At 32.3% G+C, this 72,089-nt stretch overlaps 3 protein-coding genes and 2 long non-coding RNA genes across 6 annotated transcripts in view; 3 read left to right on the plus strand and 2 right to left on the minus strand.

Annotated features, from left to right (window-relative positions):
- Positions 1 to 8,127: 8,127 nt before the first annotated feature.
- LOC114398022 (KH domain-containing protein HEN4-like) lies at positions 8,128 to 14,223 on the plus strand. Its single transcript, XM_028360128.1, has 8 exons — positions 8,128 to 8,257; positions 8,754 to 9,393; positions 9,654 to 10,085; positions 10,302 to 10,559; positions 10,656 to 10,922; positions 11,041 to 11,105; positions 12,246 to 12,312; positions 12,488 to 14,223. Exons 2-7 carry the CDS (start codon positions 8,818 to 8,820, stop codon positions 12,292 to 12,294), a joined length of 1,647 nt encoding a protein of 548 aa, XP_028215929.1. The 5' UTR covers positions 8,128 to 8,257; positions 8,754 to 8,817; the 3' UTR covers positions 12,295 to 12,312; positions 12,488 to 14,223.
- A 7,167-nt stretch (positions 14,224 to 21,390) lies between these two features.
- Positions 21,391 to 26,765, plus strand: LOC114399227. The gene is made up of 2 exons (XR_003663684.1): positions 21,391 to 21,658; positions 26,353 to 26,765. It is a non-coding gene; the product is annotated as an uncharacterized LOC114399227 (long non-coding RNA).
- Positions 26,766 to 29,929: 3,164 nt separating this feature from the next.
- Positions 29,930 to 32,366, minus strand: LOC114398182. 2 transcript variants are annotated; one of them, XM_028360349.1, is made up of 3 exons: positions 31,994 to 32,366; positions 30,254 to 30,393; positions 29,930 to 30,172 (listed from the first exon to the last, which is right to left on the minus strand). In XM_028360349.1, exons 1-3 carry the CDS (start codon positions 32,297 to 32,299, stop codon positions 30,034 to 30,036), a joined length of 585 nt encoding a protein of 194 aa, XP_028216150.1. In that variant the 5' UTR covers positions 32,300 to 32,366; the 3' UTR covers positions 29,930 to 30,033. The 2 variants fall into 2 exon arrangements, with proteins under 2 accessions (XP_028216150.1, XP_028216149.1); XM_028360348.1 differs by lacking the exons at positions 29,930 to 30,172; positions 30,254 to 30,393 and adding exons at positions 31,270 to 31,595; positions 31,691 to 31,909.
- Positions 32,367 to 35,456: 3,090 nt separating this feature from the next.
- Positions 35,457 to 38,320, minus strand: LOC114398348. Its single transcript, XR_003663583.1, has 4 exons — positions 38,183 to 38,320; positions 36,712 to 36,789; positions 36,110 to 36,187; positions 35,457 to 35,583 (listed from the first exon to the last, which is right to left on the minus strand). It is a non-coding gene; the product is annotated as an uncharacterized LOC114398348 (long non-coding RNA).
- Positions 38,321 to 70,858: 32,538 nt separating this feature from the next.
- LOC114399617 (NAC domain-containing protein 92-like) overlaps positions 70,859 to 72,089 on the plus strand; it is a 2,203-nt gene continuing 972 nt past the window's right edge. The window contains exons 1-3 of the mRNA XM_028361821.1: positions 70,859 to 71,072; positions 71,275 to 71,493; positions 71,607 to 71,884. Of these exons, the coding sequence (XP_028217622.1) occupies positions 71,292 to 71,493; positions 71,607 to 71,884 (480 nt within the window). The 5' untranslated portion in view covers positions 70,859 to 71,072; positions 71,275 to 71,291. The remainder of the gene's footprint in view (positions 71,073 to 71,274; positions 71,494 to 71,606; positions 71,885 to 72,089) is intronic.

Consider the following 72,089-nt stretch of genomic DNA (forward strand, 5'->3'; position numbering starts at 1 on the left):
AATCATCTTTTAACAAGTAAAGTAGCTGATAAGTACAAGTTTTGGAGCTAGCATTAGTAGAATCCATACTAAAAAAAAAAAACTTTTCACATCAGTTTTGAGAAACTTTCTACATTGATTTGTGAACCAATATATAGATTTAGTTGTTGGAGAAAGTGGGATTTTTCTACATCGGGTATAGAACCGGTAACATTCTAGATGCTGACGACAACACGCGGGGAGTGATCATCGGTGTATAAGAGACGTGACACGGATAAGGAGTGATTCTTGATAGGCTTCCAGAGGAATACATGAACAAATTGAATACACACCCAAATGAGAGGGATTTAGAGGTTGTGTAGGTATGAGACTGTACAATCAAGGATGACGTGAAAAAAAATAATTTATATTATTTATACCAACAAGATACATTTATTTTTTTATAATATATCACTTCATAACTTGACTCTTAATCATATTTGTTGGCTTTGATAAATTAGGAGACAAATGATCTTTTTAGAAGCGATATAGAACCAATGTAAAAAAATCACTTTCAAAAAATATTTTTTGCACTTAATGAAAAACAGATATTTCCGTATAAATGCATTATTTAGATTATTAACTTAAGGATGTCTAACAAAAATAACTTATAGACGTGCCTCAAACACATTTAAAGGCTAAAAATTAATTTCATCAAAATTAATTTCTATTAAATCTAAACTATCTATGGCGATTGGCATTCCTTGGCTTATTTTAAAAAACAAAAAACTAGTTGACTAGTATAACAATCACATAATATTGTTTATTGATGCCCATTATTCGAATTTTAAAACTACAAATCCACTTGTAGGGTAACCAACTAGACATTTATAGAAACAATTTATGGTTGTGAGGCTTTCTACCATGCACACACAAGGTTGGCATATTGAAAGAAATAAACAATAAAGCCTTGCCACGGTTAAATAATACTCGGAAAGAATGGGTAATGAGGAAATACGTGACACAGTATACTATAATCATTAGAAATTGAAATTGAAATTCCATTCAATTATTATTTATAATCCAACTAGAAACATTGAAAAAGGGGTAATGTAAATGAACAGAATTTTCATTCAACTGACATATAACCTAGTAACCATAATAATAAGGTTGTACACCAGGAGCTAAAAAACCCACAAAACCAGCATGCATGCATATGAGGTGAGTAACCAGGAACCCCGGGTGGAGTGATTTCCACGTAACTTTCATTATGAACCATATTATTGCTTTGACCAAGAGCATAGGCAGGATATGGAGGAACTACATAAGTTTGATTAGGAAAAGTACCAGGTGCAGGCATGTAACTGTAGATTGGATTCCATGATGGTATTTGTCCTGCATGTACTTGATCCTGTAAAGCACGGGCACTACTACTACCATACATAGAGGTTGCATGGGGATTCTCCAAAGCTATTGCTGGAACTTGTTCTACAGACACACTGTGATTAGGCCTTGTATAGTATCTACTTTTCTTGCTGAAACCCTAAAACCAAAACAATTATATGTATAATACACAAATCAGATTCAGCTATAATCATTCGATCATTTAAAGGTTTATATGGTTTATTTGTATTTTTTTTTTATCTTTTTATTATTGTCATTTGGCGAATTTAGTTCTTCCCTTTTCTGCTGATTTTAATCCTCGACCCTAGCTACTATTTTAATTCATTATTTAAATTGACATTCCAACATTAACAAAAATATTGACATGATTGTGCAATAAAGTGTCATATCAGTATAGATGGTTGATGTGTCATTTTACTTTATTACTATGCCAACATTTTTATTAAATATTGAATGTTAAATTAAATAATGGATCAAAATTGCATAACTAAAATACAAGGGGTCTAAATTTGCGAAAGTTAATAAGATGACCAAATTGACAAAACAAGATAGGAGAAGGACCACAAATTCAATTAAGTCAAAATATTAAAAAAAAGTTTAATCAAGTGTCGAGGAACCATTTCTGATCAAGAAAATTTTCACATTACTTCTAAGAATAACTCTAATCCCCCCCTCCCCCCTCCCCCTTCCGTTTTCTCATACCCTTGTCAAGATGAATTGAACTTATACCTTTACATTGATATCAGTATGACGAGAGTATGATAGACGAAGCTTACAATAGCCACCATCATATATGCAATGCCCCTCAAGAGCTTTTTTGGTAGTTGTTGCTGTGGCTACATCTGAAGATGAATAAAAAGAAGTTGCACATGCTCGATATAGACAACCAGAAAAAAATTTGTCAATCAAAGGGGGCATGATTACCCTAGAAAAACAGAATGAGAATATATTGCACTATATTGTATGTTAAAACAAGACCTATGTCATATGCATGATGTGTTACTGTTAAAACATTAAGGATTAGAAACAGTTTAACCTTATGATAATTAATTAAATAAAAGAAAAAAGCCTAAAATGGTAATATGCAACATTTTAGAGAAGTTAGCGAGAATCATTGTTACACATCATCTAGGGATGAGAATATCTTTTTATGAAATTCAACCACAGACTTGATTTGCATTATAACTACAAAATTTTCAATTAATAAATTATATCATCAAAAAAATTATTAACACTTACTATTATTAATCTTTATAATATTATAACAAATATTTTATATATAATAAGTTGAGTTTGAGTTGAGCTTATCAAGCTCGTACTTAAGGTGTTCACGTTTGGCTTTGTCTCGAGTATGCCAAGTGAAGAAGGGACCCTTATCTACAGGATTATTAGAGAGAAAATTTATCATCTAATATCTTAATTTAAAATTAAAAATAGAATATAGCAAGCCAAAATAAGCTGAAAATAATACAATAAAGTTGTCCAATCTTTAAGAAAACAGTTGTTTCCTCTAAAACATGAGCAGATATTCCCTCACAAATGAGAAATTGTAATTTCCATCCTTTAACAAGAACCATCATTGATAATATAAATCACTTAGATAGGATAAAATAAGGATTTACTTTTGAAATACATTGTAAAAAAAAAAACTATAAACTCAAGAGCTACAGTGAATTAGGATTAGTATTAATACCAGGGTACTGAATTAGTGCGTAAGTTTGGCCGTTCTTTTCAAATATAGAAAGTTTTTGCAAGCTAAGGTACCAATTTCACAGAACACCTATAACATTTATGCCAGCTGCATTAGAATAAAATTAATCTCTTATAAATTTGCAATTTTAATGAGATTGAGCAATACAAACTCACCGCATGAAGAACATCCACAGTGACATCATACTGCATATTTTCAAATGAAGCCCAAAGGACATGATTTTCAGTAGGTCGAGGTATTGGCTGAACATCATAAATTGTTATTAGCAAATATTAAAAACAAGCAAAACATAAATTTATTAAAGAAAAATAATAAAATACCTGTAATGTCCTAACAATAGAAGCTTGATTAACCGGAAGAGTAGGATTTGTGTAGTCCCTACAAAGTCGTAAAAATATATAAAATATGACCAACGCTATCATAGAATTGTATCTAGAGATTATCTATAACGATAGGGAACAATCTCACTTGATGTCTTCTTTCTTCTAAACAATTTAACTCTCAACTATTATAAATCATTATAGCATTTTATTTTAACTTTCAACAACAGATATATAAATAACTTCAAAGTCCAGACACAGAATGCCCTTTTGTACTAGTTTATAAAATGGAAATGTTGATGTGCACATTCAAACAATGTCATGCAAGAACTAAAGCCTAAAAAGAATGCAGTGATTAAAAAATGTATATCTATGTTCCTAGAACCTATGGACTAAAATGGATGACAAGTATGATCTGAGGAGTGATTAGACAACCTTGTTAATTCTAATCCAAAAATGCAAGAATAAAATAAGAAAACTGTTTGATCCACATTCATGATGTTATATATATATCTTACACCTAGAGAGAGTTGAAAAAGGGAACAAATTAAGGTAGGTTTATAACTTAATAGAAAGAGAAAAATAAAGAAAAACGAGAAGTACTAATGGGTGTTTAAAATAGATGGATGTATGTGTGTCATTATTCATAAAAGAAATAGAAAATGCTTACTCTAGAAAACATGCTTATTCATGCTATTATGAGCAACAATTAATTACAATTTCATACATGTTTTTCTTCCTGCTAACTATATCTTGATTTTGTAAAACAAGGATTCAAACTTGATACTGTTAGAAGGAAAGTATCGCCCTTGGGATTATGGCATAATCAACAATAGATTAGAATATATATATATATATATATATATATATATATATATATATATATATATATATAACTAATGAAATCAAAAATCAATTAACAAAACTAGAAGTTGTGCTTACAATCATATATTTAGAATACAGTTATGAAAGGCAATTGTGCATTTTTGTAAAAAGTTGAATTGTTTCCATAGATAAACATCAAGGAATTAAATTATATTGAGAACAACTAATTATTGTATTTAGTATTGACTCTCTAATCCGATAAAAAAAATATTAACTCTCTAATATGATTAAAAAAAATGTCCACATGCAAAAACAAAAAACAAAAGTAGCTTGTACCACCAGTTTCCATAACAAGAGAATAATTTAATGATTTATGATGACAAATTCATCTAATGTTTGGAAAATGATAAAGAAAAATTAATACTCGATAGTCATTAGTAAAACAAAATTACATGCAAGGATCTTCACAATTTTTTTGACTCAGCAAAAAAAAAAACACCAATAAAGTTCAAAAACAATAGAGGAATGATATATGAAAGTTGTCTATAATCCTTATTACCTGCTACGATTAGACTGAAACTTGATATTAAGATCTGGATGCACTGAGTATGCAATGCGCAAGTTACAATCACCAACATGATTTGGGAGCAAGTATCTGGATATACAAAAGTACAAACAAATAAGCAAATTTAAGATTTTTCAACCAATCACCAAAATTAATGATGTAGGTGAAGAGCAAAGGAGAAAATGTAAAAGCATTGATTGTCTTGGTATGCTTTTTCCGTCTAGTGCATCCTTGGCCGAAGAAGCAGTCTTAATATCAGAAAACTGAATCAAAGCCTTCCCAGAAATAACAAGAGTGAATATAGACAATTATGAGGAATGATATAAACAATGATTTGGGACCATATATAGTTCCGACCAATCTCTACATGTTATTAATTATTTTCATGAATTAAAAAATGTAGTTATGTGCCGCATTGAGATTTATCAAGATTTAGGACCACATAATCTTGGACCATGTATAATTTCTTGACAATATGACACATTGAAAGAAGTCCAGTTCACTAATTTACTAACCCTGGAAACCTGCACTCTTTTCAAATGTAGAAATTTTGTGAACGTAGCCAAATGCAGAAAAGACCTAGAAAAAAATAAAGAATAAAAAATGTATCTAACCCAAATTAATCAAACATGCATTAAAATAAAGAGAAAAAGTTATACAGCATACATTCTATCAAAAGGTGTGTAAACTCACGTGCACAAATCCAAATATAAACTAGACAATCATAGACTTACCAAATGAATGGCATCAATGCTTATATCTCCAGCTTGGATGCCTTCCATGGATACAATCAAGATATTTCCTTCAGTGAATTTGTTAACGACAAATTCCTGTCTCTTAGAATATTGAACATAAATAGTTTTGCCATGAAGTTGAGCAAAATCCGAAGATGAATAGTGTGAAACCATTGAAATGGCTTCATTTATATCTTCCTAGTAAAACATTTATACTAACTTAATTAGAACTGAAAAATGAACCATGAATTGAAAAATCACTAGGACAAGGTCCAGATTTTATTACAAAGTCTCATTCAAATAATCAAACATAACAAAGTATATAACAATACAATCCACGAATAATATATATTGTTAACCGTTTGACAAGTGTATCAAATGTCCAAGTAGTAAAACTCGGAAGTTCGAGTGTCGAATTTCAAGGAATTTTGTGTTATACTTATATTGAATATTTTTCAATTTATAAGTGAAGAAATAATTAAAAAGAGAGGTGACAGGGAATTATAAATAATAGAAAGCAAAAGAGTTAACTAGGGAATTCAACAGAATGCGAATGTTAGGACCTAGCATGTCTTGTTTGCTTAAGATGTATGATTTTATGATTTTTTCTTTATCAATTCAAGTGAATTTATCTTACACACATTCATTCATTTACTTGCCTCTGATGCCTCACGATGACAAACTTATTTTATTTATCTATCTCCCAAATGTCTTTGAAAAGATTCAACAAATAAAATGCATGAAGTCTAAATTCTAGATGTTCGCTAAAATGCATGGGTATAAAGTTATCATTCTATGTCTAACAATGATTTTCTTATGATATCTTTTCTTTTTGTTCCATTAGAAGTAGGGGTTTAGTCTCTCATGACCATTGATGGCTTTATACTGGATGAGGGGTATAAGAACTGATGAAAAAAATGGGTGAAAGAATGAAAGGGAGAAAATGGTGAAAGAGAGAAGAGAATTCCCGAAGGATGAGTTCTTAGACTTTAGGTAGTAGTGAGAATGCTTTGAGACTCGGTGTGTGTCGTTTCCCTTGGCCTGACTCTCCGTTGTTGAAGTGGACTTGAGCCTTTGTAAACTTGCTTGTTGAAGTGGACTTGGGCCTTCGTAAGCTCGCTTAGCGTGCTTCTTTCACTTTGAACGTGCTGGATCTCACGCTTAGCGAGCTCTTCTCGCTTAGCGTCGATGTTTTGATTTGCGTGCTTAGCGCGTGTTGCACGCTGAACAAGATATTGGGTTGGGCCTGGTGCTGATTTATTTTTTTTCCTTCATCATTCTTATAGTTACTTTTAGTCCCTACAGTTTTTACATCTCCAGACAGAATTTGAAAAAACATCAATTCTTATCAATTAGGCATAAACAACTGTTAAATAATTATTTTTAAAAATAATTTTACTTTATTTTTTATTATATCAACAATATAATTATTTAACAGTTATCATATATATATATATATATATATATATATGAGAAAGAGCAAAAGAGCTCACAAACTCAACAAACTTTGATTTTTATTGGACCAACACAACACGAGATTGACAATTTTGCCGAAGGGGCTACACAACTCTATGAGCTTCTCTTCAGAACATTGTTTTGGAAGGTTTCGGAAGTGAACCACCTCCGATGTCATATTGATCTCAAATCTAAATCATACAAATTGAAGGTTAAAAATTAATTCAAATAAAAAAGTTAAAAACCTACTTAGAATACTAAATTACGAAGATAAACATAAAAAATGAAACGTAAGAATTTTATTTATTAGTAAAATGTGAACAACAATAAACATAGACTATCTATTAAAAATTAAAATTTGCCATGCTAAAATAATTCATATATGAAAACAACAATAAAATTATAAATTTCTTACTCAAATGCCATCTAAAATGATGTTTGAAGGGGAAAAAATAATAAATTGGTAGAAAGAGATAGAAATCTCAGTAGAGATTACAATTTACAACAATTGAATTTACCAATTGAAATGAAGATGAACATGTGAATTAGAAATTGGGATGCGAAAAATAGGTAATGCTTAAAGCAACATGAATTCACCAAACTTGCATACATATTTGTCAAACATATTCATACCAATTTTCTTAAGAAAAAAAAGGAAATTAGTCTATGAACCACTTCGCAAAAGGAACCAAAAAAATATATTGAGTAATCACATTAGTTGATGCAGAGACAATACAGAGGAAAAAACTAATAAATGTAATATTGTAAATGAAAGTTAAGATATTAAGAAAATGATTATAATATTCAAGGAAACATTTTTTATTGAGAAATAATAAATATGATTAATATTATCTCTAATAAATGTGATATAATTTCAAACATTTTTAGCCAAATAATTAATTTTACAGAACGAATAATTTTTAAATCATATCATATATATTAAAATAATAATATATTATTTGTAACCGAATTTAATATTTATGAAGTATGATGTGATAAACACGTGTTATCCGAATCAATAGTCGAGTGTATTTTGAACATTAAGAAATGCTATAAAAAAATATTCACAAATATTAGATTATTAGATTAGATTAAATAGATATTAGATTAGATTAGACGATACACTGAGTGGATCAGAGATATTTGACCATAGAAAGAAAGAAAGAAATAAACATAATATAAAAGCCAACCCTAAAGTAATGCTATTCTGGACAGACTCCTTTTTCTCAAACAAACGACGACTTTCCTTTCCTGCTGCGTTCATTCCAAATTCCAAACCCACCATGTAAGCATCGCATCGCATCGCATCTTCTCCTAACCAGATCTCATCATCTTCTTCTTTCTTTTTCTTTTCTAATTCCCTTTTACAAATTTAATCTCATTCCATAAAACTCTTTCTTTTTTGAATTCCCAATTCAATTACCCTTTGATTTGGGAGTTTACTCAAAATAATAGTAATAATAACGGGTGGTTCCTGCTGAAACTTCGAACCCTAAACGTCGACGTTTTTGCGTAATTTTCCATGTGTTTGTTCATATTCATACGATGGATCTGAATTTTCTGTTTCATGTGAGTTTATGTTAGCATATCCTGCAAAAGTAGTTAGTCTCTTTCACAATTCACCCCCAAAATAGATTCAATGAACATGTTATTAAGTTTTTACCTTTTTTTTAATCTCTTGAGTATTATCATTGTTTAGACTGTTCATATTGTTGTTGTTTTTTTTTTTTGAAGAATTGTTCATATTGTTATTTAGAATTCTGGGTTTGTGACCTTTGCAGAATATCTAGCTTCTTGTGAAGGCTGTTAGTTTGATTTAGAAGTTGATATTGATAATTTGCTGTGATGGGTGGCCAAAGGAGTGGTTATGGTAAGCGTCCCCACTCTCAATCTGACCATGATAATGGGCCAAATAAAAGGAGGAATCATGGTGATGACAGAGAGCAGTTTGTGATTGATTTGGAGGATACTGTGTATCGTTACGTGTGCCCGGGTCGAAAGATTGGCAGTGTTATTGGTAGGGGAGGTGAGATTGTTAAGCAGCTGAGGGTGGAGACTAAGGCTAAGATTAGGATTGGTGAGACGGTGCCGGGGTGCGAAGAGCGTGTCGTTACTATTTATAGTCCCAGTGATGAGACTAATGCTGTTGAGGGTGGTGGCAACTATGTGTCTCCGGCTCAGGATGCTTTGTTTAAGGTGCATGACAGAGTGGTTGCCGAGGACTTTCACGGTGACCAGGATGATGATGGAGGCCAACAAGTGACTGCTAAGCTGCTAGTGCCATCTGATCAGATAGGTTGTGTTATTGGAAAAGGTGGGTCAATAGTTCAGAACATACGTAGTGAAACGGGGGCCCAGATTCGGATACTGAAGGATGATCATTTACCTTTGTGCGCTTTGAGCTCTGATGAACTTGTGCAGGTAAATTGGATGAAAATTTTTAGCATTACATTCAGTGAGCCTTTTCAGTTTTTGTTTTTTTGGTTTATGAATGTAATTGTTTATCAGGGTAAATGAATTGCTTTACGGCTGATTTGTTTTTTATTATCCAAATAGTGTAAATGCAGTAGTTGTGCTTGAATTTTTTACATGAATATTCTTATGGGTACTGTTGAGTCTGGTTGGAAATTGTTATTAGTATTTGCTTAATAATGTGTTTTCTAATGGTTTTGAAACTCTAGATTACTGGGGATGCTTCAGTTGTGAAAAAGGCTCTGTGTCAAATTGCATCTCGACTTCATGACAATCCTTCACGATCTCAGCATCTTCTTACTTCTGCTGTTCCTGGTGTATATCCTGCCGGTGGTTCACTCATTGGTCCAGGTGCTGGAGCTCCAATTGTGGGGATAGCTCCTCTTGTTGGTGCTTATGGGGGATATAAAGGTGACACTGGTGACTGGCCGCCGCGGTCCATGTACTCAGCTCCAAGGGATGAGGCATCTACAAAGGAATTTTCAGTTCGATTGGTTTGTCCAACAGGAAACATTGGAGGTGTGATAGGAAAAGGTGGTATGATAATCAATCAAATTAGGCAGGAGTCCGGGGCAACAATCAAAGTTGATAGTTCAACAACAGAAGGAGATGAATGCTTGATAGCCATTTCGACCAAAGAGGTGAAATTTTGATCACCTTTTCTTTGATTTCCAAATTTAATTTTATGGTATGATTTGTGCTATATTTGTAACATTTTGCTAAATTATGCTTGTAAGTAGTAACCATTTCAACAACAGAGAAGTACTGATCACCCAGTAGGCTATTTTTCCACTTTGTCCTATAAATGTGTCTTTGTGCTGTGCATTTTGTGATATTTATAAATTGTGCTAATGCAGTTCTTTGAAGAGACTTTCTCTCCAACAATAGAAGCAGCTGTGCGTTTGCAACCTCGATGCAGTGAGAAGGTTGAAAGAGATTCAGGAATCATCTCTTTCACTACCCGTCTGCTGGTACCAACCTCACGTATTGGTTGCCTTATTGGTAAAGGGGGGTCTATCATAACTGAGATGAGGAGGCTTACAAAAGCTAACATTCGCATTATTTCGAAGGAAAATCTTCCTAAGATTGCATCTGAAGATGATGAAATGGTGCAGGTAAGGGTACTTTCATACTTTGTTCTAGTAATGTTGTCTTTGATAAAAGTCCTAACATTCTGTCCTACAACATTGGCTCCCCAACCCCCTCATTAGATTTCAGGAGACCTTGATATTGCCAAGGATGCTCTAGTGCATGTACTTACGCGGTTGAGAGCAAATCTTTTTGATAGGGAGGGTGCTCTCTCTTCATTCCTTCCAGTTCTGCCATATCTCCCTGTTTCAGCAGATGGATCAGATGGCCTAAACTATGATGGTAGAGATGGTAAAAGACATGGACGTGGACATTCATATTCAAGTGGGTATGGAGGCTCAAGTGATTTAGCAGCTGGTGACATTTATGGAAGCTATGGTGGTTCTCAGGTACTTCTATCTAGTCGAACATGAGTTTAGGATAAGATTTACATGTGCTGGAGTTTTTCAAGTTGTCAAATTGTTTCCTCCTGTTCTATGTTTGATATATTGCTTCATACATCTGTAGCTTGGAAGCAACAGTGCTTATGGGGCTTATGGAAGTTATTCTTTGGGACGGTCTAGTACTGCTGGGTAATCAATCTTCCCTGATGTCTAACTTCTTGCTTGAGTTTTTTCTTTCTTTTAGTTTTCCCTGTAATTTTCATCTTAGATGAATATAATTTATAAGCTTTGAAGATGAACCTAAGTACCTAACATAAGATAACTGCTCTTTAGTTGAATCTTTAATTTCTGCTGTGATCTAATTTAAGGACTGAAGGGCTGGATTCTACTATTAATCATGTTGAAACTTCTGTTATGGAAGCTTCTTATAAGTACAACAATGTAGATTTGATTTGTGCCTGTTTATCCGTGTATTTATTTTATAGAAAATTATAAATTAATTTTTTCTTTTTATTTTCTGGTGTTTCCTTCCACAAGTTGTTTTCAATTGTGTGGTACTTAGCATTGTATACAGAAGTTACATTATTTAAAAAGTTAACCTCACCATATATTTAAAATAAATTGTTTTTATATAAATACCAAAGATCTTAGATAAATTTAAAAACATTGAATTAAAACTATCAAATGCAGATATTAATTAGTCAGAGTAATTCATCTTGACCAGTAATTTCCAATTGGACGTAATTCAATAAATGTAAGGGAACTTCAAAACCTATGGATCAAACTTCAAAGATGCACGGAGCTTGAATTGCAAGACAATTTTTTTTTTTCTTTTGATAAGAAATTAATCTGATGGCTGGTATTATGTGAGCAGGAAATACATACTTTTGTTGTTCGCAAACAGAGTTTGAGTGATAAGCAACGAGAGCCAAAGTGGTGTTACTGTTGGCATACCAACCTTTCATTTTTGCATGGGTTGTGGGCCGACCCCCTTTAAGTCCTGTCCAACTTCCTTACTAAGTGGGCTGTGTAAAAGCCCCCTGATTAGGGTAAGGGGGACTACTATAGTGGGCCAGAGGGGTTAAACCTAATTTGCAACCCATAAAGTGGGAAAATTTATGAGAGGATGTATCAGTATTTTAAAATAATAATTTTAACTTAAATATCCTTACTTTGAGGTGTTTTCTAAAATGCCATTTTCCAGAATTAAGTTACCTTACATTCCTAGTTTCTTTATTCTTTCCTGTTTCTGAAGAGGCCATTCATACTGACAATTTGTTATGAGTATTCCTGAATTCATCAATTCTGATATTTAGTACCTGTTTCCAGGTTGTCAAGTCAGAGTGGTGCTTCTAGGAGGAGAAACCATGCTTACTAGACTTAATGGTCCATGCAGGTAGAATGCAATGTTCATAAATGCATTTATCTTTTATCTGGCAACTTCCTATAATTTAGATTTAGAACAGTGTCATTAGTATGTAAGAGATTGATATCTTAACCTGACCAGTGCCCGTTTAGAATTCTGATGCTCTTGTTTTCCCTTTGTTCCTTTTCCCTTACCACCCAAACAGCTGAGATCTATGAAGCCTGCAGCCTGCCTACTGCCTAAACCAGAAGACCTGATGAACCAGGGTTTGACAAACTTATGGCCCACCCTGAAGCTTCTACTTAGAGGACCAAACATATGTGGAGACTATTGAAATTGGCCATGTCCATTTTACCTTAATTCCCAAGCTTGATAACTTGTGCACCCAAGAACCTATAAAGCTGGCTTGCCTTTGCTTCTGTTTTTATTATTGTGGTTCATTTGTCTTTAAAACTGAAAACACCATGTAGCTTTGATCAGCCTGCAGTTGTATACTATTTAATGTTTTTTGGTTTTATTTTCTCATAGTTCACTGTCACATGCAGTATGAACTTTTCTGGTTATTTGAATTTCATCTTTTTCCTTCTAAGTTGACCTTATTATATACATCAAAGTTTGGTGGAGTTTTGGTGTCGTGTATTGCAGGTGCCACTCTTTGCCTATAATATATCATCTTGAGCAGGTAAAGGCGTGTTGCATTATTTGATTCTGATATTCCATACTTATGGTTATTGTTAAGTACCTTGCCCAACTACACCTTTTTAGTTTGAAGTTATGAAAGCCGTTCTTAGTATGTTGTTAATGTTAACTTAACTACTGAAGCTCATAGTAAGAAATAAGTTGTTTGAGGAAAGATAATTGCATGGCATGTATGGTCTTTAGTGATTCAGAAATATCTGGATCTGTTTGATGAATTTTGTTTTGAGAATAAGTTGTGAAAGCTTGAAGGCACTCTAGCAGCAGGGGTGGTGATGGTGGCAGTGGCCGTGGTCGTGGTAGTTTGAAGTGAAAATAGAAAATTTATTAAAACGTTAAAGAAAACAAAAACATCTAAAACGTATTTTAATTTTCTGCACTAAAAACAGATTATGAGAAAGAAGTCTTAAAAAATTAGATAATAAAAAAATAGACACCTAAATAGATTTTGTCTAATTTTTGAAAATAAAGAACTTTTAAAAATATTTAATAGTATTCAAACAGGCCATCTCCTGTTGCGCGTTTCTTTTCTCTTTTGTCATTACGAAACATGCTTGGATATTTCAATTGTCAATGCAGATCATGGTTTTTGTTTGAGTTTAATTAGCATTCAACTGCATTGAATCATTTTTATTTTTAATTTTTTAGTCTGATTGCTTGGTTCAAATTATATTGGGCTACTGCTACTGACAAAAGTTGGCATAAAAACGAAGATATTTGCTGTCAGGCTATTAGGTCACCTGCACAGTCAGAGTCTTCTGATATGCCGCCAGTGATCCAATGGCCAGTGCAAAGGTGTGCCTAGTGTCGGTTACTCTTATAATACTATTCTTAAGTGATCTGAATTCTTTTTGGAGGTTTGGTGTCTTTCACTTTTCCAGGTAGTTGGATTAGATAACATTGTGCTTTCAGTACTTTGATGATGCCTGGAGAGATATTTTGGATGAATTGGAATTCGGTGGCTAATGTGGTAGATTGTCTTACATTGTTTTTTAACTGATTTGTAATTTTAAGTGAAATGCACCGTGATTTGTTCTATGCAACTCATTTGGGGTATAGGCCATATTAGGTATAATATTTTTTGTTGTTGAGAACTGATGATTCCCTTATGATTGGTGCAGAAACGTCATGACTAAATTTGCTTTTATGATTTTGTTCTTAATATTGTATTTATTATTTCTCACTGGAGGCTTGGTATGTTACATTGATGAGCAAAAGTGTACCAAGTGAATTTTTCAGACTGCACAAGGGATTTAGTTTGACAAGATATTTTGCTATATTTTGAATGACTCTGTTCATCTAAAGGGCTTGTGGGCCTCCATCTGGAATTAACTAGTTTTTATTCGGTGAAGTTCGTCAGTATAATAAAATCATGACTAAATTTACTTTTATTATTTCTTACTAAATTTGATGTTCTATTATATTTTTAAATTCATCAAACGTAAAATAGAACTCATTCCGATTTGCCAAACAACTGGTACCCACTCAACTTGTATATAGATATTACGGATTTGGATTATTTAAATTGGTGTCTAGAATTGATTCAAAGTTAAGTTTGAGTTATTTAAATTCAAATTAAATGTGGGTTTTTTTTTATAAATTCAAATTAAATGTGGGTTTTTTTTCTTCTTCTCTCCATTTGAGAATAGTCAGATCATGAAATAACTCATGATTCTGCCAAATGCTGACTAGCCTTGACAACTAGTAATTTAAACCATCATTCAATCCCCGAATGGTCCCTATCAAGAATAATAAAGTGTAAATAGTAAGAGCAATAATGAGGTTGCCTGTCATCTGTGATGAATGTTTCCTACTAGAAAATTCCTAGCATCTTAAACTATGGACCGAGAGTTTCTAATCAAGGAAAGAGATAGAAATGAATTTGCTTCAATATTTTTTAGTTGGTGTAAATTGAAAGTGTATGCAAATATAGTCGAATATCCTCGTTAACCTAGAGAGGCATCTATTCTGGCTAGATTATGGCATTAAAAGTCAACTGTTTTTTTCTACCTAGTAGAAAGAAATATACTATAATGATTAAGGTAAACATGATTTCGCCAACTTTGTTATTAAGAAATTAGTATAGCCGTGATATCTTAACAAACATAACTCAGTAAACAGTTTAGCAAACATAATTATAGATATAATTCAAAGATGGAGCAATTTCGACTGTATATAAAGTATAGTTGAGACCTAAGTATTCCATTGAAAGGTAAATTCATAAATGGGAGGACGTGAATGTGTGGTAGTTTATATGGATTCATGAGAATATAGGTGGATTAAAATTGGAAACTTCTATTGTTCAATTATCACAATTCATGTTGAAGTTTTCATTCTTTGGTACTTTAATTAAACTAGAGAAGTTGTTAAGTGTATCTAACTATTAGAAATTCCTGGAGAACTTGGTATCCAATCATATACGAACACATAACCTGAGTTATGAAATATGAGATCAGGGATTTTATGCTTTTTCGGAGTTATAATTCACACATTTGCCAGAACATTTAAGCCGTACATCTTTGGCCAATTGTAGTAAATAGACCCACCTAACACAAATGCACAATGCTCATTTTTCAACTTAATGAATAGTACTAGTTCAAGTAGATGCTGTTCATTGAACAGACTCAAATCGATCACTACCAATTCAGTATCACAGGGTTGACACATAATTGTATCCCTTGATCAAATGTCTGATTTTTAAGTTTGTATGTATGCAAGAACATTAATTTTTACAGAATTCATCTTTTTAAATAGATCTTTGCATATTAAAGAATTAGAATATATTTACTTATTTAGATTTTAGATGGGATATTTTAAAGGTATGTTTGAGAATAAATATATAGATTGAAATTATGTTTGGTTATCCTCTCAAAAACTGAAAAATACTTACTGTACTTCTCATTTGCTTCTTTGCAACAATTACATTTCAAAAAGTTCTTTTCAGAACGTAATTTTATACATTTCAGAGAGACCTTCCTAAAATACAATTTTACATTTCAGATTAAGTTTTCCAAAATCTTAAAAGTGGTGCATGAAATAACATTAGTGATACATGAAACAATTGCCTTAAAAATGTTTAAAAGTAAATTTTTGTTGAAAAACACAATTAAAAATTATACTTGAATTACTTTTGCAAACTCACTTCATAAATTTAAGATTTTAAATTAAACCCAAATATGTACTTGCTCTCTCCGTTCTTATTCATCGATTTTGAGATACTTTAGGTTAAAAGAAAAAAAATAACTATTTCTTAAATGACCACAGAGGGATGATCTGAGAAGCTACACAAAACTAGGGTGGTGGGGGTGGGGATGCATCTAATTAGTAAAGTTCTCATATTCCTTGGTTTCTTCACCCATGCAAAGTCACATCCAGCAATAAGAATCCTCCAGAATACTCATCTTTTTTCTCATTTTCCCTTAGATAAAGGACAACAATAGTACAGTTGTAGAGCTTCCCCCTCTGCATGAATACTAGGACTATTAATGCTTTGTGCTGGCATGCCATGTCATGTTGCATCAGCATTTTCTTTATATTTTCTTTCTGATCTTTTCTGTGCTTCAAAACCTCATTCGTCTGTTTCCTTCTTTCCTACCAGTTATCCACAGACACACCCTATTAGAGTACTCCATGCTTGTTTATTTCTTTTGTCAAATAGAAGGGTCTTTTCTCCTCGCTTTAGTAGGGAATGTTGTCTTCCTCATTTGGGAAAAAAAAATTGTTCCTGCAGTTATGCCAGTCATGGGCTCTTTTTGATTGGTTGCATTGATATATTGTCTACCCCGTTTTCTGTAGGAATGATACATATTCCTGATCCTGAGCCTATTTGATTGGTTTCCAACAACTTCAAATAATTCATCTAATGTCTTGCATGTGGGAATGAGGTCATGTAATAATGTAGCCAAGGATGACTTGCCGGGAAGTTTCTTTTCGCATTGTGAATCATGGTTTTAAATTGTGATCGCGGTTTCATTGTGATAAATTATGGACAAATGTGGCCAATGTACTGATTTTTGATCAGGGTAACCCCAAAAATCTTGATGTTGTGGTTGAAATCATGGTTGCGGATTTTTTTTAAAACCTTGATTGAAAAGACCTAATGATCATGTTGTTATGTTCAAATGCACATTATGCTGCCTAAGAAGTCAAGTGTAACTAGTTGTCCGGCAAGTCGTCTCTGGCTACATAAAGGTCTCCTTCTCTCATGCTAGATATTTGATGATATAGCCATGCACATAATTGGACACGAACATGATCAATGGTGAGATGCACAAATGCTAGCTCAGAACTATGTAGCATGACATTGAGAAAATGTGCATAAACTGGTGCATAGGAACTCATTTAATTATTAAGGTTGATTTTCACTTGGTTGCTTTGATTTAACTTGATGGATTTTGCAGGTATGAAGATTCAGTTGGTGTGAAATTTCCCTCAGCTTGTGCACTGCCTCAATTCTTCAAGAAGCTAGCTAGTAGTTACTAGCTTATTGTTGCTTCAAATTTTAAAAATCAGCTTAGTGTAATATTTAATAACCATTGCCTGCCTGTTTTTTAATTTACCCACATTTGCAGTGTTTTCTTTAGAAACTGCAAAGCTTAGGGGATTCCGTTTTTTCTCTTGAAATCTTTTTAGCTTACTTTGCGTTATGTTGGCGACTCTTGAAATTTTTTGTTTAAAATATTAACTTTTTATTAAAGATATACTAGTGGATTAAAAATTAGTAAGTAGTATAATTGGTCCCTTTCTTATTCTTTATATAAGCCATGTAAAATGTGCAAATGTATTCTACATTTCTCATTAGAATATATTTTTGTTTTTAAATTCTATACTTTTCTTCACTTTTCTCCTTTGAACCATGAATTTCAACACGTTTTATTTTTTTTTTGTTTGGTTTAGCTCTTTGGAAGAGAGGATATGTTTGAGTGGGTTTGGTTTCTGATTGTTGTTGGAATCTTTATCCGCTTGCTCTTATCCTCTCTTTTTTAATGAAATACTCTTTGCTAATAAATTAAAAAAAAAAACCTTAACTTATATGGGAACATCTTGAAAATAGAACTATTATTGTGATGTTTTCATAAGGTTCCAATCAATCAATTTTCGTTATTTCTTGAGCTACAATACTATTAGGCATTTCATCTTGAAAGCAAGATCAATTAAGTTCTGAATGCAATAGCAAAAAGCAACCTCTATCGGTTTTGTGCCAACACCACAAGGCATTTGTATACCATATTCAGATTTGAGAACCAACAATACTATGCAGGAAAATTTAGCCAGTTTACATTTTTCACTTATCAAATAATGTTAATTAAGCACCATGTTATATATACCTTACATAATTTGAGTTCGAGGGTTGTTAAATGTTGATAATAGAGATACAATTCCCTCAAATTCTGAATTCAATAGCAAAAAGCAACCTCTGTCGGTTTTATGCCACAACCATTTGTATACCCTTAAAATTTGAGAATCAATAATACTATGCAGGAAAATTGAGCCAGTTATAATTTTTCACTTACCAAATAACTTTAAGCATCAGTTATACCATACATAATTTGAGTTCGAGGGTTTTTGATCATATGTTGAATAGAGATAGAATTCCCTCAAAATCGTTGAGGGAAACAGGTTCTATATTTTGAAACGAAGAAGCATGCTTTTCGACCATCCACTTTATACAGTTCTGACCGGACATAAATTTAATGTTAACTGTTTGGAACATGGCTTTCCAGAGTTACAATCAATGCTATCACATGGAGAAAGGTTAATACTAAATCTTATTCGGGGCCCATTCTCATAAACTAATTTCCCGTTCTTTTCATTTTTCTTCCAAAAAGAAAGGGAGAGTAGTAAAATTGAAAAAAATAAATAATACTTTATTGGACCAACTAACGAGTATAAGAAGTCTATAAATAATTATTTTTTTTATTGAAAATTACAGTGAAAGTTTCAAGAAAATCATGGTGAAAATGTATAAGACGTATCAAGAAAAATTATCTACCTTTAATTCGTTTGTCAGGCCCTAATATTTTTCATAGTTTTTAGAATTTTCTCCCAATTAATTTTACTTTCTCCTGCAAATGCAAAATACTGCTCTAATCTAATCATGGGTTTGGTGTTTAGTGTTTGCAGTTACAACATAAAATTAACTATTTACTTATAAACATGATTATTAAATTCTTGAGTTAACTCGTTAATTCTTACGAGTTTATGAGTCCACTTACTATATGTGAGTTGATTCATGTGTAAACTCTTTTTTTAGTATACTCTTGAGTTTATCATCGAGTTAACGAGTCAGCAAGTTAAAAAAATTAGACCAAAATGTAAGTCATTTTAAGTTGTTTTCTGTGTTTAGTGTTCAACATACCTTCATTTAATGTGTTAATTTCAAATAAAAAAATTCTCAACTTTAATAACATCAGATCATTGTTCTCTAATAACATCAAACCCTTGAAGAGAATGATTTATCACTATTATAATATCTGCAAGTTATTATCTAGTAGTGATGCAATACTAAACTTGATTATTTAAGTATTGTGAAATTTATGATTTACTATTTTGCTTTATTACATTGTTGAAATGTTTAATTAGTATATTATTTATAAAAATTTTGTTATTATTTTTATATGAAGTGGACTCTTACGAGTGTACGAACTAAGTCTACGAAACTTTCATAAATTTACGTAAACTCTCGAGTTTGATAACTTTATTTATAAAAGATAAAAACTGTAACATTATCATAGAGCTAATAATAATAAAAAAAAGATGTTATCTTTTCTGAATTCAAAAGTCGATCTATTAGAAGTGTTTGACCAGCTTCAGCACTATAATTTCTAACAAAATTAGGCTATATAATATAATTCTCAATATACATATATTTGAGGTCAATAGAAAGAAAGAAATATTGTTGCTCAGAAATTACATCATTGTTCCTTCAACCCTTCATAGACTAAGATTCAATTTGCAATATTCAAGATATGGATAAAACAAAAAGAGTATCTAGAAAAAGTTCTTAATCAAAGACTTATTATTGCACATAAACAAGGCATATACATAGATGAAGGAAATACTGAAAGGGAAAAGAAAAACAAGAAGAAATTAGAAAGATATCAGACCTTCTCCTACAAGCAAGCCCAACATGCATGAGAACAATAAGGCCAAGTGTGATGCACAGACTTGGTGATACGAAGGTTTGTGAGTAAGCAAATAAGGTGACGGCTGCACCAATTAATCCAATCAAAAGAGCCATCAAGTTTTGCTTCATTTTCTTTTAGTCACTGATGATATCAATTCTCTTTCTCCTTTTGATGGGGATCTGAAATGGAAGATATCACTCTTGGTTAAGTTTTGCTATCTTAGCGCCAAGCTTGGATGGAATCTTTATATATAAGTCTTTCTAGCAAATCAACGCTTGAAGGGGATGATGGTGGTTAATAAAGTATAATTAGTAGATTGATCATTGATCCATTGGAGAATAAAATATACCCAAAACAAAATGAAGTATATAAAAATATAGGTGACCCAATAATCATATTATAGAATAACTTGAAAATGCAGAGGGCGAGCGGGGCTTCTCACAAATACAATAGAAATTACACTGAGAAATTAACTCAGTACATTATTTTGTTTTTTTTTTTTTTGTTTTTTTGAGATTATAAGTATCTATTATAGGAAGTAATTTTGTTCGAGCAAGTAAAATTATTATGGATAACAAAACTTTTTTCTCTTATGTCATAACAGAAAATTTAATGTTCGCTATTTTAAATGTAATATCTTTTTTCTAAAAAAAATATACATTAAATTCTAGTAACATTCCGTTGTGTGTTTCATTCAAATTACACTAAGATTTCCTCTTTTTTTAACTTACAAAAAATTTCATAACTTTTATGCTTTCGTTAGGGTGACATCCCTTGTACTCCATGTTAGTGGTGTTAACTTGGTTTGGTCATGGCTGACACATGATTTGTAGATAATTTATTTTTTTTCAAAACATCCTTATCTCGACAGTTACTTATGCACTGCCTGTATTTTGATACATATTATACATATGCATCTCCTATGCTTTTCAAACATTATGCATTATACTCCACTATCATTTTAGATCTGGATTGCCAATTTGCACTATCAACACTCCTCTTCCCTCTTTATTTCTCTTCACTTCCTCACTCACCTACCAATTGACGTTCCTAAACACCAAGGCCCCCAACCAATCGAGGTTTTATAAAATATGTTTAAACATCAAACACAAAACTCAGATCGGTGTACATTGGTTTCCTACAACTCAAATTAGGGACCTCTAGCACAAGTCAATCCTTTCTGGAAACTGTCCAAGTTCCTAAACTCCAAACGCAAAAACATCATCAGAAATATCTAAGGTGTGACCAAGCTCACACTAGTTGATAGGAACAAGCCTGTTCTGGATTTCAAGGACCAGAGCCTCCTAGAGAAGAAGGAGAGGAATTAGAGATAAGTTGTATTTTCATTGATTTGTAGGTAATTACATGGCTATATTTATAGAGTAAATTTCCTAACAGAATTGTGATTCTGTTGCTAGGAAAGATTAGAAGCAAAAACGAAAAGATCACAGGCAAAACGATTTTGGTATTGCTGTCCCCTGATTCCAGACAACAATCATCTGCAAATTTTCCCTTGAACCAGCTCAGCAAGATCCTCACACGTAGTCCTACAGGTATGAGGGCTTTGTGATTGTTCTTTTTGCTTTGTTTTCTAGTTGCACCCCACTGTTAATGTCTTTACTAGGCTCACTACTAGTTGCTTGTTGCACCCTTGTTTCCCTATCATTCCACGACCCTTGCAAATGCACCTTGTCTGCAAGGGGATAATCTCGGCACAATTGGGGCCAGCTTTCCCATGAGGTCTCATCAGGGGAGAGGCCAGACCATTGGACTAAAACTCCCCAATGAGAATCCACCCCAGATGAAGCTTGACGATAGTCAAGGATTACTAATGGAGATATAAGGGGCTGATTGTGAACAATTTGGTCGGGCAGGGGAGCTGCGTCTGCTGTCTCTGGTGGCCCCTTAAACTGCTTCAGAAGAGAACAGTGAAATACTGGATGAACACTGGTGCCCTCTAGAAGTTTCAAACGATAGGAAACGGGCCCCACGTAGTCCAAAACTTGAAATGAGCCATAGAAACGCTTAGACAATTTTCCGGAAGAGTCTTGTTGTTGTTTAGCCGATGTTTGCTGGCGTGGTCGTAACTTGACCATTACCTAATCGCCAATCTGGTAGACCACATCCCGACACTTCCGGTCTGCATGTTTCTTCATAAGACCTTGTGCCTTAATGAGCTTCTTGCGGATGAGCAGGAAAGTTTCCTCGCGATTAGGTAGCATCTCATCAACAACATCCACCTTGGAAGTTCCGGTGAGGTACTCTGGAAAGTTAAAAGGTTTCCGCCCAAAGGTAATCTTGTAAGGTATGGACCTTGTCACAGCGTTCCACGCCATGTTGTGAGACCATTCAACCCACAATATTAGCTTACCCCAAGAACTCGGTCGTCGATGAACAAAGGATTGAAGGTATTGTTCAATTACCCTATTAAGAACTTCTGTCTGCCCATCACTTTGCGGGTGGTATGCTGAGCTTATGCGAAGCTGCGTTCCACTGAGATGGAATAATTCCTGCCAAAATCGGCTGATAAAAAGGGGATCACGGTCGGAGACCATGCTTCATGGCAGCCCATGGATTTTTCCGATAATATTCATGAATAAGCAGGCGACAACATGGGCTGTGTGAGAAGATGGAAGCATGCCCAAATGGATACCCTTAGAAAAGTGATCCACAACTACGAGAATAACAGTGTTTCCCTGAAAAGGTGGCAAGCCCATAATGAAATCTAGGGAGAGATCCTCCCATGGCCGGTGTGGAACTGGAAGAGGGCAAAGTAACCCTGCCACCCTCTTTGTCTCACACTTGGCGTGCTGACAATCAAGGCAACTCTCAACAAACTTAGTAACATCATCTCGCAACCCTTCCCAAAAAAAATTGTCCATCAGACGAGCTATGGTTTTTGCAGTGCCCAAATAACCTCCTGTCGATGTGGCATGGTACTCCAGAAGGAGTGTTCTGATCAAGGGCAATTACGGCGGCAACCAAATACGACCCTTGCGGAGTATCAGGCCATTGGGTATGGTGAACTCAAGGTACTTGGCCGGAAACGATTGAATTGCCTGAATTCAGTCCTTATAGTTCTGATTTTGAGCCATTTGAGCTCACAATTCCTCCATAAAAGTTAAATAGGTCACTAATAAGGTGAACAACAGAGAGGATGCATGTTCTGGTAATCGCGATAACTCTTCTACTGCCTGATTCGTGGCACCTAAACGAAATTGGATTTGGTAATCGTACCTCATCAGTCGAGCAAGGTACATGTGCTGCTACGGGGTTTGAATGACTTGTGTGAGCAGCTCCTTCAGACTGTGGTGATCTGTAAGGATGGTAAAGCAGTGGTCGAGAAGATATTGCCGCCACTTCTTGATCGCCACCGTGACTGCAAACAATTCTTTGACATAAGTGGAGGACCATTGAAGCTTGGGCGGAAATGGCTTACTGAAATATATATTGGGATGGCCTTGCTAGGAAAGGATCGCACCCATGCCTACACCGGAAGCGTCTGTCACAACTGTGAATGGTAACTGGAAGTCCGGTAATGTGAGGACCGGAGCTTCGGACAGAGCTTGCTTCCAACGGTCGAATGCTATCTGAGCCGGAACGGTCCATCTAAAAGGATCCACTGTGGTTGCTGCCACCAACAGAGCGGCTATCGTGGCATAGCCCTTAATAAACCTTCGATAGAATCCGGTGAGGCCCAAAAAGCTTCGTAAAGCTTTAATGGATTGCGGTACCGACCATTGGTATACCACCTCCACCTTTGCGGCAACTGGTTCCACCCCCTTTTGCAAAACCACGTGTCCAAGGTATTCCACCTGTTGTTGTGCGAATGAGCATTTAGACAATTTAAGGACAAATTGATTATCCAAAAGGACCTGAAAGGCTTGCTCCATGTGTGCCACATGTTCCTCGAAGGTCACGCTATAAATCAAAATATCATCGAAGAAGACGATAAGAAAGCGATAGAGGAACGACCTGAAAATCATATTCATAGTCGCCTAGAAGGATGACGGAGTTGCACAAGCCAAAGGGCATAACCTTGAATTCATAGTGCCCATGGTGCGTCCGAAATGCTGTTTTGGCAATGTTCGGTGAATGCATCCGAATTTGGTGGTAGCCTTGCAATAAATCCAATTTCGAAATCCAACAAGCTTTGCCCAATTCATCGAGAAGCTCATCGATGGTGAGGATAGGAAACCAGTCACAGACAGTCACCACATTGAGTGCTCTATAGTCCACGCAAAATCGCCAAGAGTCATCATGTTTCCTGATGAGCAGCACTAGTGACGAGAAATGACTTGTACTCGGACTAATAAGCCCCTTTTGCAACATTGATTCCACCTGAAGCTCAATTTCCTACTTCTGGTAATGGGGGTACAGATAAGGACGCACGCTCATTGATGCGACTTGTAGAATTAAGTGGATGTGGTGGTCAGTCACCCTCTCCAGTGGCAACGAGGATGGCGGTTGGAATAAGTAACCAAAGTAATCCACTAAAGCTTGGATACGAGGAGGAAGAGGTATACTGGAGTTCGAAGACTTGGCCTCTGCTAACACCCCAATATGATAGAAGGAGCTAGTATCTGATTTACGAGTTAAGCGACGGAACTAGGGTGGGGTCAACATAGTTAACATGGGCTCCATATCTCCGTGAAGTTCTATGAATTGGCCATCATAGAAGAACTTCATACTCATAGTACTATAGTTAGTGAGCACCGGCCCAAGCAATTTTAGCCATTGTACACCGAGAATGATGTTCGCGACGGCAATGGGCAGCACATACAGATCCACCACACAAGTAAAGTGCTGGATGGTGAGAGAAATGTTTGTGCAATAGCGAGTGCAAGCTAAGTGTTGGCCATTTCCAACCATAACTCACAGTGGGCTTGTATCCTAAGTCTGCAATCCAAGTTGGGCCACCAATTCCTCTTGGATGAAGTTGTGGGTGCTCCCACCATCCACAAGGACAACCACGGAGTGGCCAACGATCGTGTCAATCAAACGGAGCATTTTCGGGGCCAATTGGCCCGTTAAGGAATTAAAACTAATTCGGGATGAAACCGGGTCATGGATATCGGGTGGTTCTAGGCCCGGGTCAAGTCCTTCTATATTAGGGTCAACAACTTCGTCCTTTTCCACGACTAAGAAGAAAACCCTAGAGGCACAACGATGGCCTCTATGATACTTCTCGTCGCAATTGAAGCATAGGCCTCGTTCACGACGAGTGATAATCTCCTCCGGCGACAGGCGCTTCAAGGTGGGCGGTGGACGGGGTGGAGGCGAGCGTGAAATTGGAGGAGGGAGCAACGCAGGCGAGGGAGCTGGGCGTGGCTATGGCACGAGCAAGATCGGAGGAGCACGGTTGCGGAAGGGGGGTCGCGTGTCCAAGAGCTTTTCTTCCTGGAGACGAGCAAGCCCGGTGGCCTGCACCAAGGTCAGGGGTTGCAACACCTGCACTTCGCGGCGGATGTCAGGCGTGAGCCCCAAAATGAAGCAGCTTAGAAGAAATTGAGGAGGTAGCCAAACTATTCGATTGTCTAAGTCCTCAAAGTCTAAAAGATACTAAGCAACAGTGCCAGTTTGCTGCAGCTTGAAGAGGGTGCCGGTGGGGTCGTTGTAGTGGGAAGACGCGAAGCAGGTTTGGAGTGCCTGGATGAAAGCGGGCCAAGAAGTAAACTGGCCATTGTTGGCCATCCACTGGAACCACGCGAGGGTGCGACCATCCATGTAGAATGAAGAGATGGTAAGTCGATATTGTTTTGGTGTGGCATGGTATTGGAAATATTGATTTATTTTGAACACCCACCCGAAAGGGTCAGTGCCATCAAATCATGGGATGTCAAGTTTCATTTTGTATTGTGTTGCAGGAATAAGGAAGAAGGTGGGAATGGGTGGAGTTGCAGCGGAGGATGAGAAAGAGGATGGGGGAAGGCGGAGCATAAGGGCATCAAACTTCTGGGCCATTGTGTGGACTGTCTCACCAAGGGAGGCATGGAGGTCAGTGAGTTTGAGGATGGCAGCTTCAAGGTTATTAGAGGAACTGGCGGTGGAGGGAGGGTCAGACATGGTAACGAGAGCACCAAATGATAGGAACAAGCTTGTTATGGATTTCGAGGACCAGAGCCTCCTAGAGAAGAAGGAGAGGAATTAGAGATAAGTTGTATTTTTCATTGATCTGCATGTTATTACATAACTATATTTATAAAGTAAATTTCCTAACAAAATTGTGATTCTGTTGCTAGGAAAGATTAGAAGCAAAAACGAAAAGATCACAGGCAAAACGGTTTTGGTATTGTTGTCCCCTGATTCCAGACAACAATCATCTGTAGATTTTCTCTTGAGTCAGCTCAGCAAGATCCTCACACGTAGTCCTGCAGGTATGAGGGCTTTGTGATCGTTCTTTTTGCTCTGTTTTCTAGTTGCACCCCACTGTTAATGTCTTTACTAGGCTCATTGCTAGTTGCTTGTTGCACCCCTGTTTCCCTATCACTAGTTCAGATCAATGCGCTACAACTTAATTAGATAATTCAAATCTGAAACGATAAAGGGATATCATGCGTAATGTTTGAAAAGCACGGGTGCATTTGTAATATGTATAAAATACAGGGGGTGTCATGTAATTGTGTAATTGAGGGTAATTTTGGAGTTCAAGTTTTAAAACTAAATGTAACTTAATGTTGTTATGAGAGGAGGTGCCAAGGAAATGGTTTCAAACGGAGAGAGTTGTCACTATAAAAATGACTTCTTAAGGGAAAAAAGAAAGGACTTTTTAAAAAAAAAATTAAGAAAATTATTTATCTTGTTTAAGAATAAACAAAATATTAAGATATGTATGTTAACATCTATCATTTTGTTTTTTGTTTAAAAATAATTAAATTAGAGAATATTTGTATGAAATGAAAAATTTATCTTTCCATATATTTTTCTCTAAAAATTTAACTCCCAAACATATTTTCAAAAACGCATAATGACAAGATGACATGTAAAACTTATCCCTACTTAGATGTCAATCACCGTAAGTTAGTTTTTGTTCAATCACTAACTCAAATGAGACTTTTGACAAAAGCTAGAGTTAGATTATCCAGATCTCAGTTGAAGATGCATATATGATGGATCACTAGAAAGGCTCTATAATGAGTTTTAACACAAGATTTTACTCTCAAACATACTTTTAAACATTCCACCGAAAATTCAAATGTACCTAAGTCTATATGTGTGTAAGAGAGTAAAGTGTGATGTAAAAAGAACATTTATCGCTCAAGTCACTTTGATACTCTAGGATCCATGTTAAGAAGTTGCATGATCATCCTCCCTAAATATTAAGGATCATTAGTTCATTATGTATCGTTGTTCGATTAGCTATTAGAAATGCATGACAGAGATAAATAAATAAGAATGAAACTAATTTAATGCAGAAAACCCTAGATGGGAAAAATCATAAGTAGAGGAGAATCAATTCATTGTATTGAAAATTGGTGCAAGAGAGATTCAAAGAGAACAACTCTTGCAATATTATTATATTAATGAATATAAAATCCAAGTTCAATAATATAAAAGGTCCATACTGATAGGACTTCAAACTATTAAAAAAAAACATTTTCAACATAGCTGTATCAATATCAATTCTCTTAAAAATGATGATAAATAAAATATGGTGATAATTTTAAAATTAAGTGTAATTTGTGGACATCGATTATTAAAAAAATAAATCTTAAAAAGATTTTCAATATTTGTTATTTAAAAATTGATGCTGAATTTATTTAAAAGACAAATCGGATATTATAAAAGGCCACGAAATGTGATCAAGAACTAAATGTCAGTTACAACCGCAAACCAACTAAGAAAAATAAAACAGATTCACAAACAAACTCAAAAACATTGTATTGGATCATAACACCAATTAGCAAAAGAAAAAGCCACTTAAGCATGCTCCCTTATATTTAAACCACGTCCTGGATATGGTTTGAATATGCCACAACATTGTCCGAACATCAGCTCTTGCATTCTTGAAAACAATGCGATTTCTGTGAAGCCAAATATTCCAACAAGTAACATGCCATAGCAAATAACGAACCTTTCGAAATCTATTTCCCCTACTCAATAAACCATCACTATTAGAAAATATGCTTTCTACATCGGTTATTTATGACTTTCAACATCGGTTTTTCAACCGATGTTGAAAGTACCGACGTTGATAATATTATCGTTAACATCGGTTTTTGAAAAACCGATGTTAACGTAAAATTACCAACATCGGTTATATAAATAACCGATGTTGCTAATATGAATTACACCCAGAAAATGTATATTAATATTGAAAGTTAACATCGGTTTTTACAAAAAACCGATGTTAACGAATGTGTTACTGTTGACAGTTAACATCGGTTTTTTTACAGAAAATCGATGTTAACGTTCGTTAACATCGGTTTTTATAAAAAACCGATGTTAACGAATGTGTTACTGTTGACAGTTAACATCGGTTTTTATAAAAAACCGATGTTAACGAATGTGTTACTATTGACAATTAACATCGGTTTTTATGAAAACCGATTTTAACGTGGGTTAACATCGGTTTTTTCAAAAAACCGATGTTAACGGATGTGTTACTATTGATAGTTAACATCGGTTTTTTCAAAAAATCGATGTTAACCCACGTTAACATCGGTTTTTATAAAAAACTGATGTTAACGAATGTGTTACTATTGAATTTTAACATCGGTTTTTTTTACAGAAAACCGATGTTAACGAATGTGTTATTGTTGACAGTTAACATCGGTTTTTTCAAAAAACCGATGTTAACGAATGTGTTATTGTTGACAGTTAACATCGGTTTTTTCAAAAAACCGATGTTAACGAATGTGTTGCTATTGACAGTTAACATCGGTTTTTATAAAAAAACCGATGTTAACCCACGTTAACATCGGTTTTTATAAAAAACCGATGTTGTTTTCAGGAATTTTTTTTATATAATGTCTTTGTTTTTACAAAAAAAACCAAAATTTAACCTGTAAATTTAAAATCAGGCCACACAGCACACAACATATATAATTTGCATTCAGTTTTCAAATAGATTTTAGCAAAAAACTAGCTATCAACAAAGGTTGTTCAATGTTAAGATGAAACAACAATTGTAAAAAATGTAATGCAAAGTACGTAAACTAATTTATTAACCTAAAGTTACATAGTTGCCTAACATCCTATGTTTGATTTCTAACTTTTAGATAATACTGTGCCCACTGTATGCGAAGTGCCTTAAATCTCTCTGCTTCCAATGGTCTAACTTCATTAAAATACTGCATGATCAAATAAAAAAATAAATTAATAATGTAATAACAATTATAAAAAAACCAAATTTGTTTGTAATAAACAATTACCGTCTCCCAATTATTCTTGAAAGATCCTAAGATTATCGTGGACATCCAGTGCATCACGTAGTAGCCACATTCAGTGATTCCTTTTTGTCTATTACACTAAATACATAATGAAATTTGGATATTAATTAAACGTTAACTACAATTAGTGTACACACACATAAAATATATATAAGTAGAACTTTTATTTAAATCACGTACCTTAACAACAATCCACCTAGCAGCAGCCTTAGATTTCGGTTGTGGAGTATCATCAAATCCTTTCAAAGCACTAGTGTTGAATATAAGGAACATTAAAATATTGATGTTGTTGAGTTATTCCAATGAAAATGTATTGAAAACAATACTGACCTGTTAATTATTCCCTTAAGGTAGTTGTCTGGCCTGTTATGCAAAGAACAAAACCAGACAACTAGGTTTTCCTTAGGTAGAATGACGACCATTTGTCAGTGTCCACTGCAGTAGAGACGAATATAGTTTATTGTAGTAGTATAGATTATTTAAATTCAATTATTGTGTTTGACTTACCTATTCAGATAGGCTCCAAGGTAAACATCTCATTTTGAACTCTGTATCCAACTCTTGATGTAACTTTCGGATTCAAATTGTGATTGCCCAGATCTCTGAATGGACTGTGGCTCGAGGAATCCATACACATCAGAATTCCCCGCTCGCACACTTGTCTCAGTCAGATGGCTGTGTTGTTAAGTCAAAGTTAATTATGTATGAATTTAAAACAATTACTTTGGTAATTAATAGTAATCTAAAATGACTTACAGAATCCACAACTGTATAACAGATATGCTGAGACATTGACCACCATGTGCAATTTCAGAGAGATCTTCGTGCTTTATATACAACGGGAAGTTTTGATTAAACACCCCGAATATGGTAGCATCCCACATAACCTGGAGCGGCTTCAAAAACAGTTGTGGGATGATCAATGTCATTAGGTACAGGGGATCATCGACCTCTTCATCCGGGCTTTCTGGAGGTTTTGCTGGAGACACAACTGCCTATTGATAAAACATAGTTAATTAACAAGTTTTGATTACAGTGAACAAATTAATTGAAAAAAAATAAACATATAATCAGAGTAAAATACCTGTTCTGATAAACGCTTCACAAGATGTGTTAGCCAAACAAGGAAAGTGTTAAGTGCCTGCCCCACTAAGGTAACCTCGTCAGTGGGTACAGGAACGAGAGCCTCTATATCTTTAACCTCCTCAACACCAACCTTGACTTGGCCATGCAACAACGGGATGTTGTGAACTATTGTGGATCCCTCGTAAAGTCTTCCTAAGGCAACCAAGTGGGAAGGATTTTCTTCAATATATAGGCCGCATTTGTCTGAGTCACCCATCCCTGGATTGTTCCCTGAGGGAGCAACACAACTCTCCTTTGTGCTGACACGAGGACCTGAGGGACCAACCTCTGGCTCTGGAGGTAGTGCAATTCCCTATGATTGCATCTGAGACTGAAACTGCGACTGCATCTGGCTAAAGGATTCCATCATTTTTCGAGTCACTTTTTCTGTGATTGACTCCTCCAGTTGGTCTCTGATTTGTTGGGTCAGCTGTTCTAGGTCTTTAGGAGGCATGGAGGAAGAACTGCGGGATGTTCGTGAAGCTGATCCAAAGTATTGGTTTATGGTGACACTGGCTCCAACAGCACGAACACGGCCAGGGTGCTCTGGTCGCCCAATGGCAGTAGTCAGGATATCCTGACGTCCATGGGGGACAAACGATCCCTTTGACGCCTGCTCGTCCAAAGAATCCTGTACCGAACACATATTTGTCCAAAGAATTCACAAAATACACAAAGATAATTACAATTATTAATTAAAAATGACTTACAATCCTGTCAGCTATTTCCTTTGCTGCCTCAGACGTCATCTGTCCAATTTTCTTCGTGCGGGCCATCTTCCATTTCACGTGGCGTCTGATGGGAGATGGAGGGTCAATGATGCCCTCAGTGCTTCCAGACTGGGAAGCTTCTTCCAGTCTTTTCTTTGTCTTCTCAGCCATGAACTTTTCTTCTAAATATTCATAACCCCCACGAGACAATACGTGGGGGGCAGTGTTTTGCTTCTGGGAGGCCTGTGCCTTTTTCCGTACATCCTGCAAAAGTTTAACATTAATGAAAATGATTATTACAATAAATTATAAGAAGTGATTTTGTTGTGGAAAACAACTAAAATGACAAAGTACATACCTCCCATGAGGGGTCTCTGCGGGTCTGACAAAACTGAGTCCATTTCTCCTTGCTAATGCCATATTTTTCACAGACAATGTCGTCCGCACCGTCCTTGTCGACTGCAAGTGCCCATTTCCTAGTCAAGTCAGATTTAAACTGCCTCCAGCGCTCGCCGACAATCTGAAGAATTTTCTTCTTTGTCCTATTATCAGAAGCTTCAGGGATTTGAAATTCCGCCTGACAAACAATAAATTAGGTTTTGTTGTAAGTAAATAACAAATTTAGACTATTAAAGAAAATCAACGAAGAAAACTCAAATACCTGAATATCCTCCCATATCAAATCCTTCTGAGCAGTAGGGACTTCCTTCCAGGTGTCATATGTCACGTCGACCTTATCACGAGCGAAAATCCCCAAATATGTTCTTAATTTCTTCTTGTGGGGACCGTCGGCCTTGCCGGTAGCAGGATCGACGTTGACCACAGGTCTTTCTGCCCCAGGTGGTCTAGTGGCCAATGATCGTAGCCGTGTCGCCTTGCGTGTCCGCTTCAACGTAGATGGAGACGCATCAGCGTCTGCAGGAGGAGGAGGAAGAGGAGGAGGAGGCGAGGCAGGTGGAGTATCCATGGTCCTTTAAAGAAAAAAAGTTGAGTTAGTTAATATTATCAAAAAACACTGTATGAGTTATGTAAATGAATGTACCGAAATGAAATATTATATTAGAAAATTACGTTAGACGATGTTAATTAATTCTCGTTCATCATGATCATTACGATTAGCATGAACGTCGTCAGCTTCTTCTTCTCCGACGTTGTTAGAAGTCATTTGTGTAGACAAAGGACTAACATAAGTGTCCATGTATGAATCATCATCTTCTACATTAACACCAATTGTTTTCCCGTTTAGAACCACAGACCACCTTTCATCACAAGGGTCTTGCACATAAAATACTTGCTTAGCTTGTTCTGCCATGATGAAAGGGTCATTCTGGTAAGCTAGTTTCTTTAAGTCTACCAACGTAAATCCTACATCATCAGTCCGCACACCGGTGTTGCTGTCAACCCACTTACATTTGAAAACACAAACAGTAAATTTGACATAGTTAAGCTCCCATATTTCATCAATGAAGCCAAAGTAAGGGATTGAAGCTACAAAGGGATTGTCATCATGTACAGTTGCAAAGTGTTGAGATTCAGCCCTTAGGGTGACCCCGCTGTTTTGCATTGTACTTTTGTCGTCTTGTGCTTTTGTGTAAAAGGAATACTTGTTTATGTCGTATACTTGTTTATAACATTTCTTTTAGGCCCATGAGCTAGCTTTCTTAATGTTTCAGAAGCATTTTCGTCAGCAAAGATTGTATCTTTAAACCAATCAGAGAAAGTCTTGTTATGATTTTTCAAGACCCAGTTCTTTGACATTTTTGGATTACTTTGTTTGACTAAATGTTCATGCTGAACTATGTATGGCAAAACTTCATTACTGTTATTCAATACATACAAGTGAGCTTGTAACAAATCTTCTACACTTGGAGTGATAACATGCAGTCCTCTTGAACCTTTATCGCCCACTCTGTCGTCATGGCGAGACCAGGAAGGCCAACAGGTTTAGCCTTTTCAATGTATTATGAACAAAATTCAACGGCTTCTTCTACGATGTACCTTTCAACAATAGATGCTTCTGGACGATGTAGATTCTTGGTATACCCTTTTAAGATCTTCATGTAGCGCTCAACCGGATACATCTAGCGCAGATAAACAGGACCACAACATTTGATTTCTCTGACCAAGTGAACAATTAAGTGGACCATGATGTCAAAGAAAGCAGGAGGTAAATACATCTCCAACTAGCACAGTATAATTACAGCCTCGTTTTCCAAGTCATCAAACTTGACCGGATCAAGGACTTTGCTACATATGGCATTGAAGAAAAAGCACAGGCGAGTTATGGCTAACCTGACTTTGTTAGGCAAAATGTCTCGTATGGCCACGGCTAACAATTGTTGCATCAACACGTGACAATCATGAGACTTTAACCCCACCAGTTTAAGCTCCTTGAACTGCACAAGGCTCTTAATATTTGAAGAGTATCCTTGTGGTACTTTAACCTGGCGCAGACACTGGCACAAACTGATCTTCTCCTTTTTGGATAAAGTATGACAAGCTGGAGGCAAGTATATTTTTTTACCATCAGACCTTGGATGCAACTGCGATCGTATGCCCATGTCAGCTAGATCTTGACGGGTATTTAGACCATCTTTCGTCTTGCCCTGAATGTTAAGGAGTGTCCCAATGACACTGTCACATACATTTTTCTCTACATGCATAACATCAATACAATGTCTAACATCTAGATCAGACCAGTATGGAAGATCAAAGAAAATGGACCTTTTCTTCCATATGCAACTCTTACTTTTATCCTTCTTTTGGGTCTTTCCAAATACAGTATTAAGGTGTTCAACCCGCTGGAAGACCTGCTCACCAGTTAATGGTGTCCGCGCAGTTTCGTGCTCTTGACTTCCATTAAAAGCTTTTTTCAATCTTCTGTAAGGGTGATGAGCTTTTAGAAAACGGCGATGTCTAGTGTACACTGTTTTTCTACCATGTTTCAGTTGTATGTAGCTTGTGTCTTCTTCACAGATGGGGCATGCAAGATGACCCTTAACACTGTAACCGCTGAGATTCCCATATGCTGGAAAGTCATTAATGGTACAAAATAGCATTGCACGCATTTGAAAAGTCTCCTTGCGAAACCCATCAAACACTAAAACCTCCTCATCCCACAACTTTCTCAGGTCTTCAATCAACGGACTTAGATAAACATCAATGTCATTTCCTGGTTGTCTTGGGCCTGATATCATCATAGACAACATCATGTATTTTCGCTTCATGCACAACCAAGGCAGAAAATTGTAAATTACTAGTAGAACTGGCCATGAACTGTGTTGAGTGCTTAAATTTCCATATGGATTCATTCCATCACTGGCTAGTCCAAGTCTAAGAATTCTTGCCTCTTTGTCAAAATTCGGATACAAACTATCAATCTTCCTCCACTGGGAGCAATCAGCTGGATGACGGATCATTCCATCAGATTTTCTCCCATTTGCATGCCAGGTAAGATCTTTTGTGTCGTCCTCATTAGCAAATAAACGCTTAAACCTTGGAATGATGGGAAGATATCACAACACCTTCGCTGGAGGGCCCTTCTTTGAGTTTTCATCAGAACTGCAGTCCTCATCATCCTTCACCTTGTACCGTGACGCCCCACACCTAGGGCATTTTGACATTTCTTCAAATTCATGTCTGTACAGTATGCAATCATTAGGGCAAGCATGAATCTTCTGATACTCCATACCCATCGGACACAATATCTTCTTTGCCTGATAGTAGCTTTTAGGCAATGTGTTATCCTGTGGAAGCAGATCGTGCACTATTTGAAGCAATGAAGTAAAGCTTTTATCACTCCATCCATATCTAGCCTTGACATTAACCAGACAATAGCGTCAAGGAATTGTTGCACCCCGGATACAAAGGCTTTTTTGAGTCACCCTGCAATCTTTCATACACAGGGGCATGTGCTTGCTGGAAAGACTCTTCTCCAAGGTCACGAATCATATCCTCCAAGCGATCTCCCATTTCTACATCAAACGGTTCGGATTGTTGCCCACTCTGCATGTCTGTCATTTCACCATGTCATATCCACGTCGTATAATTTCTCTTAATTCCATCACACAACAGATGCTCTCGTATGTCATCCAGTATTTGTCGTCTTCCGTTCAAATAATTGATGCAAGGACAATAATATTTTCCATCTTCATCCGGTTGACCTCTTTGTGAAGCAAATTGTAAGAATTGCTCGACGCCTTCCTCATATTCTGGGCTGATGCGACTTTCATTCATCCAACTTCGATCCATCTAAGTAATAACTCGATCATACTCTCAAAGTTATTCGATGCATGAAAATCTCACTTTTTTATTAAAGGTGTGACCCTATTCCATTCAGGAAGACCGTCTTTTATGGTAGCTTCATACATCAGGGTTAATTCTATTTTGTTAAATTTGACAAAATTTTGGCAGCATTTCGCATTGGTCTCCAAGTACACGACATGAAATCGGTGAAATTAACTTCCCGATAATCAAGTATGCACTCAGAGAACAACTAGAAATGTATTACCGAAATTTCATCAAATTAAACAAAATAATTTTAACCTTAACACATGAATCTACTATAAAAATATCAGTCTCCCCAAACTGTCCAAACAGACAATTCAAGATTGAATACAATGATTAATGTAAACTGTCCACAAGAATCATTGCATCAAATCTCAAACGGGAATCTAAGGTTCACTCATCATGAACACAATTTGTATAGCATATATCAATTGTCATTAATGGCAGTGAACACGTAATAAAAATATTCATTAGTAACAAAAATTTGTACCTGTGATGATGAGCAGCACGATCCAAAATGAAAGCAAGAATCAAAGAAATAATTGAATGAACACCTACATAAGACAATCTTGCGTATGATAAAAAAAAAGAGTAAGATTAAGTATAATAAACGCTCAGAAGATATGAGAACAATTTATTCTAAATTATATTAAATTTATTCTAGAAAGGAGAGTTCTTAAAGATATGAGACATAAAAGGAAGTGCAAACATACAATATTGGTTGCTCTTTAAACATGTCGATTTTATATCCTAGCTAGTAGAGCACCTAACTATTTTACCATTCAAAACAAAGTATCCAAACATGGAATGAGGAAGCATTGGAAACATGTACCAGCCCCTGAAACAACTTTCTCAGTTTAACTCTTCATTAAATAAACTCAAAATGCCAAAATGATCACCAAATACAATAGGATTTATACCAAAATCAGATAATAATACCATAAATCCAGTTCTATAAGTTATAAACTAAGTTCTTAGTTAAACTAAAATACCATAAATATATATATATATATATATATATATATATATATATTCATTAATGTGCGGGAAAAAAAATCAAGCTAGTAATTTGGTGTGAATTAGAAGGAATACCAGGATTCCGTTTCAGTATAGCTGCATGGAGTGGAGAGTTTCCAAAGCACAGTGGAAGCTAGCTTCTCAACAGATAGCCTGTTTAACCAAGTATGATTAATTAATTAATTAATTAATCAATTTCTGTTCGTTGGAATAACTATAAAAATAAAATAAAAAATTGTTACATAGCAATCGTGAGCCACGATCAAAGGCCAACCAAGTCCTTGTATACAAGACAAAAAATTAAAATAAATATTCTCATTTCCATGTACCAAAAAAATGAAAATTCAATATAAAATATTCTTCACCGTCTTAGAAATATCCATATTCCAAGTGAATTTTGCTAATTGCCAGCTCTAGTGGTAAAGAGTGTGTTTGTTGCTCTTATGAATTAGTAAGTAATTGGTTCTCTATATACACCGAGTAGAACCTTAGTTAAGATAGCTTTCAAAAAGAGACCTTAGAATTGAAACTTATTTCCGAAAAAGGATAACCAAAATGTTAAAAAATCTGGTTCTTCTTCATATTACAAGCAGAACACCAAAAATTGAGACAACCATATGCAGAAAAAATGACAAAAATTGGATGTGAACAAATTAGAATCCGAGTATTGGTGCAAATTTATAAATTAATTATTAAAATGAATTCTTTTAAAACATATTCTTAATCTGAGGTTATTTTTACTACATTAGCATAAAAATCACAACCCAATAAAAAGCAATTTTTAAAACATATATAAAAATCACAGTAGATAAATAGCAATTTTTTAAGCGTATTAGTAGGAGTTTGATCCCTGACAATGTGAATACAAAAAATTAGTCTCTAATTATTGGTTGGTCAAAACATATTCTTGGTGAGAGAAAAAAAACATAAAAATGATTAAATAAACTAACAATTTATGTGTTGCATAATTTATTTCTCCCCCTAGTTGATGTTAAGGTACGGAAAAGTGTAAGTTAAAAAAATGGTTTGGTGAAATGCAAATACTGTCCAACATTAGCATGTGCATTAATTTTGAGGCTTAATTAAATCAGTATCGAACTACAACTCCCCCACTCATTCGACACATACATGTACTTTGTGTTCATGTATTTATTTTAATCGACTATAACTGATTTTAATTTAAGCCTTAGATTCAAGCTTTTGCTTTATCTCAATTGTTCCTAAAAACAAAAAGTAAACAACTACAAGCATTACTACACTAACCAAATTCTGAATGTATGATACAATGGTGCGTATTTTATATTACTATTTACAAACACAACTGAAATTTAAAGCAAGCACTACTAGTCCAAGATCTATACTATTGCAATTTCCAACTGTTAGTTTATTAGTGGCTAAAAGAGTTGGTAAAAGTTAACCAGACTAATTAAATAATAATATGCCCTGTTTCTATATATTGTTACCATAAATATATTTAAAAAATCAGACCAGGCTTATTGCTTTAAGTTTTTCACTATATATAAAAAGGTCTCAAATTGATACAAACCAGTAGGATGACAAAAAATGAGGGACGTAAGACCAATATTGATGAGTAGAAACTCATTTTTTATCAGCATGCACAAATTAGATATTCTTTTGCATTGGTAAAATATCAAAAGGAAACTTATTTATATAAATTGTATGGTTAGCTAAAAAGGTAAACACAATATTGTAATTTAAACATAAAATCCAACAATTAAGATTTGGAAATTGCTACCCGTTAAATCATCATAAAATTAAGTAGATTCGGTAAACTTTTGATATTCAAAGGGGCATCTTACCAGCATTGATGCAGTAGCTCCTACCTGCATAAGAAATCGTAACACCACTTTGGGTGCACATAGTCTTGTGAAGCATATTTCAAAATTATAAACTGTTTTAGGTTGACTCCCGTAAAACATGGTTCACAACTTCACATATATATTTTTAAGTTGAATTTCAACAATTTGTTAAAAAATGGAAAGAAGCTTAGAAAAGAAAAATTAATGAATGGTCATATATATATATATATATATATATATATATATATATGATTAAAAATAAATTAAAATTTGAACATTGCTTTGCATTATCAGCCATAGATTTCTTTTCTCATGAACATACACAGGAGTTCTCATAACGGGGATCGGATCCTCTCCTTTAGTAAATAAATCTTACTCCACCAAAGTGTATATCATTTCCATTTTATTTATTTTTTCAAAGCCTTATAAAATAGAAGAAATCAAGGAAAAAAGAAATATGAAGAGGATCCATTTCCCTCGCAACGATATTGATGATATGAAATACGAATCCTCTTCGCAGAGATATCTCTACCTCTTTGAATCAGTTTTTCAATCTTTTTATGTATCCATCATTTGTTTTCTTCTTTTCAATTGAAAAAGCTCCACCGAAACAAAGCATTCATTTCAAAGAAACGCAGCGAACAATAGAAATCAGTAACAGAAAAACACAACATGAAGGCATTAATATAAAAGAGAAGAAAAACAAGTTTACGCCCCACACCTTTCTTGCCGTGGCGTTATCGGCTGCTTCTTGCCTTTCTTCTAGAAGTTTCACGCCCCTTCCTTTCTTGCCTTTCTTTTGGCTGCTTCTTGCCTTTCTATTATTTTCCCTTGATAAAAAATAATACTATAAATCCTTCTATATATGTAAACTATAATCAGAATAACTATCTTGAATGAAAGCTCTTTTAGTTGTTATTCTTGAGCGTGAGTATTTTAAGAGTTTTTTTTTCCCATCTCTTTCAACCTCTAGTTCTAATTTAAATTTAAATTTTTTAAAAGAAATTACGAATAATTAAAAATAATAATATATCACATATAAATTATTTATTATAAATTTAAAATATAACTTTTATGTTCAAAAATATTTATTTATTATAAATTTTATTCAGAATATAATTTATATATTATAAATTATAAATTTTAGTTATATGAAATAAATATTTATTTTTTGCAATATATTTGTTAAAATATTGTAGTAATAATTTATTTATATAAAATTATTCACTTCCTCTTTTATCTTGATATACATGTAATCGATGCAAATAAATCCATATTTAATTTTATAATAAACCGAAGATTCTAGATCGAATATCATATTAATTAATCTTAATATCATCCAAATAAAAATATCTGTTTGCTGTATGTGTATCAGTGTATCTACTGTGTCACTCTCACAGGTGCCTTTTTCTCTTAATCCCTCTCACTACACGGTTCCTTTATTTTTTATTTCTATTTTTTGGTAGAAAGAGAAAATGCAACTTCTTTTGTGAAGAGTTATCTTCCCACAACGTATGTCTTATATTCCTAAATCAATCTTATCTTTTGAATTTTTTTATTATGATTATCATTGAAGAAAGAGACAAATTCCAATCTTAATTATTATTTTTAATTTTAATTCAAAAAAATAAAGAAAGAAAAAAATTGGAATGCACTTCTATTCATAAATTGACTCACAATATAGTCAGTTTTTGTTTCCAAATTTGAAGGACCAACGCCTAAAGGCAACCAAACTAAACAAAGTCCAGACTTTTCGAATAAGAAAAAATTATTTATACCAAAAGATTATTATTAATAAGTAATTTTTAAGATGCAAAGCATCGGGTTTCTTTACTTATTTAAATAACTATTTTGGTATCGATAATTTAATTTAAAAAATGATAAATGTAATAAAAATAAATTACATGTGGATTATAATTAACTCTAAATTTAAAGACTTAAAACATAATTTTCGTGTCTCATGAAAATATTTTTATTTTTGTTCTGAAAATTTTGTTTAGAAATAATGAAAATATCATTTTTTTTAAATCCTACAAATATATGAGATAACTATAATTATTTAAATTAAACCACTGTAACATATATTTTCAATAAATCAAATTAATATATACAAATATTTTAATTTATTTTTAATTTAAAGATAATACGATAACATAAATATAGTAGGATTTCATAGAATTTTTAAATAATATTCTCCATTTACCTTTTTATGAAGATTTTTTTTATTTTTATAATAATTAAATCAAAATATATTAGTAATAAATTTTTAATTTTTTTACGATATAATTGATTTTACCAACATTCTATAAAAATTCTATAAACAGTTTTTTTTTTCAATTGAACTAATATCAAATAATTTATATAAATGTGTGTTATATTTAAATGATAATCATGAAATAATAAAATTAAAATTACGAAATTCATTTTAAAAATTTAGTTTAATTTTTAAATGTTTACCTTTTGAATTTATTATTGTTTATTAATTATTATTTTTTTAATTAAAATATAATTAATAACGCAATATATGTTTTTTTTAAAATATATAAATAATTAAAAAAAAAGTTTATATTAACATCGGTTTTTTCAAAAACCGATGTTAACATCATTAGTTAACATTGGTTTTTGAAAAACCGATGTTAACATGTGATACGTTAACATCGGTTTTTCAAAAACCGATGTTAACATGTGATATGTTAACATCGGTTTTCCAAAAAATCGATGTTAACGTATATGCATTAACATCGGTTTTTTGAAAAACCGATGTTAACATATCATACGTTACGGTTTTTGAAAAACTGATGTTAACTAATGATGTTAACATCGGTTTTTCAAAAACCGATGTTAATGTGTATGCATTAACATCGGTTTTTTGGAAAACCGATGTTAAGAATAATATTTTATTTATAAATATGCTACCGCGTTTAACTTAACATCGGTTTTTCAAAAAATCGATGTTAATAAACCGATGTTAAAACTGCTTTTTGTAATAGTGCATGTTGAATGAGATGAGATCTCACTTGATTGTGCTGCACCATATAAAACCGCAACCAGCTATATACCGCAGACCAGACCTGACCCGCAAAAACACAACCAAGAAACAAATGATCCACATTTCCCACCTACCATCACACAAAACACAATCAGCACCATTAATCTTTATATGGATAAACTGAATTTGGGTTGGATCTTCAACTTATTATCTGTAACACCTATATTATAATCTTCGATTAATTTGATTAACACATTTAAAATATAAAATTAGATTAATTAGAATTTTAGTGAATTTATCTGTACATATATAAGTCTTAGATGTTTTTTCTTTTTACGAAAATAAGTCTTAGTTGTTAATTCAACTGAAATTTAAAATATACTGTAAAACAGATAGTAACAGTTTTATTATGTGAAATTTGACCAAAGCATTGATGCATGGGGTTTGACCGAAACACACCCAGCCAAGGGGAAGGAGGATTTTGATGTTCACAAACTTTGAATTAACTGAAATTTGAATTCCACCAAGTTTTAAACCTAAAAACCATAATCTCTCATTGATTGTGTGCATCACTCACACTTTTTCTCTCGTCAACTCTCATTTCTTTCCAAGAAGCCGAGCCTCTTCCTTACCAAAACCAAACATATACTATAATTTAATCAACACACGTAAAGAAAGGGTACGTACAAAAGGAAAAGGTAATAGCAAAATTATAAATTACAAAAGATATTTTCAACAAAATAATAAACCCAGTCTTAATGTCCAACTATACAAGGATTTAATTTTTTAAACGCAACACTAACTTAATTCATGTGGCTCAGGAAAAAAATTAAGGACAAAGAAAACCAAGTAAATGGGTTAGAAATTAAGTTGAACAAAAATCCTCAATTTTAATATTTTTTTTATACAATATATATATATATATATATCAAAGTCTTTGATAAACTTTCGTTCAATTTGTAATATATCACACAACTCTATGAATAGTTTGCAAAAAATGGTCAGAAAGTAAGGGATTCATCAGGGAGAAGGATCGATGCATCATGCACGAGTGTACAAAATTGTAGACTTTTAGCATCCACAAATTTCTTAAGTCAGAGATTAAACACAGAGCATACACATGTTTAATGTCGTTGATCATCTATAACTAATATTTCAGTCACGCATTAAATTGAAGTAGGTACCTTGCTTATAAGACTAAAAGAGAGAGGACAAAGGAGCAGCATAAATTGCATTTGACTTGTTGACTGCTAAAGCTTCTCATTTTCCACTGATTGTTACTACTTTTTGAAAATTTCTTGCTTCTTTTACTAGCATGCAGAAGACAAAAGAAAAGAGCTTAGGTCGTATTCAAAAGTAACTAATGAAAATGCAAAAAGGGTACTATCACCATCTAAAAGAACTGCTATAAGATCAAAAGGCAATACCATTAAACTGATCAAAGTTTATTAAATTTCAGCTCCCTGCATGCAATTCATAATGGAGATAACACTTTGTTAATGATTGTGTAAGTGCCAAAGTGATCACCACAAAAGACAACAAAAAAGCGCAGTGTATGGACTTTTGCTCTTTTAGCTAGAGACTGATGTGATTTCCTTTACTTAGCAGTAGCAAAGGCACGTACAGTTAACTTTACCTTCCTAAGCATCTTATCCAATATCCACACTCCATCATCAATAATACACATGAAGCATAAAAATTTTCTTATAATATCGTTGTCTCAAAACAATGGAAAATAATGTATGGAAATCCCCAAGTGCTAATTCACACGCACATATACGCCCATTTGAAAGACTTCATCAGCAACTTATTTGAACTTATCTTTCTTATAGGTACTAGCAAATATATCTTTTGGCTGGTCCATAAGATGTTTATAACTTATTTTCATAAGCTCTCCAAGATAACTTACAAGAATAGCTTGTGAAGGTTATGAAAAAATCTCACATTCAAATTCCATCAGGACAAAAAATATAAAGTACGTACCTACTTTTTTTTTTTTTGTTTTTTCACCCAAATTAATATAAATATTAACTTCTACACAAATCAAATTTATATTTATTTTTTTCTAAAAAAAGTATTTATTTTTTTATATGTTTCATTCTTTTTCACTAAATTAAATCAATTTATATTTTATATGTTGTTAGTAATTTCTTTTAAACATTGTTAGTATTTTTTATGTTTTCTTCTACGATGGTGTGTAATATATGGTGAAATTTTTATAATGATATACTATTCTTATATATTTACATTTATTTATAATATGAATGTTGAATTTTTTAATTTTATACCTTGAATTTGTGTGAATCACTCATTATTTAAAATTTATGATACTTAAATTTTGTTTTAAAAAATTAAAATTAGCTGTATTTTGACTAGTTAGTAATTTTTATTTTAAATATTTTTGTGTTATATATATATATATATATATATATATATATATTCTGTAATTAATATATTAATTATTTAGTTAGATTTCAATATTTTAATCATGATTTTTTTTTTTAATTTTTAAAATGAGACATGATCTTCTTAGTGATTATTCAGCCGTGAATCCAAACATTTCAATTGGGTAAGCACTTATCCGGATTCTAGAAAAATCACAAATAGCCACCGAAATTAGCAACCGAAACATTTCAGTCAGGAATGTTAACACGATTTCTTCGTTAACATTTATGGATTTCTATTAAGCAAACGGAAGTGATGAACAATCCTCTAGAAGGGCTCATCTTCATTTTTCTCTTTCCAATTAACCTCATAACAGAGACCTGAATTTGACATTGTTTTCTTTTCAATTAGGGTGCTATTTTTATATTGGATTACCTTATTTAAGTGTTTTTTAGCATATTTGTTTGGTATATTCTCTAATTGTTGTGTTTAGTTTTACCATCCAATTTTATTAAATGATTCACATTTATTATTTTTAGAGTGTAACATATTCAAATTTTTAGAGGAAAATATTTACAAATTTAGCATGTCTTAGACATGTATTGAGCATTACCGACAGATTTTAACTGTCAGAAAATATGATTTTTTTTCTCGTGGTGCACCTTAATAATCCTCATGCTCCATATAATTTCAAATTTTCTATGAATAGACTAATTAATGAAAAAAGTAAATTCCTTGTTGGCGTACGTAAAGGTTGTTACAAACACTTAATTTGAGTTTTTGTGTAGTTTTCCCATATTTAATTTGTAGTTAGATTTTAATTATAATATTATAACATAATTGAATGTTGTGAGTAGTTTTGAATTTGTTCAAATTAATGATTGGTTGTTGCATTTGACTTCATTGTTTTCCTCAATTTTTTGTTATGCTTTCATTTGTCTTGATAGTAAAAAGTCAACCAAACATATTTACTTTTCGTTGTTATGCTAATTAGTTGTAATATTACTTTTGTGTAATTTTTTTATTCTCCAATAGCATTTTAGATCATTAGATTGGTTGTAACTTTATTGACTTGCCTTTGTTTTTGTTTTTTTTTAATAAATGACTTGTTCTTTTTTCTTTCTCTTTTAGTTAGTTTATATATAATAATTTGTTTCGATTACAAGAATATGTTATTTCTCTTAACATATTTCAATTTTCCTATAAAAAATTTATTTCTATCGGCTATTGTAGGTAACTTCCACACATGATTTTTCTAAAATTAATTTCATCTTTTGTATTTTCCAAGGATAAACCCATCTATGAAGGAATGGAGAGCCACAATTTGTAATAATCATGTATTAGAGTCACAAGAAAAAAAATGTAGTAGAGTCACAAGAAATCATTTAGATAGTTGTAAATTCATGTGATGTACTTAGAGAACGTAGTTATGTAGTTTTTTTTTTCCATTTAATTAGTTTGCACTACATGTATTAACACATTGTATACGTCATCAATTGATTTATAAATTCAATGTTTTATATTATTGGGTTAATTACCCACTTAGTCTCTATAGTTTTCAAACTTATCTCTTTTAGTCCCTATAGTTAATAGATAGATATTTTAATTCCTAAAGTTTAATAAGTAAATTTTTAGTCCCTGAAATATACATTTTAATTTTTAAAAGGTCTCTGCAATTTTTTTTTTAATTTCATGAGTTATAGAATTTTAATGGCATGAACCTTTTGAGAATTAAAATATAAACTTCAGATACTAAAAAATTTACTTATAACTATAGAAACTAAAAGAAATAAGTTTGAAAACTATAAAGATTAAATGAGTAATTAAAGTTATATTATATTTACAATTTTAATGTTATTAAATATTTTTCTCTAAATAAAAAGCATATCAAAATATTAAATAATATTAAATTTAACAGTATTACATAATATTTATTATTATTTTATCATTCTTTTTTAGCAACCGAATCAGAGACCATTTTCTTAAACATCCACTAATTTTTTAGCCACCACAACGTCATTGATTATGTAGTCACTGAGACAACAACTGATATTATTTTAATTATTTATTTCCTCAGCGACCATAATATATTTCAGTCGCTATATATCCAATGATAATATTTGCTGGAATAACATTTTAAAATGAAACTAAGCGACTGAATTAGAGACAGATTTCCTGGTCGCTGGATTAGTCAGCAATTAAAGCCACATATATCAGCGACAGACTATTTAGTAATTCAGACCCATTTTTCCAGTTTCAGTCGCTAGACAGAGATCGATAAATATTTTGGTCGCTTAGGTTTTAGGCAGTTCATTTCGGTCTCTAATTCCGTCGCTAAACTAAATAGTCAATATTTTCCAGTTTAGATACCATTTTTTTGGTCTCTGATCCACGTTTTTCCTTGTAGCATCCAAGCGTAAATAACTTATTGAATTTTAAGAAATTATAACACAAATTTTTATATAATAAGAACTTGTTGAAAAAATATATTAATTAAGATGTTTTCCCAAACGGTCCATGATAGGAGATATATATAATGTGATAGGAAAGGAGAGATAAGAAAGAAATGATAAATTTTAATGAGATATTTGATATATAAAAATGTTTATATGTCATTAATAAAAAACACATCAATTTTCTAGATCAATTCACTAGTTTTTTTTTTTTTTTTGTGAAAATCAATTTACTAGTTTGATTCCTAATTCACCTTGCGCAAATTGGTCTTCTTTTCACCTATCTTCAAATTTATCAGATAGTTTTTGGAAATAAAAATTAATCGGGGCGAGATATTGCATATAAAATAAAAAATGAGAAATCTTTCAAAGCAACATTCCTTTTAATTTGCACAAACCTTGTATGAAGCTGGAAATATTTATGTGTGAACATTAGGTATAATATGACATGACACATTAATATTCGGTGTAATTTATTTAATAATTTTTACAAGGTCATATTTATTTAGTATCCATTAGAAAAGAGATAGACTAGTAGTTAGGGCCTGTTTGGGTGTAAGCTTCTCTAAAAGCACTTCTAGAAGAAAAAAATAAAAAGAAAAAAATGAAATGAAATTCTCCATTAGCTAAAATTAGTTTTCCATTACCTAATTTGTAGATGTCATCTCATCTTTTAGATAAGCTATATTGGTGAGCTTCTAAAAATTAACTCATGGAAAGCTTATTTTTACTTATGGAAAAGTTCATCTCATCTTTTTTCTTCTTATTTTCTTCTTTTAGAAGTGTTTCTAAAGAAGCTTACCCATTGGGGCCTTAATCTTCATATTTCTATTTCACACACACAGGTGAAGAATTTCTACGCAACTGTTTTATATACGTGAAAATTTAATATTAACGATTAATTCTTTCACACACATAATATATATATCACGATTAAAGCATACGATATACTGAGACAAAAATTATAGTGTCCGAAAGTGCAATACCATCAAATGTGTACTTAACCATTATTAGTCCAAATAATATAAAAGGACGGCAAATGTCATAAAATTCTATGCAAAAAAATGTATAGATTTAATTTTGGTAGAGAACCACAAAGCGTATGAATTAATTGATATAAAATTATTTTAGTTTAATTTAATTAACCAATGATTTTAAGTTAAAATACCGAGTAATTATGTTAAATATTTAAATAAATATTTTTAATATAGATCTATAATAATTAGCAAGTGTATAATTTTTATATGAGAATGAAAAAAATATTAATCACTAGATCTTATCATAATTGGTGGAAATTAAAAATGTGTAAACTAATTTTTTATTTGTAGGAATTAAATTCAGATATCATTGCCACAAAATTTATAATAAATCACACATATAACTCAATCAATTAAATTAGATTAGATTTCTTTAGTAAACATTATCATTACGTACGAGGTTTTTAAAAAACTACGTAAATTTTTAAGTATTTATATAACACTAAGTTTTATATAATTCAAATTTACTCTTCTCAATTATGTATCTTTTTTTCTTTCACTTTCGATTAAAAGGGATTCTCTTCAAACTGTGTCCCGTATATATATATATATATATATATAGAAAGAGAGTAAAGAGATAAGGGCGAATACATGCACGCTTTGGCTTTTCATTTCTTTTTTGGATCAAACATCCGAGATGGGATAATAAAGTGACTTCAGACGTTGTTTTGGAGTATGATCCCTTTGATTGGACTTGGACATATCCTTTGGATCAATGATATATATATATATATATATATATATATATATATATATATATATATATATATATATATATCATTGATTCATTTGTAAATATCACTAGCTGCATTAAACTAGCGTGCAACTATATAATTAACCTAACACTTAATCGATCAGCAGCAACTTTAGTATATCGTTATACGGGTTTGAGGTATCTTTCTCATCACGCTATATAACAAGGTAACAACCACTAACCTTAAGGACATGTATACTTACTTTATAATTATTAGTATTTTTTAATTTTCCTATTTTATTTTATTTTATCTTTTTCATCTTTAGAAGTTTATGGTGAGAAAGAGATTATCTCAGTTCAAGATCAAGGTTTGAGATTGGCATAAACCTTAAAAAATTACAATTAATGTTTAAAATTAATCTACTGATAAAAATTAATAAAACTTTAAATTTGATATCTTAATACCAGTGGTTGGATTTCCCCCTGAATCCTTGATCTAATTAAGATTTAGTGAAGAGGCTAGGCAAAGAGTACCAAATTTTCAGATGGGATGAACTTTGGACAAATTTCACAAGGGGTACGTTGGTGGAAAAAATTGAAGAAAGAGATATTAAAGATGCGGTATGAGATTGTGGAAACTTGAAGAGTTTAGACCCCGGATAATTCAAATTTCAAATTTATAAAAGCTTTTTGGGAGGAATTAAAGGAGCATGGTTTAGTATTGTTCAATGAATTTCATGAACATGCATGATGTCTTTCCAAGAGGTAGCAACACCTCTTTCATCACTTTGATTTCAAAAGTTGAAGAACCTCTTGATCTTGGTGAATTTAGCCCTATTTCCTTGATGGGTTGAATGTACAAAATAGTGGTTAAGGTGTTAGCTAATAGATTAAAAGAAGTACTCCCAAATGTCATTGACCAAAGACAAAGTGCATTTCTAGGGAAAGATTCTTGCTTCACAGTGTCTTAATTAGTGGCAAATGAGGTTATTGATGAAGTCAAAAGATTGAAGGAAAAAGTGTTTCATTTTCAAGGTTGATTACGAAAATACTTATGATTCGATTTTTCTTGGAAAATCTTGTTTTACATGAATGAAAAAGTTGGGTTTTGAAGAGAAGAGGATTGCATGGATAAGAGGTTACTTATCATCTAGTATCATTTTGGTATTAGTGAATGGTAGTCTTTCTTAGAAATTTAAGGTTCAAAGGGTTTAAGATAAGGTCACTCCTTAACACTATTTTTGTTTATTATTATGTCGGAAGAGTTATGTGGGTTGATGAGAAGTCATTGCAAAAACTTATTTTCTAGCTTTGAAGTGGGTCATGATCTTATAGATGTTAATCTTTTGAAATGTGCAAATGATATCCTTTTGTTTGGGGATGCTACTTTGAGCCATATTATTATGATCAAGAGTATTGTTATATGTTTTGAGCTAATTTTAGATTTAAAGGTTAATTTTCATAAGAGTAGTTTTAGGACAATTGGGGTGGAGGCAAAGATTAATGAATGGTATGAGAATTTGATGAATTACAAAATTCCCTCTTTACCATTCACTTATCTTGACAATTGGAGCAAATCCTAGGATTTTTTTTTTGTTACATGAGATATCTACAATTTAATAATTAATATAATAAAACCTATATGTAAATCACTCTAAATTTTTTCATCCTCTCTCACATACACACATGCATTAATATCTATTTTCTTACATGACTCTCAACCAATGAAAAATTATGTATTAATTAAGGAGGATCTAGCTAATTCAATTGGTTGAACGAAAGTGCGAATTATTATAAACCTTTTAATACATATCTTTGATTTTTACTAATAAGAAAAAATCACAAATTATATTAAGTATGATATCAAGTTATTTATTGTAAGTTAACATGTATAAACATATATAATTATTTATTAATTATGTGTTTTAATAGTGTAACTTTTTTACTGTACTCTGGACCAATAAAAAATTATACCAGGAATTATATGAAATTATTTATCATAAAAATTAGCAAAATTATCATATATATATATATATATATATATATTATAATTTTTTTATTAGTTAATAGTGTAAAATCTATTACACTTATTCTTTATTTTTCATAAACTAAAAGAAACTTTCGGCATAACCTTATTTCTATTCCAAATATTTTCCTGCCGGACTTCATTAATTTTGGAATCACAAAAAATCCGATATTTTTGGTTAGGTCACAAAACATCCCCTTATTTTAAATTTCCAATTATTTATTCCATCCCTTGGCCAATTTTAGATTCATTCCATTCCATATCCCCGCCATTCTCTTCAGCAAATATTACCCAATTTGTATTGGGGACTTTTCCACTTGTCTTTGTGAAATATACTTCACCGAAAGTGAGCAATCTGCAGTTATCTCTTGCAGGATGTGCATGAATGCACAACTTAGAACTAACTTCTAAAATAATTAGGTAGCCTAACTATGTTGGACACATTATAATAGAAATTAGCCCCTTTGCAGTTTCCAAAACCCTTACCACATTTAGACTCACATCTTATACCCTAATCCCGTTTCCAATATAATGCTGTACTTACAAAATAAATAAATAAATTCACATTTTGTTAAATTATTTCTCACTACTATTTTTTGTTTATTAATTAATTTTATTAAAGGAATAGAGTTTGAAATAGGGAAAATGATATAACAGGTACAAAAATATGTTTGTTTTAGTCTCCGGTTACATTAAATTAAGTATTAAAAAATAAAATTTATATTTAATTAAAAGTAAATAATTGATACATTAATCGTGTAAAGAGATTTTACATTGTAAAAATTATTCACGAATCATAATTTATGATAAACTCATTAATTTTTATAACAAATATCTCCAAAATTATCAATAAAAACCTTTTTATTGCGAATACGAGAACCTTGACTATAGATTATTAAATACTTTTTTTTCTCGTCCCAATATTCATAAGACTTTATAATTTAATAGTTAATTTTTCTTCATTACAAAACACAACTAGGGTATTCTTAATAATTAAGTTTGAATATGCTGGCTCTTTTGTTGGTAAATATTTGTGTTTTAATTTAAAATTTATAAATATATATATTAATTCTATTTTATAAAATAATATTTATTTTAGATTCTCTTAAGATTTTGTTTTAATGAGTCAAACTAGTTTGTTATATTTGTTGTGACAACTGTAGGTTGGTTTTCCAACGGTCATATTTCTAACGGTCATATTTTGTTGTTGCAAAATGTCTATATATATATATATATATATCTTTCCTCTTTTCTAGAAATGATAGACTGAGAGCTCTGGTTTCTTTCTGCCAACAATTTATCTCTTTCTTTTCCTATACAAAACTTAATTTTTGTGAGAGCAAGAGCATTGGTGTTCATAAGGTTCGGGGATCCTTTCGCTGCACACGATCGGAACCAACGGGTTGTCGTATCTTGGGAGAGGAGCGCAATCAGAATTTCTTACCCGTGCAGTGGGGGCGTTTTCTCTCTAAGGATAACGTTTACGCGCTTCAACCCAGACTATTTAATTCTTTCCCTTAATTTAATTTTTCCTTGTGTTCATTGTGTGATATAATGCATTATTTATGTGTTGTCAATTAAATTTATTTTGCTACTGCTATTTCGTTATTTAATTCAAGACTGTGCATCTTCTTCATATTAATTTTTTTTTTCATTTTTTGTTTTATTTTCCAACAGTCTTAGAGAGAAAAATTGTTTTAGAGAGAAAATGTTTTATACTTTCTTCTTGCATAATCTTTTCTACAGTAGCATGATGTTGTATCAAAATATCTATAATGGATATGATTGAGTTCCTTTTTAGTAAGTCTGGAAAATTAATGGACGAAGACACAATGTATTATGCTTCATTAAAAATGTTTTATTATATTATTTCATTTCCTTAAATTTTACATAAGTGAGAGATTGTTGAAAAATATTTTCTTATAATTTGAAATTTAAAATATATTTTCTTCATTAATGATGGTTTTGAAGAGAAAATGCTTTTAGAATTAGTTTATGTGAAAAACTAAAAGCATACTTCTAATTTCATTCCTATATGATTAGAAAACTATCTTTTACTTGGTCAAATAATCCTGTAAACACAAGTCTTTAAAATCAGGACATTTGTTGTTTGGTTTTTAATTTTTATTGTTTAACGTTATTATTTCTACTGCAAGTATTTTGTTGTTACATGTTGACTGATTGTCTCTTTATTTATAACTCATTGATAAAAGATAAGCCTCTGAAAATATAACACACAAAAATAATAAAATAAACACTTTGGTGAAACTTTATATTTTGCATGTTGTATTCTTAAAAGAGTACCTTATAAACAAAAGAAAAATCTTTATGAGCTATGGAGAAAAAGAGAACCAAATCCGAAATATCTTAAAGTGTGGGGGTGTCTAGTAAAGGTTAATATCCCTATTAATAAGAAAAGGAAAATTGAAAAAAAAAATATTAATTATATTTTGTTGGATATTTTTTACATAATATTACTTGTAGATTCTTAGTTGTTAATTCAGAAGTGACTGGAATTTCTAATGTTACTATTATGCAATCTAGAGATGTCACTTTCTTTGAAAATCTTTTTCCTTAAAAAATAAATTGTTAAATCTTTATATGGTTTGAAACAAGCTCCAAAACAATGGCACGAAAAATTTGATCAAGTTGTTCTTTCGTATGGTTTTCAAATCAATAATACTGATAAATGTGTGTATGTGAAACAATTTGATGATAATGGATGTGTCATTTTATGTTTGTATGTGGATGACATATTGATATTTGGTAGTAATATGCAATTCATAAATGATGTGAAGTCTTTCTTGTCTAGAAATTTTGATATGAAGGACCTTGGTCCTGTAGATGTGATTTTGGGTATTAAGCTTATAAAGAAAAATGATGGCATGATTTTAACCCAATCACACTATGTTGAAAAGCTGTTGAAGAAGTTTAATTATTTTGATGTTTCTACTCCTTATGACTCATCCATCAAGCTAAAGAAAAATTTGGGTAAAGGAATTTCTTCACATAAATATTCTCAAATTATCGGTTCTTTGTTGCATTTGACAAACTTCTCTAGGCCTGACATTGCATATGCAGTTGGTAGATTAGGAAGGTATACTAATAATCCTGATCATTCTCATTGGATTGCATTAGAAAGAGTTTTTAGATACTTAAAAGGAACCATCAATTATGGCATTCATTATACATGTTTTCCTGCAGTAATTGAGGGGTTTAGTGATGCAAATTGGATTTCTGATTCTGATGAAACAAAATTAACAAGTGGTTATGTTTTTACTTTAGCTGGTGGTGCAGTATCATGGAAATCTGCTAAACAAACTATTATTTCACGTTCTACTATGGAAGCAGAAATTATTGCTTTAGATACTGCTACTAGTGAGGCTGAGTTTCTTAAAAATTTGTTATGTGATCTACCATTGTTGAATAAGCCTATACCTCCAATTCCAATGCATTGTGATAGTCAAGTTGCTATATCTAAAGTTACTAGCAAAAATTTTAATGAAAAAAGAAGACACTTAAGAGTGAGACATAAGTCTATCAGAAATTTGATTTCTCATGGTGTCATTTCTCTTGACTTTGTCAGGTCAAAAAATAATATTGCGGATCCGCTTACAAAAGGGTTGACGCGTCAACAAGTACTTGAGTCGTCGAGGGGAATGGGATTAAAGCCCATTATTTAGTTACAACAATGGACACCCGTCTCCGTGTGATTGGTGATCCCATGAATGGAGTTCAACGGGTAACAACGAAATTGTTTGTTGACTAAAGTACACCAAAATGAAATTTGACGGAGCTGTTCCGTTTCTCATTCCTATGACGAGGTGTATTATAAATTGTGGCAATATTAAGGTTGAGGTATTTATATATGTGTATTTTTGATGAAAAAAAAAATACCTCTTAATGAATCCGATGACAATTATTGTAGGGGTGAGGGTCACAACTCACTCTTTGAGGATTCATCTAGTGAGTGTGGTGGTGGGGCCGCCACTGTGAGATATGGGCTAATCTCTAAGTGACACTCACGAAACAAGATACAAGCGCAAGGCCGTGTAACGCGCTACCACTGATTAGAACCTAATTGAACACCAATATTGTAGGAGTTGTGTACTAAAGTCCGGTTAAAGAATATGTAGTTCAAGACAATCAAGTCACTACATTTTTCTCGGATGGAAGTTCATAAACACTAGGTATAAGGCTCAAACCCGGAAGGTTCCTTATACCGAAATACAATATTACATGCTCTTTCTCTTATGTTTTTATACAAATTATCTTTTAGAAAATATACTTTAAAATTTTAAATTATGTGGGGGAATGTTGGTAAATATTTGTGTTTTAATTTAAAATTTATAAATATATATATTAATTCTATTTTATAAAATAATATTTATTTTAGATTCTCTTAAGATTTTGTTTTAATGAGTCAAACTAGTTTGTTATATTTGTTGTGACAACTGTAGGTTGGTTTTCCAACGGTCATATTTCTAACGGTCATATTTTGTTGTTGCAAAATGCCTATATATATATCTTTCCTCTTTTCTAGAAATGATAGACTGAGAGCTCTGGTTTCTTTCTGCCAACAATTTATCTCTTTCTTTTCCTATACAAAACTTAATTTTTGTGAGAGCAAGAGCATTGGTGTTCATAAGGTTCGGGGATCCTTTCGCTGCACACGATCGGAACCAACGGGTTGTCGTATCTTGGGAGAGGAGCGCAATCAGAATTTCTTACCCGTGCAGTGGGGGCGTTTTCTCTCTAAGGATAACGTTTACGCGCTTCAACCCAGACTATTTAATTCTTTCCCTTAATTTAATTTTTCCTTGTATTCATTGTGTGATATAATGCATTATTTATGTGTTGTCAATTAAATTTATTTTGCTACTGCTATTTCGTTATTTAATTCAAGATTGTGCATCTTCTTCATATTAATTTTTTTTTTCATTTTTTGTTTTATTTTCCAACATCTTTTGCCCTGATAAATACAGTATATATTTTCTAACCACAATACCACGTATCAAGTGAAGTCCCCAGTCGTTGGCTCATGTCGGAATAGAGGAAGCAAATTCACACTGAATAAAATAGGTTTAGTGAAACTTCACTTTTCTCTTTGCCAACCAAAACTTCCCACGTGGCAAAATATTAGGTTTAACACCTAAATGTCGACATGGTCTAACTTAGGCTAGTTCTTAGACATAGGTGTTTTTTTTTGGTGAACTGTTCGTCGACATGGTTGTTGTTGATTTGATAAGTCAGTGATTCAATCTCCACTGATCAACGAAGTTGCCTAGTCCTACTGAAATTTCTTATAAATAGCTTATGCAGACATGCGTATTTTTACCGCCTTAATAATCACTTTCCAGAAACGGAAATATTTTGTTAGTATTCAGATTATATTTATTAGGCTGATAAGATAGTATTTGTTGTCTTCATTTTCAACTAATCTTTCACATCATTATGTTGTCTTCATTTTCAACTAATCTTTCACATCATTGAGCACTAATTAATAATTTTTGTGGTTGACAACTAGCTACATACTTACTCCCTTTGATTGGATTTAATAAGATACTTTTAAGAGTAAGGGGTATGATAGGTTTTTAAGGGTAAAGTAGAGAATAAATTTATTGATTAAAAAAATAAATAATTGAAATTTAAAAATGAATTTTTATTATAAATTCTTATAAGAAAATATCTTATGAGTATAAGATAAGGAATTCATAAAAATAAAAGCTGTTTTTGAAAATCATGTTTATTTCTTATTCTTTGGTATACAATGGTTACACTACGTGTATTGATAATATTAAATACGGCAAATTACATCATTTCTACTTATAATTTGTTTGTTTAGCTCTGTAAAAAAAATCTGTCTGTTTAGCAGTCCATTCCCTTTTCCTAGCCTTTTTTTTTTCATTATTTTGATCTTTCTTGATTCATATAGGTAGCAGCAAAAGAAATCAAATGAGGTTTGTGTCAATATATAGTAAGAACATATGCATTAATTGAGAGAGGTTTGTGTAACGTAAGGATGAAAAAGAAAAAAAAAATCTAGTGAAATGTCAAATCTTAGGGATGTTACTGTAATTTTCCTTAGATGCTATTATACTTATTTTACTGCAAAATATTATATTTTTTTTAGAGCGAGAATATTATACTTAATTACTCAAAAAAATATCTTTTTAATTTCTCAACTTATATCCTAATATACTTAGTTTTCAATTCTCCATAATTATAAACGTCTATACATTTAATCAAAATGTCAATCATTGTTTTGTTTTTAATGAATGAGTATAATTTGTCATTCTACTCTAATTAATTTTCCACTCCAAATTAAAAGTTTTTTTAAAGGTCTTTCATACCATTATTTTTAAGATATTAGTTAAGGATCTAAAAAAATATTTATTATATAAATTATAAAATAATGTAAAAAATATCAACAACACAATTTTTCGTCCATCAATAATAAACATATTTTTATTTTAAGTTTCTTAATCAATATTTTTAAGATTTCGGTTAACATTTTTTTAATGCATAGGAATAAAAAAGACAGAAAAAGAGAGACTACAATATAACCTCACATAATAAATGGCAACAGCATCTCAATATATAGACTAACAGAAAGAAGTAGAGCTTTGTCATTAATATGGTATTGTGAAAACCTTGTAATTGAATTAGAATATAACCTCACATAATAAATGGCAACAACATCTCAATATATAGACTAACAGAAAGAAGTAGAGCTTTGTCATTAATATGGTATTGTGAAAACCTTGTAATTGAATTAGAGTACTCCTTCCTACTTTATTTATTCAAAAGATCTTGCTTATAAAATAAATGCTAATTATATGGACACATGTACCTTATGGACTCAGTGTCTGAGAATTGCTTCTTAAAAAATAATGGTGTCCAAGTTGTTGCTTTGGCAGACATGCAGTAGAGCATGGCATACTCAATCTCTTTAACTCCCCAACTTGAAGGAGCATATATAAGAGCTTTCAAGTATATATCACATTTAAATATATATTATTTGTTGGGGGTCACCCAGAAGGCCTGTTTGACATACCCTGTTAACCGACATAGTTCAGTTACAATCCTTCTTTTGTTTGAATGATCAAGTTCCTTGTTGTCGGTAGGAAGATCAGGTTCATTGGTTGTACGTAGGTATAAGTTAGCCACTTGATATGCAAACGTTGTTTTATTTTTCCCTATACGGAAATTTGTTTTATGTTCCCATTTGGTATTAATTTCTAGTCCACTGTAGTCACTACTCGAAACAATATGTGCATTCCTCACAATATAGACATTCCTTTCAAGACTTTAAAGGATATATATATTTGATAAAATATTTCAATTAATTTTAATTTGTTTTTTACTAATTGTTGCCACTGTTAGGAGGATCATTGTTGAAGAGAAATCACCCGTTATTCTATTTCAGATCCGATCCGATGACGGTTTCATTTTCAGATCTAATTATGATTCTTGTTGTGGTTTTCGAATTTTCTAAATGGATGCATTGATCTAACATTTCATTCTTGTTTTCTTTTTGTTTATGTACCATTTACATTCAATGGCTAAAATAAGTGAGGAACTACCTTAAGGATATCGCATGCATTAGAATCAGATTAAAAATAAAAAATAAAGACATACACTTCTCCAGTCTTTCCTTCTTTGTTGTTCAGCGATACAACCATCCCTGTGGCCACTGCTAAAAGAACAACCGTTGCCACCACCGAAGAAAAACCACTCATTTTTTTATTTCAAATCCCATGATGGTTTCATTTTCAGGTATGATGATGACTCTTGTTGTTCTCGGTTTTTGGATCCATTGAACGATCTAGCATTTCGTTCTTGATTTCTTTCTTTTTTTTTTTCTCTATTTTCATTTTATTTATTTATTTTAGACTCCATGATGGTTCTTGTTATTCTCAAATTTTCTCTTAATTTTTTATTTCATATCTCACTTTCTCATACTAGCAGAGGTTGATGATGCCGACGAGGAGGAGCAGATGGTGAACCTGTGAAATGGGAAAAGAAGAGGGGATCACTTTCTTTATTTTTTTAAAAGAAAAAAAAAGTAAGCCAATGTAGGCAATTTTATAGTAATCAAGAAAAACACAAATCCTACATTTAAAATAACTTTCGCACTGTGGGGGACATGACTAGGTCCCGCTGGCTAGCCAAATCTTTTATAACATAAAGAAAAGATCAAGAGAAAAGAAGACAAGTGGCAAGAAAGAAAATTCTCATGTTCATGCTCAAAAGAAAATTTTCATAATCAAATTAAAGTTTGGTTCTTTGAAACTTTGAAACAATTGAGTTCAAGTTGGAGGTTTAAAATCAGCAATAAGGTGCTATTGCTTCATCTCATTGTTATATGGTTTGAGTTGTTATATCTGTTAACGAAATTAGCAAAAAGGTTTGAAAAAAAAGAAGACGAGTGTATTGATGTGACTATAGAACGAACGATAAAAAAGTTTGATTAAGTTTCATCACATCTGTATTTTCAAATTCTAGTGCTGAAAAAATTATGAACGAAATGGAGATTGAATTAATATATGTTTGTTCGAAAATTCCATAGTTCATAATAAAAAATATTATAATGAAAATCCCTCTGAATGTATGCAACATAACCTTGACTATGTGGAGAGTATTAATTTTAGGATCAATTATTTTTTTTTATATATTATATATCAAACAATTGACTCACTTAATAGAAGATCTGAGTATTTTATAACACATATTAGGTAATTTTTGGATTTTTAATTTGTATAGTGTTGAAAGAGTTAGGTGATTCTCTAAAGTAAGAATTTAAAATTGTGTTTCAAACATCTTGAAACTTTTCTACAACATAATAATTCTTACGATTTTGATAGTGAAATTCTATTTGAAGAATTGTATTATTAGAGACGTTTTAAAAGTTGAATTAAAATCAAACTTTATGATAATTGTTTGAAAATATTTAATTATTTTTTCAATGCATGCACATCATGAAATAATATCAACTATCCCTATTAATTACTATTACATCTACTTGGGAGAAGTTTCACTAAATTAAAATTGTTAAAATCTTGTTTGCAATCTATTATGTCACAATGTAGATTAAAAAGTCTTACTTTTATTTTTATTGAAAATGATTTGTTTTCTTTTTATATAAAAAAACTTGATTTGAACTAGTTATTAATGATTTTGCACGAAAAAAATCCAAGAACATTATTCAAATTATTATAAGAACATCATTTTCTCAGTTAATTCTAGCATTCAAAATCTCAAGGCAACATCATTTTCTCATTTCTATTGTTTGGCAGAAAGTAGACCAAGACACATATACACAATCTCTTAACCTCTCAACTCCAACGAGCATATATAACACACGCATGCTATTTGGTGGGGGTCACCCTTGTCATATCCTGTTAACCGACATGGTTTAGTTACAATCCTTCTTTTGTTTGCATGATCAGATTCATTGTTATTAGTTGAAAGGTCAGGTTCATTGGTTGTAAGTAGGTATAACGGAAAATGAGCATTAGCCACTTGAATGGCTTGATACATGCGTTGATTTTTCCCAATTTATTGGGAATTTAGTTTGATATGTTTCCATTTTGCAACAACATACACACATATCCCTCTAGACTTTAACACACGGATTGCCAAAAAAATCATAATAGTTAATGCTAAAAAAAGCAAATTAAAACTTTCATACATGATTTCTGAAAATTTGTAACCAATATACTGTTAGTGTGATACGATTATAAGTTATTAGGTAATTTTCTTCATTAAATATCTGGTCGTGAATTTAATTCAGAAGTCCTTGTATAAAAAAATATGTATTAACTAATGTTAACTTGTTTTAATTTGAGAAATTAATCTTTAATTTTTAATTTAAAAAAGACCTTGTTAAAGCAAAACGATATAGTGATGATCTCTTGGGCGGCTTTAGCTATAATAATAAAGAAGTATCCGATGAATTTCAAATTGGAAATCAAGGACGTACAATACTTAGGTCCACCTTTGGTTAGAATCTAGTTTTCCCCAATAATGTACTATGAATGAACCTCGTTTCAAGAGGGACAAATTGTTGGGCCGTTCTGAGTTCTCATGATACTGCCAGATCACTAGCTAATTAATGAGTGAGTATTAGTAATGTGATAGTAGGACTTAAAAAAAAAAGAAAAAGAAAATTAATAATAGAATATATATATATATATATATATATATGCACGTCATTCATGCACATGATAATAAAAATAATGGGGGAAACTTTCACGCATATGACTTGTTAAAATCAGACTTTAAGCTCACTTATTTGAGTAAAATTAATCATAAAACTAAAGAAACCAATTAACCTGCAGCTGGAACCACGTAACAATAACAATCTAGAATCGGACTAATTAACATTAGACATACCTGCAAGCTGCAACTAGGATAGGACTATTGTCAATTTTGAACACTTTACAGTTGTGCATTTCTTAATGGACAAATATTTTGATCGCACTTCTTACGCTCATGTATTTGTGTGTGCAGGGAGAAGAGGGACAATTAGAGTGAAAAAAAAAAAAAGAGACCTTAGTTGTAATTTTTGTCCTCAAGTTTGATTTTGTTGCGAGTTTTGTCCTTACTTTTTTTCGTGAATTTTTCTCTCAAAGTTTAATAAAGATTCAAATTTTGGCTATCTTTCAATTGTTAAATTTAATGGTTTGATGACCATGGAAATATTGGGGCAAGAATGTAACATTGTGAAAATATATAAGGGCAAATTAAAATTCCTAACAAAGTCAAACTTTAGGGACAAAAATTTGTAACTGAGAAGAAAAAAAAATCATAGTTGTTTATTAATCAACACATAGTTTATATCTATACTAAGTCTTATAAATGAGATGTCTATGGAAAATGCTATTGTGTCCATGCTCCAGTTGTTGACATGTGTCCAATTTATTGGTTTTTTGGACATTTCTACATCACACTTCTAGGCATGTTGGTTGTTCCACGTATTACTACAGGTGTCTTCTTTTTCTTAAATTGTTTAAAGGTGTCATGTGTTGCTCCATTGTCGGTCCATTCTCCTTTCTTTCTTCTTCGTTGCATTTTGCTTTTTTTCTTCTTCGTTGCCTTTGTTTCTTCTTCATTTTGTTTTCTCCGTTTCTTTCCTTTTTTTTTTGTTGTTTTCCATCTCAGGTTTGGGTTTTGTTTTTTTTCTTTATGCTTAAATAGTTAAAGTTGCCATTTTTATTTTCAGCTATTATTCTCCGGTTTTGGTTTTTCCTATTGAGCTTTTGTTTCGTCGATTTTGGTTTTTGCTGTGGGGATTTTGTTTCATCGATGCATGCTGTGTTTGGCAAGGAATGTTGTTTGTTTTCGCTGTTTTGGTTTTGGCTCTTGAGCTTTTGTTCCGTGCATGCACTGTGTGTTTTGCACGGATTGTTGTTTCAATATGGATTTGGTATTTGACAGAGGCATGATGACGATGGGTCGAATGTTTCCTAATATCTATGCATGTTTAGTTGTTCCCTTTATTCCCCAATTCTGGCTTACTTGATGTCATTCGGTGTATGCTTTGGTTGTGTTATAGGCAGGGTCAAGGAGATCAGCGAATAGGTAAGTCTTTCAGAGGAGCATGAGCTGACCTATAATTGTTAATTTCATTTGGTGTATGTTTTGGTTGTTATTTAGGCAGGGTGAAGGGGATCACAAAAAGGGTCAAATGTATCAACAATGGTTGTTAATTTGTGAAGAAATCAACTCCTGCGAGAAATATCATAGGTGTAAAATCCAGCAGGAGGCATGCAAAGAAGCAATTAACAGGTAAACATAAATAAGATTATTACTTCACAAATGTTGTTTATATAAAAAATGATGTTTATCTCGCAAATGTTGAGCAGTACCTATGCATGTTGGCTTTGTTTCATGATTAATATTTGTCCTTTTGCATAGGGTGCGATATTGTTTTTTTTTGTACGTTGTTGATTGCTTATGGATGTTTATTTGTTGTCTTGAGTTGGTCCTAATTTAAGCGGTTCAGGACAATAAAAAAATCGGCAACCTGTTATTCTTTAGTAAATAATTTTGTTACCTCTGATGTCATACCATGTAGCTGATGGTTTTCTTGGTGACTGCCTCATCAAATATGGGTCACTAAAAGTTACTATTGTGGTGATGGCTCATGTGCTACGACCTGTTCGATTTGTTAGTTTCAACTTTTTTATGGATTGCCGATCATTCCCTTAACTACTCCAAAGCTTCTTTCTTTGTTTTTGCTTCATTTGCTTATTGTTGAGTGTTCGATGGTGCTTTACTTGCTTCGTTTCCTTGCTTTGTTTTTCATGCATGTATCTTGCGTTCCAGTTTAGCTTTCCTCCTACTGACACGTGCAATTTTGTGTTCTGCATATGAGGTTTTGCTTTTGTTGCCTTCCTGCTAAGTTTAGTTGCATATGCATGTTTTTTGGTGGAACTGTTTGTTTTTTGTCATCCAGGTAGTCCCTGAGGCTGTCTTTTGTCCTTTTGAGGTTGATGTATAATATGTTTTGCGCCTTATTCATTTTGTTATTAGTTTTATTTGATTGTTCCTAACATTTATTTATGCTTTCCAACTTATGTAGCTATTTCTGGCTGTTGTAGGATGGTATTCATCCTTAGTTAGCAATTCTTTCCTCACTTCTATGTTGGCTATTAATCAGTCGGTGGGATGGAAGTAACAATTACATCATACGTATATGGAAAAGGCTATTGTGCGCATGCTCCAGCTGTTGACATGTGTCCAATTTATTGGTTTTTTGGGCATTTCTACATCACACTTACAGGCCTGTTGGTTGTTATTGTTGAGTGTTTGATGGTGCTTTACTTGCTTCGTTTCTTTGCTTTGTTTTTCATGCAGGTATCTTCATTCCAGCACGTGCGGCTTTGTGTTCTGCATATGAGGTTTTGCTTTTGTTGCCTTCCTGCTAAGTTTAGTTGCATATGCATGCTTTTTAGTGGGATTGTTTTTTTTTTTTTTTTGTCGTCCAGGTAGTCCCTGAGGCTGTCTTTTGCCCTTTTGAGGTTGATGTCTAATATGTTTTGCGCCTTATTCATTTTGTTATCAGTTTTATTTGATTGTTCCTAACATTTATTTATGCTTTTCTTCTTCAACAGATATGACCTATGCAACTATTTTTGGCTGTTGTAGGATGGTATTCATGCTTAGTTAGCAATTCTTTCCTCGCTTGCAAGTTGACTATTAATTAGCCAATGGAATGGAGGCACCAATTAAATCAGAGGTATTTTACTTATCTTTTATGCATTTTTGGTCTAACTTTGGTGGAGCTATTTGCCAGGTTATTAATGTTGAGTGTTTGATGGTGCTTTACTTGCTTCGTTTCTTTGCTTTGTTTTCATGCAGGCAATTCTTTCCTCGCTTGCAAGTTGGCTATTAATCAGCCAGTGGAATGGAGGCACCAATTAAATCATAGGTATTTTGATAATCTTTTATGTATTTTTGGTTTGCCTTTGGTGGAGCTATTTGCCAGGTTATTAATGCTGAGTGTTCGATGGTGCTTTACTTGCTTCGTTTCTTTGCTTTGTTTTCCATGCAGGTATCTTGATTCCAGGACGTGCGACTTTGTGTTCTGCATACGAGGTTTTGCTTTTGTTGCCTTTCTGCTAGGTTTAGTTGCATATGCATGTTTTTTAGTGGAGTTGTTTTTTTTTTGTCATCCAGGTAGTTCCTGAGGCTATCTTTTGCCCTTTTGAGATTGATGTCTAATATGTTTTGCGCCTTATTCATTTTGTTATCAACTTTAATTGATTGTTCCTAACATTTGTTTATGTTTTTCTTCTTCAACAGATCTGACCTATGCAACTATTTCTGGCTGCTGTAGGATGGTATTCATGCTTAGTTAGCAATTCTTTCCTCGCTTCTAAGTTGACTATTAATCAACCGTTGGACTAGAAACACCAATTAAATTAGAGGTATTTTGCTCATCTTTTATGCATTTTTTGTCTGCCTTTGGTGGAGCTATCTGCCAGGTTATTAATGGCGTGCTTTGGCGAGTCTAACTCTCCTGATAGTTTAGATTGTTAACTTTTTGTTAGTTTACCATGTTATTAATCAAATATTTTATACCAACTCTGTTTTTCTAGGCTTTGTTGCATGCATTTTCTGCATTTTCATTTATTTAACTGTTGGTTTTTCCTGCCAATACAATCTTTTTTATACTTCTTTGTTGTTTTTGTTGTTTATCAAATTGATCTGATTCTTCTGTTTGGCCACATTAACTGGATTTCTTGGGTTAATCTGTTATTTATGTTTCATATTTGTTTTGTCCGAAGCAAAATCTAACCACAGGTGGTTGGCAGCTGGGATCTATTAGTGAATTCTATTAGTAGGGTTGTTCCAATTGCTGTCCATAACTATGGATGCTGTTTTTTAGCCGTATTGGTTCATTTTTCTCTTGCTGCATGGTCGTTGAATGTTGACTTCAGATTAGCTTGGTTTGCTTTTCATTGTTTTTGCTTTAAGTCATGTGGGAATTTTGCAGCATATCTTATTCTATTTGGATTCGTACGTATCGCATATGGTATACTTGATATGCATTTCCTTTGATGAGTTATTAGATTTCCTGTCTTCTCACATGGACAATTATATGTGGCATTGTCAAGGGTAAAATAAAAAAAAGGCCTTAAAGTTTTAATACATGACAAAGACAAAAAAAATTCAAATTCTACAACCAATGTTGTCTTCAAAGAGGTCTTTGCAAATCTTAAAAGGTTAATCCATTTCATATATATTCTCAATTATTAGTTTGTATGATATGATATTCGATAGTTGCTTATTCATTCTCTAACATGCAGTTAGATACAAAATTATAACAACCAACTTTCGACACATCAATTCCAGTATTGATTATCTCTTAACCAGGTGCAGCATATCATATATACTATTTTTATGTTATGTCTTTCTGCATAGACCATCACAATCCAATAAACAAATAACTGAAAATATTGTTGCCTTATGCTTGGTTGTCCTACATATAATAGGTTCATTTTTGGTGCAACCTTACAAAATAATCTAGCAAAAAAAGAGCTCAAGCCAGAAATTCAAGATATAGGCAGAAACATATTCTTTATTCATGTACTTGAATAAATATTTGATACAAGTGTTTTGGTTACACCATTCAATATTTAAATGTGCTTGGTGTTTTTTTTTATCAATTCTGAATCATAGAGTACAATATATGTGTTATCAATTATAATCCCTTTCTTGGTTATTGTCCCATCAACATTTCTTGACTTCTCATATTTGCTTTCTTCATACACGAACATGCAAGCCTCAAAATTCCACATGAATCATCAACCACATGATTTTGCACTAACAATAATATCTGTCTTCGAATTTGCATCAATATCACCTGCAATAACTGCACCGAATTTTGAAACCGTTGCCATCCTAAAACTCTTTGAATGAACATTAATAGAGGATGGAAATGTCTAAGGCAAATCCATTTTTCTGATATTTCATTGAATAATTGGTACTGTCCAACAATCCAGTAACAATATATATATATATATATATATATATATATATATATATATATATATATATATATATATATATATATACATACATATATATATATACATACATACATACATACATATATGTATATGTATATGTATGTGTAACATAGAAAGCTAGCATTCAATATTGACAATGATCCAAAGCCAGTTGAATCATTCGATAATTGCTACTATCCAACAAATACATAAATAATTTAAATCACATTATTCGATTAACATGATTTTAGCAAAAAAAAAAAAACTATATGATCAACTATTTAATACTCATCTTTGATTAATTGTTGTGCCACCGATTTGTAACATATATTGATTAATTAAATATTTAGCCATTTCTGGAATAACAAATTTACTATGAAATACTATAAATACGTTTAAACAAAAAACTAAAAAAGAAACTAATTATTATCAATTACAACATTTTTTCATGTTTTCCATATAATCATCAGCATTTGCACAAAAAACAAATTTTCTTCCCTACATCTTTGAAGATATATATATATTGCTCATGACATTCAGCGACAAACTAGAACCACAACAATATTCACAATGATTCAACTCCCTCTACATGTCCAATCTACTGGACCAGCATTCAATATTCCACGATTTCCAATTTACTTGCCACGCCTCGCGTTACACCTCTTGGCTAACTAGTACTTTATTGCTTAATTTATTCCACAAACACCATTTCCTTACAAACATTCACCTCTTTCAACTTTCCTAAAAAACAACAGTGACTGGGCTCCGACTATGAGTTCAGACTCATCGACCGCTTCAAACAAAGTAAATTTCTAGACTGCTCTTTCCGATTTTGACTTCTATTTCTGATTCTATCATGAAATTTATTATCTACATTGCAAATTTCCTCACTTGGTTGCGGAATCCTTATCGGGTTTTTCTTCTCTCTCAGTTCATGTTTTCAATGCATGCACCGATATATTTTATGTTTTATAGTTGACGTCCATTTGACATGTCTAAAATTATTCTAGATTAGGAACTATATTAATTATTTGGACTGTTTTTTCGTATGACCTTCAGTTTGCCTGCCTTGGAAATTTATCTTTTTTTCATGCATGTTGGGATGCATTCTCGAGCATTGCTTCAACTACTCTAACCATGCTTTCTCTGTTTTTGTCTTTTCTCAGTTTGTTTATCATTTTTGTATCTTCATCACTTCCACTCGATTTTTTCACCTGGTCACACCTTCCATTTTGTCGTGGCTTTGCTTTTACTTTAAGCTTTCTTGCTTCTTAGATTTCATTCCTGTTCTTGCTTACTGTTATCGTCCATTCCTAAAACAGCCACATCACAACTTAGATCTTAATTGAATTTTCTAGCTCACCAAACCATATTAAATAATTTCATATTATCGACTATATTGATTATTTCAACTGTTGTTTTCATATCGTGTTTATTTGTGCATGTTAATCTCCCTCATTAAATTTTGTTATTCATCATTCTATCAGCATAACAATGAAAACACTCCAGCTGGAGATGAGTTTTTCTTACATACATCTTTAAAACATTCCAAAAAACTTAAATTTTCTTTAATTCCCTGTATGTTTGATCAGCAATTGTAGAAGGTTATATGCATCTAAATGTCCTAATCTAGAATTACACATACCTCTAAAATGACTAAACAAAATTACAATACATATCTTCATTTGTATCAGATCATGCCATTTTTGTATCATTTCGCCAACCTACAATGTTGTTTAACTTCCTCCATGTCTGATCAGCAATGCCAGAACCTAATATATTGCTAAAAAATTTTATTGCTCTAAAATGACTAAACATAATTACACTTTTTGTACCAGCTTGATAGATTAAACTTTATTGCTTTGTTTCTTCCTAATTCCACATGTTTGATTATTATCTATCTGAATAACACAACTATGTTGCTTTTTATGTCCAATCTCATTCTAGGTAGAACTTCCATTTATCAGAAAACCACCAATCATGCATTTTAGAGCCACGTTCCACAATGATAGGGTAATATTGGATTAAAACTCATTTCTTTTTGATTTTTTTTCCAGCTTATTTATTATAATTTTACATTCAATATTTTCTTGCAGGACATCATAAAAGTCCCATTTTTTTACCACATTCAGTGGGCACCAGAATATCCCGAATATGTCCGTTTCAAATATAATGGAGTTGTATAGCAAATCCAAGTCAGACTCCATAAGGGAAACATTTTCTTTGCTGAAGGACTGAAACAGTTTAGAAAAGAATTAGCCATTTATGAATTTACCATCATTCATTTCTTTGCAATCGACCACATCTCAATATTCGACCTTCATTTCAGTCCACCGCTGGAACAGCAGACCTCCGGAAGACAGTGGATGATATCCAGGCAGCATATTTGGACACTTGAAATAACACAATCAATGATTAATGCACCGCACCCTTTGGTAATGATAACAAAAAATTATTATGACTCATATAAACACAAAATTAAATATAATTATTATTTATCCTCTTTTGTAGAATCTTCCAAGTTGTGTAACTAGACATCTAAATGCATGCGATCAACACATGACAATCCTTAAAAAATTAGGACCTCCGTTACAGGGGAATGTTATTGTTCTTGATATTGAAATTGGCGAAAAATATGTTGTGTAACCTTGATATAAATTTCTTGAAGAAAGTAATTTTTTCTCATGATGATGAAATCTTATTCTACTACAGACATCATGAATAAATTTGGGAAATTATTATTAGAAGTTAAAAGGATTGGAATAATAATAATAGTGATAGTGACTAAATTAAGTTTAGGTTGTTTCTTTTGTTTACTAACATTGCCTTCGTCAATCAATAATCTAGCTTTTTTTTATAAAAAAATACAAACAATCTAATTATTATTAATGTTACGTATATTTGTGTTCATTTTAATACTATATTATAGAATAAATGAAGATTCATATAAAATAAATTACAAGTAACCCGTGCGTGCATAGGCACGGGTTACCAACTAATATACATCTAAATTTAATTGAAACTTCCTCGGAATTAAACTACCTTCCCGTGATTTGTTTTTTCTTCTTTTTGTAACATCATCTTTAATTATACTGCGGTAAAAAAAAGTCATTTTTCATATAACAATGTATAATGCCATTTAAATTTATTAATATATCAGTTCACTAGCTAATCAAATTTGTGCAAAGTATTATATATAAATTAATTTGGCAAGGCAGATTAAGTACGATTGGTCCCACTTAGATTTAACATAACGCAGTTAATTAATTGAGGTAATTAAATATTTTTGAGTCAAAATATTTTTTAAGTACGTAACAGATTGTGGGCACCCAAAAAGAAAACAAAAAATTTAACATCTTTCCGATATTATACCGACCATTAGGTTACATAACTAAAACCATTTTGTTAAAAAATACAAATATCTTTATAAATGAGTCTTTATTAAGAAAAAAGAGAGAAAAGAAATAAAGACGACGGATGATGCGATTGGAGTCACAGGAAATTCGATTTTATTATTTAAGCTACATTAATTAATCTCCTTTCCCTTCATTCAACAATTTAAAGCTTTTATTAAAAATAAAAGTTGGTGCTAGTAGTGGAGGTATATCTCCTTTGAATGATATTTATGGTTGAGATAAACATGAAGAGAGAATATCTTAATGCCTAAGAATTTTTTTTTCTCATTAATTTGTCTGTTGCCAGCTTCTTATGCTCAAAAGTATCCTCTGGTTTGCAGATATTGTTCAAAAACAAATAACTTTTGTTTTTGGTTTCACGTAATTTATGTACTTTTGAGTGTGGATAGCATTTCTGGGATAAGGTAGATCGAGTTGGTCATACATGTTACTCAACGTTTATTCTTATTATTTCTCACGAAAAGAGTGTGAGCTTTTGGGATAAATATCAAGTCTCACAAATACATTAGAGTATAAAGTATTGTTTTCTTTACAGATTTTTATTTGCAGCTTCATTGGTTTGAAGATATATATTTATAGCTTTCTTTTATTTACATCTTCAAAAAGAAAAGAATTCCGCCTCTGTAATTTAGAACCCATTTAATTTCAAGTTTTACTATAAATCATGACGGGTTAAATAAGCAAGTCAAAAGTTTTCAAGTAACTGCATGTACTCGTTGTCATCCCTATTAATCACCAGAAAAAAAAAAAAGAGACTAGTTCCATGTATGTTATTATTATTGATATTTAATGTATTTGTTATTATTATTGAAAGAAGAGGAAGAAAGAGAAGAGTGATAAGAGAGGAGAGTCTCGATAAAAAATAAAAGAATATGTAGTTACTCGAGTTAAATGATAAAATAAGAAGAAAACAAACTGTATCAACTTTATTATTATTATTATTATTATTATTATTATTATTAAATAAATCATTAAAATGGCATTTTAGATGATAAATTATTTAAGTATTATTGGTATAAATTATTTTTGGAAAAATGATAGAGTACTAACTAGACTCTTCATAGTTTATAAAAAGTTAGATCGTTTAAATTTTTTAAATAGAATGTAGCAACAATGTAAATTTTTTTTAAAACATTTTCATCCAATCATGGATTGGTAGATGATAAGATAGTTGATTTTTCTAATAATTTTTTTAAAAATCATATCAAAAATTATTTTTAATTGGTTAATAAGTAAAAAACTTAACACCAATAATTTATTAAAATAAAATTTTCTTTAAATATGTTTAACATAATTTAATTTTAAAATCAAGAAATAAATTATGAATAGCTACACACTACATTAGTTCAAGTAGTATTAGGTTGGATATTATAAATGAGATTTTGAATTTAAGTCTTATAAATAAAAATAAAAATAAATAAAAATTGGTTAAAAGTACAAAGGTTTCTAAAAATAAAGACATATGATATAAATTTGTCGTGAGTAAAATTGATATCTGTAATATAGTAAAAAAAATTGAATAGATGCATTGATCAATATGAATAGATATATAGCTACGTACATATGCTATAAATTAGTCGCGAGCAAAATTGATATCGATAACGTAGTAAACCAAACAAAAAAAAGATATGAATAGGTACATGGATGAATGATGATATTTCACTATTGCTAAAGAATGTATTTTCATGGTGATGAGGCAGTTACCACACACAGCTATGGCATAATAATAATAATAAGAGAACACGGTGACATCAAACAGTTGCGTGCAGGCTCAGTTGGTGAGGTGTTCCTGGTCAAATCCAGGAGGAAAAAATAACCTCAAAAAAGTGAGAAAAGACAAAGCTAAAAGCACACACAACACAACACAAGTTGTTATGCAAGCCACGGTTCTCTGAATCCGCAAAAGAAACCACTATTTAAGGAGTTATGTTTCTCATAACACAGTCTTTTCTAAACAATACCCTCTCTCACACACAAACCTTTCTTTCTTCCTTCCTTCACTTCCTTCCCCTTATCCTCTCTTCAGTTACACACATTCTCAGCAAAACTTTGTGATCATTGTTTATTGCCACATCCTTATCCAATCTTGTGACAGGTTTGTTCTTTTGTTTCTTCTTGAGTCTTAAAAAAATACAAGGATATTCATAAACACAAACGTTTGTGATGTTTCATGTGTGTCTAAGATCTTGAGTGTGTTAACTGATTCCCTTTTTCTGGAAAGTGATTGCTTTGTTGTCTTAATCACAATTTGAAACTGATATGGGGTTGTTTCTCATTTGTTTTTTTGTGAAACGCAGGACTTAAAAAGTGTGTGATGCAAGCAATGGAGAATAACAATTATCAGAGAGAAATAATGGAAGAGCAAAGGTTTGAATTGCCACCAGGATTCAGGTTTCATCCAACAGACGAAGAACTCATCACTCACTACCTCTCACAGAAGGTTCTTGATAGCTGCTTCTGTGCAAGAGCCATTGGAGAGGCTGATTTGAACAAGTGTGAACCATGGGATTTGCCTTGTGAGTCTTTTTTTCTTATGATCCTGTTTTTGGTGTTCATTATTGTTATTTATGGTACCTTTTGATTAGAATTGTGGTTAAATTTAACTTTTTTTTGTGGGTTTTGAATGAAGGTATGGCCAAAATGGGTGAAAAGGAGTGGTATTTTTTCTGTGTGAGGGACAGAAAATACCCAACTGGTCAAAGGACTAATAGGGCCACTGGTGCTGGATACTGGAAGGCCACAGGCAAGGACAGAGAGATATACAAGGCAAAGACACTGATTGGAATGAAGAAAACTCTGGTTTTCTACAAAGGAAGAGCTCCAAGTGGTGAAAAATCTAACTGGGTCATGCATGAATACAGATTAGAAAATGAACATTCTGTGCAAAATCCACCCAAAAAGGCCATGGTAAAGTTTGTTTTCTGTTTTCTGTTTGGATTCTCTAGTATTTGATACCATATACATTTATTTCTATTTTCACTTATTTATCTTTTTTTATACACAAATCTTAAAAATACTTCACAAATATTGTTTTTTCGATTTATGTGATGTATTTGTCCCAAATTTATTATACAACAAATGTTGTACAAAAGTTTCAGGTCCCACTTAGTAG

This window comes from Glycine soja, chromosome 19 (genome assembly GCF_004193775.1).
Source record: "Glycine soja cultivar W05 chromosome 19, ASM419377v2, whole genome shotgun sequence".
Taxonomy (NCBI): domain Eukaryota; kingdom Viridiplantae; phylum Streptophyta; class Magnoliopsida; order Fabales; family Fabaceae; genus Glycine; species Glycine soja.

Bases quoted from the DNA above. Each gene is read 5' to 3' on its own strand.
- LOC114398022 (XM_028360128.1), top strand. From the start codon at position 8,818: ATGGGTGGCCAAAGGAGTGGTTATGGTAAGCGTCCCCACTCTCAATCT. The intron at 10,560-10,655 runs GTAAGGGTACTT...CCCCCTCATTAG, and splicing joins AAGATGATGAAATGGTGCAG to ATTTCAGGAGACCTTGATAT. The intron at 10,923-11,040 runs GTACTTCTATCT...ATACATCTGTAG, and splicing joins GAAGCTATGGTGGTTCTCAG to CTTGGAAGCAACAGTGCTTA.
- LOC114398182 (XM_028360348.1), bottom strand. From the start codon at position 32,299: ATGGATACTCCACCTGCCTCGCCTCCTCCTCCTCTTCCTCCTCCTCCT. The intron at 31,910-31,993 runs GTATTTGAGTTT...ATTGTTTGTCAG, and splicing joins TGATATGGGAGGATATTCAG to GCGGAATTTCAAATCCCTGA. The intron at 31,596-31,690 runs GTATGTACTTTG...AACTTTTGCAGG, and splicing joins GCAGAGACCCCTCATGGGAG to ATGTACGGAAAAAGGCACAG.